Source organism: Drosophila montana, unplaced genomic scaffold, assembly GCF_035044405.1.
Source record: "Drosophila montana isolate Dmon_TW-CO22-7 unplaced genomic scaffold, ASM3504440v1 contig_2496_1, whole genome shotgun sequence".
Taxonomy (NCBI): Eukaryota; Metazoa; Arthropoda; class Insecta; order Diptera; family Drosophilidae; genus Drosophila; species Drosophila montana.
Genome location: NW_026997364.1, coordinates 512,165 through 584,253, shown reverse-complemented (window position 1 = coordinate 584,253; position 72,089 = coordinate 512,165). Strand labels below are relative to the sequence as shown.

The 72,089-nt window shown below is 41.4% G+C and overlaps 2 protein-coding genes and 2 long non-coding RNA genes across 9 annotated transcripts; 1 reads left to right on the top strand and 3 right to left on the bottom strand.

The window, feature by feature from the left end:
- Positions 1-18,771: 18,771 nt before the first annotated feature.
- On the top strand, positions 18,772-19,986 carry LOC135428669 (uncharacterized). Its single transcript, XM_064682749.1, has one exon. It carries the CDS (start codon positions 18,882-18,884, stop codon positions 19,908-19,910), a length of 1,029 nt encoding a protein of 342 aa, XP_064538819.1. The 5' UTR covers positions 18,772-18,881; the 3' UTR covers positions 19,911-19,986.
- A 5,972-nt stretch (positions 19,987-25,958) lies between these two features.
- Ptp4E (Protein tyrosine phosphatase 4E) lies at positions 25,959-53,311 on the bottom strand. 3 transcript variants are annotated; one of them, XM_064682733.1, is made up of 12 exons: positions 53,159-53,311; positions 51,479-51,816; positions 37,123-37,369; positions 36,763-37,050; positions 35,116-35,788; positions 34,617-35,053; positions 33,058-33,492; positions 30,818-32,985; positions 29,527-29,785; positions 28,646-28,774; positions 27,694-28,122; positions 25,959-27,251 (listed from the first exon to the last, which is right to left on the bottom strand). In XM_064682733.1, the coding sequence occupies exons 2-12, from the start codon at positions 51,566-51,568 to the stop codon at positions 27,220-27,222; spliced, it is 5,187 nt and encodes a 1,728-aa protein (XP_064538803.1). In that variant the 5' UTR covers positions 51,569-51,816; positions 53,159-53,311; the 3' UTR covers positions 25,959-27,219. The 3 variants fall into 3 exon arrangements, with proteins under 3 accessions (XP_064538803.1, XP_064538804.1, XP_064538805.1); XM_064682734.1 differs by having other exon boundaries at positions 27,694-28,104; XM_064682735.1 differs by lacking the exon at positions 27,694-28,122 and having other exon boundaries at positions 53,159-53,310.
- On the bottom strand, positions 44,950-46,347 carry LOC135428661 (uncharacterized). Its single transcript, XR_010436296.1, has 2 exons — positions 46,102-46,347; positions 44,950-45,318 (listed from the first exon to the last, which is right to left on the bottom strand). It is a non-coding gene; the product is annotated as an uncharacterized LOC135428661 (long non-coding RNA).
- Positions 53,312-54,512: 1,201 nt separating the features above from the next.
- On the bottom strand, positions 54,513-63,055 carry LOC135428659 (uncharacterized). 4 transcript variants are annotated; one of them, XR_010436293.1, is made up of 4 exons: positions 63,011-63,055; positions 62,686-62,943; positions 59,185-59,401; positions 54,513-54,756 (listed from the first exon to the last, which is right to left on the bottom strand). It is a non-coding gene; the product is annotated as an uncharacterized LOC135428659 (long non-coding RNA). The 4 variants fall into 4 exon arrangements; XR_010436292.1 differs by lacking the exon at positions 54,513-54,756 and adding an exon at positions 58,657-59,099; XR_010436295.1 differs by lacking the exon at positions 59,185-59,401.
- Positions 63,056-72,089: the final 9,034 nt, after the last annotated feature.

Here is a 72,089-nt window from a genome sequence, read left to right as displayed (position 1 = left end):
TGTGTAGTGTTATGTATTGCTGTGTTGTGTAGTGTTGTTTAGTTAAGAGTGGTGTAGTGTAGTTTTGTTTAGTTTAGAGAAGTGCTATGTTGCATTGTATAATGTTTTGTACTGTAGGGTAGTGTTGATTAGTGTAAGTAAGTCTTGAGTATTGTAATTTAGTGTTGTGCTGTGTTGAATCGTTTGTGTAGTGCTGGGTACTGTGGTGTAGCGAAGTTTTGTGTAGTGTTGGGTATAGGTATTGCATCGTTATAGTGTTGAGTAATATTGCATAGTATTGATAATGTTAAGGAGCGCTAGCAAATAGTAAACCTTCTGTAATTCTTGGACAAATTCTACGGCGCACACAAGTTAATGTTTAACCGAGGCCTTTGATATAATATATGCAACATGTTGGTATTTCTAGGGTATTTTGAGTAAAATATGTGCGCCTTTGATTTGCCTTTGTTAGCTTCGGATTCTATTCTGCTTTTTTGTATTTGTTGCTTGGTTTTTCGATGTTGTCTGTTTTGAAATGTATTGAGATATTTGGTTTGCATGTGTATAGAAAAGAGAAAGGAATCTCAGAGCCGATGCCAAACGCTGGGTCACAGTCATAATAGATATGTAGATGGATGGCTAGATGGTTAGTTGCTCGCTTAGGTAAACTCGACTCGACTCGACTCGACTTGTGGAAAGATGCGGCAAAAATTTTGCAGGTGTTTGTTGCCGTTTGTTATTGCTGCAGCCAGTTGTTGTTGCAGTTGCCTGACTTGACATATGCAACAAGCTGTCCAAAGCAAGGCCAGCAACTGGCTACAAAAAGAGCAGAGCTGCTGCTGCTGCTGCGGTTGCTGTTGCTGTTGTGGCCATGGCCAAGGTCCATGGCTGGCACGACAGCAACAACTGCAGCAGCAACTAACGAGGCACGTTGCCAGCGAGGCGTCCGTGCGGCAAGCAGTAGATGTTGGATCTGTGTGTGTATCTAACAGTTAGCTATGCAAACATATATGGCTAATATGATGCGATGCTGGGCAAGGCAAACACACGTGGCGTATGCGCAATGTGTGTCGCTAATTAGGTTGCAGCAGCAACAACAACAGCAACAACAGCAGCAGCAACAATTGCAACTGCAACTGCAACAGCAGCAGCATTAGATATTGCTGCTTCTTCTGCTACTTGAGTTGGCTCGTAAATTAGCGAAGCGACAGCAAAATGTTTTTGGCTGTTCCCAGTGCCCAGTTTTTCTCTCTCTCTCTCTCTCTCTTTTTTTTCTGTCTCTCTTTCCCAATGTTGCTGGCTGATAATCTATCGTCGTCTATCAACGCGCATCATGTTGCCAATGTTGCAAATGCTGCTGCCGCTGTGCGTTACAGTTGCTGCTGCTGTTGTTGCTGCAGCTGCGCCCCACCACGGCAATCATTCACTTTTAGCCAAAGCATAATAATAATATTTCAGCTAGTCGCAGTTGCCAGGCACGCGATTCATCTTAACTCTATACGAGCCTCGCTTGGAGTCTGCTTCAGCGTGACCGACGAGCGGAGAGGGGGGAGGCTGGGGGTAAGCGCAGCTCTAAGAAGCATTGCATTTCGATTTAATCGAGTTCGCTGCTGTCGCTGTCTTTGCCATTGCTGCTGCTGCTGCTGCGACTGCTGCTGATCTGATCTTAGTTGCATTTAATAATCGTCGTCGTCGTCTTCTGCAGTCGCAACAAGTTTACAACGGGCAAAACAGGCTAAAACATGACAGAAATCTTAGCCCCGACCTGTCGAATAATAAATACCCTTCGCAGGCACACAATATTTCGAGGATATAATATTCTGATTCGAGCTACAAGCCTTTTTATATCAATCAAATTGTTGGTGCTGATTGACTGACTGATTGACCATAAAAAGCACGACACTCGGTCTGGCTGACTGATATTGATTTGCTGATTGAGCGACTAATAGATTGATTGACTGACTGAATCACTGAACGAGTGGCTGAATGACTAACTGATTGATCGACCAATTGACTGGCTAATTGACTGATTGACTGACTTATTGATTGATTGACTAATTGACTGTATAAATGATTGACTGATCGACTTAACGACTGACTGATTGTTAAATAAATTGTTAAATCTCTATCCGACTGACTGACTGTGTGAGTGATTGACTGACTTACTGAATGATTGACCGGCAAATCGACTGGCTGACTGGCTGCTTGGCTGATGATTGATTTCCATATTGATTGACCAACCCATTGACTGGCTGACCGACGGCTGATTGATTGACTTACTGCATAGTTGACTGAATAACTGACAGACTGACTGACTAGCTAGTTGACTTTTTCTCCACTAAATAATGATTGACTGACTGAGCGCCTAATATTTCACAATAGCTATCATATAGGTTCCAAGACAACTCGAAATCTAGATCTTTAACAAAATGTAAACCTAACGTGTGAAAAACAAAATAAGAAGCATGAAGCGGCCCACAGTAGGTAAAAGTAAATTTTTAAAAATAATAATGATTTTAACATCTATGACATAGAAGTGTCTCCACACCTCGAGCCTTAGATAAATCTGATTGCTGATCTAGAATATGTATATACTTTAGGTTCGAAAAAGTCTTTATCAAAGCGTTGCACATCTCATGATGAAATCGTCATACCCTCTGGAAGGGTACACAAAAAAAAGCAGCTTGAGAACATTTTTGTTTGCTGCTGTTGTTGCTGTCAACGTCAAAGTCATGGCAAATGCGTTGCTGTTGCCGGTGCTGCCTCTGCTGCTGTTGTTGTGATTGTTGTTGCTGCTGCTGCTGTTGCAGTTGCGCCTACATTCATATTTCAGCAATTAAAAATCTAATTGACAAATACTTGAAAGACAACGTGCAGGCAGCCGGAGCCAACAGGCAACTGCTGCAGCTGCTCCACATGCAATGCGAACAACACTCGCCACAATCTCCAGCAGCTGCAGCAGCAACAGCAGCAACAGTCGCAGTCACAGCACAGAGATATTAGCAATTGCATTTCTCTGTTTTTGGCCGCATCTTGTTTTGATTTTTAACTGCCGTTCGCCAGCAACAACTAGTTTTAATAACTTCATCAGCTGCATTTAGCAAAGGCCTCAACTTGACTTTGGCTTTTGGTCAAATGCAATCTGGTTTTAGTCGTTGCAAATTCCCTATGGCCCCTGGCCCCTGGCCCCTTATATACTCGGGTACAGTTGAGCCTAACTTAACGGCATGCTGCGTGCAATGATTGGCCATTGAAGAACGCACCAGCAACAACAAAAGCAGCAACAACAACAACAGCAGCAACAGCAACAACAGCAGCAGCAGCGACCACAAGAGGCGGCCACTTGGCCGCTTGGCCTAACAAGCAGGGCACGTGCCCTATTAAGCTTTGTGGTCAAAACCACTTGATGTATGCCTCATGCCTATGGTTGAGACTATAAACAAGTTATTAAATATGCTCCTCCGACTAACGCATTGTTGTTGCTGCGGTTGTTGTTGTTGCTGTCGTTCTTTTTGTTGTTGTTGCTGTCGTTCTTATTGTTGCTGCTTAAGTACATTAATTATGCACACAAACTTGTCATCTGCTGCTGCTCACTGGGTCAAGACAGTGTTCGGGGAGGGGGGCATTCTCCGCTGGGCATTGAAGACTGAAGCTAAGAAGGGAGGTGAGACTTGGGAGACTTTCAAGGAACTCATTCGGCTAGGTCTTCTAGTTGTTGCATTGTAGTCAGAATTTTGGAACATTTTATTCATATTTTCTTTGCATTCATAAAGTGGCTGCAAAGCGTTCCGATTCGGAACTCCTATTTCTTTTTAACCATGAACTGAACCTAAAACCAAACCAGCTGTCCAAATTAATAGCCGAACCGAGACTCGAACCGAACCTCGGCCAAGCTTTTGGTAGTTTCTCTATGTAGAGTTAAGGCAACCATTATATCATGTCAGAGATTCCCGATCTCAAAAGCTACGTACATAGAGCTAGATGTTGAGTGTCAATTTTGAAGTATTTATAACTGGAGATTATATTATCATTTTTAATATTATTATTATAAATATTTAATCATTATTATGATTATTAATATTATGTATTATTTTTTAAATATTATCATTAGTATTATTATTTATTTTTTATTATTATTAATATTATTATGTTTATTCTTATTATTAGCCCTAAAAAATAATATATTTTTAAGTATTTTCGAGTGTATTCGAATCATAATTCTTCCTTATTTAAAACTCTCCACTCTTAAGGCAAGCACAATGCGATCTCTAACGAGGCGTTCGCCCCTTCCCCCACTCCCCTCTCCATCGCTCCCCTCCCCCACGACGACAGCTTAATTAAAGAAGCGTCGATAGTTTTTATTTTCATTTATGCTTAACGCATTTCATGGCAATTCCAAGAAAACACAGCTCAGCCACCTGAGTCGGAAGCCAAGTGTTTAGTGTGCTTTGCGAGGGAGGGGGGGGAGGGGGTCGCTTAAGAGGTGCGGGCGGAGTGTTAAGACAATCGCTGAGCCGTGTAATATTTCGTTGAAAACTTAAATGTTCATTTCCATATGCGTTTAATGTTTGTCCGCCCCACTCCACATCCCCTCCCCCACACACGCTTCCACTGCAGCGCAGAAGCTTCTTCCGCTCAACGAAGCGAAGAGACGAACTTATGAACGGAACTGTGGAACTATGGAACTCTGGGGGGTCGATCTTTCTGGTGCTACAACAATTTTAGGCTCATTAAAGTGCTGATGGACTCATTAGGACTCAAGCAGCACAAAGGTCATTTAGAGATTTGGGCATTTGGGTATTTCAGGGATTAAGGATCTGGGCGATAAGCGCAAGTGAAAGTGGAAAAGAATGTGAAAAGGAGAAAAGGTGACAATTCAGGTTCAAGGATCAAGGACGAGTACAATAGGATAGGCGACAGCCAAATGACAGTTCGACTGCCTGGCCGTCTGTCCGTCTATCTGTCTGTCTGTCTGTCTGTCTGTCTGTGAGATAAGCGTGGAGTAGGGGCAAGCAGGGCGCACGCCGCTCTCGAATGCCCTAGGTAGGGCATTGTCTGCCCTTTCTACCTGCTGTTCGGCCTGCTCTTTGTACAATGATAATATTTATAATAGCAATAATAATGATGCTCGTAGTTTTTGTGCTCAAGCGAGGGCGTGTAAATTTACGCCCATTTTCAAAAGCAGCAACAACAACAACAACATCCGCGATCAGCGTGGGAATTTGTAGGCAACTCAGGATGCCCCAAAGAAGAGGAAGTGCGTTTAGTTAAACCCCCCTCCGAAATCTACTCTTTACTGTTTTCGTTTCCTAAGGGTTCAAACATGTGCCTCGTCTCGTTAAGGATTTGAATACCATTTTTAAGGTAACATCATTCGATATGGGCTTACGAATGGTTCATCTTCGGATACACCTAATCTTAATGGGAACCAAAACAAATAACTGCTTAACGACTTTTCATTTAGTTCAGATTATTGTAAAACTCTTTCGCAATGGTTTGACTGACGGTTTTTGCTTTATTTCATCAGGCTCGTGTCTAGTGTATGGTATGCCCAAATGTTCCTGCCTACATGTAGAGTTAAACATAATTTAGTAAAACTTCAATCCTTGCTCTAATTAATAAATAAGACTTAATTCGTTTAACATTTTGATTAGCTCCACTTTTCCTACAATAACTATATAGTAAATACTTTCAGCTTCGTTAAGTTTTTTAAACACAAATCTCCAAAAAAGATTTGATCAATTTCGATTCTCAAACAAAACTTTTCTTTAGAATTCGCTTTAAATCAAATATTGTCTTAAATTTTCTGCTAAATATGCTTTACTATCGTATTTTGGTTACTTGAGCTACATTTGTAGTTATTTGCAGCAGATTTCAGTTCAAGAGATTCCTAGAAGTGATTATTTATTTTATTTTTAGAACTAATTTTAATGAATTTAAGTTTTCTTTAGAATGCAATTGATCTGTGGGTAAGAGCTACATTTTAATGAGAAACCTTTTTGGATATCCAAAAGTCAAGTGCAAAGTTATAGTATGTTCGATTTTAGATAGTATCCCGCTCAAAAGAAACCAATACAAAAATAATGCCTGCCTTTGAGGTAAGCTCCGGTTAGTCACACCTTTTTTATTCAAGTCTATTAGCCATTATATGCTTTCAGCAAACATGTAATTCCCATAAATATTTCATTTTTTTGCAATTAATTTTTAATTCTAACCTGAACTTATGCAAGTAAATTCATTTCTACTCGAATGTCTTCTTTCTTCTGTTCAAATAGCTAAATATTATGTAATTCGGCGACTCTTAGCTGATCTTAAAATGCCTGTGATAGCTGGCTGCAACGATTACGAAGCAGCTGCTGCAAACGAAAGACTTAGGCAGCGAACTTGCTCAAGACAATTTCTAGAGCTTTTGTTGTTGCTCGTGCGGCTGCGACCGTTTCTTGGCAACATGTCATATGCATGTTGTGTATGCTTGAGTGTGTGTGTGTGTGTGCAAGTACTCGCATGTAGCTGAGCGAACTGCGCGACGCATGTAACCGTGAAAATCCATTTTTCTTGTTCATTGACCAAAAACCTAAAAAGCAAGAGCTACAACAACAGCAGAAACAACAACAACAACAGCTAAAAACTTGGCCAAGCATTTGGCTCTTTCACTTGGGCTCTCTTAACGTGGCTTTTATTTTGTCTGTGATTAACGTTGTCTGCGACTGGAGTCGACTCGACGCTGGCGTCTTTCGAGTCAGTCACGAGTTGTGCCCAAGTGTGTGTATGTGTGTGTGTGTTGTACGTACGCGTGCTGCCGGCAACTATGACAATGGCAACAGCAGCAGCAACAACAACAACAACAACAACGGTAATCATAGTTTTAAGTTGGCAAACAAACAGGTGCCCTAATGTCAATAATGTTGCTGCTGGCAGTTGCTGGCAATTGCTGCTGCTTGTTGTTGCTGTTGTTGCTGTTGTTGCTGCTGCTGCTGCTTGCTGTTGCCGTTGTCATAACATATTGACAAATTGCCTACACATTTTGGCCACAATTTTGTGTGCGGCACAGTCTTGTTAGCTACTGAAGCATGCGCCCCGATCAAATGTTGACAACAACCAGAAGCCAAGCTCGCAAGCTTGCAATTGACAATGCCACAAAATGACAACTGGCTGACTGACTGACTGACTGATCAACCAACTGCAATAGCTGCTAGCAAGTGCTGGGTAATGACGACGGGGGGAGGGGTCACAGCGCTTGGGCTACTTGGGCTGTTCATTCAAGCAACGCTTTGGCAATTGTTGTTGTTGCTGTTGTTGTTGTTGCTGTTGTTGTTGTTGCTGTTGTTGTTGTTGCTGTTATTGTTGCTGTTGTTGTTGTTGGCAGCCACTTGCTACATGCTGCTGTTCTTGTTCCGCTGCAAACATTAGCGTCTGCTGCAGCTGAAACTGCGCAGACTGATGCTCAAATTTGATCAATATACTCTCCTAGCGAGTTTTGGGAATAAGATATTTATCCCATAAAGTATGTATATATATATATATAGATTCTTGATCGGCAATTTATAAAGCTAGACTCCGACAGACTCTGTCTGTTTCTTGTCTCTCGGCTTTCTTCATTAGTCTTGGCATAGGTCCTTCTGCTTGTTGCAGACATCTATTACTAATATACTTGCTCTATGGGTAAAATCATGTCAATATATGACTACAATATATATTAGACAATATCAATGGGCTGTAAAGGGTATTGTGTCTTCGACAACCGTAAGCTAACCCTTCTTGTCAGTTTTGAGAGTTTTTTTTTTTTTTGGATTTTTTTCTAGAATTTTGGGCAGCGGGAATCGTGAGTTTTGTGTGGCTGCCGTTGATCGTGATTTGTTGATTTGTGCGATTGTCATTATTGCGGTTGTTGTTGTTGTTGTTGTTGCTGCTGCTGCTACTGTTGCCATGCTGCTCGCATATGTTGCTGCTGCTGCTGCCTGTTCTGCTGCCGTTCTCTCTCTCATAACATTTCTGTTAATTATGCCCTGCGACTTTTGTCCAAATCTCATTTTCCATTTCCCAAAGAAAAGCCATCAAAAAATTATACAACAGCAAGAACAAAGGCAAAACCAAACGGAAACTCGATAGGAAATTATGAGCTCCGGCCGTGCGCCTCAACCTTCACTCAAGACGCAAGCAAATATTTGCAACAAATCAAATATTCAGAGGGCTGCTGCGGCAGCTGAGCTAGGTGTGCTAGAGAGCAGTGGGGGGGTGTATCAAATTTCAGGCAACTCGGCAGCTCGGCAACTCTACCAGAGTTGGAAACAGCACCTGTGCTGGGTTCCCACGTCGCCGACACACAGAAATGCGATTCAAATTGTGTTGATCGATAGGCGAAGAGCAACTTTGCATTGCATTTCCACCAGCCACTGCGCTCGGTGGCACAGATGGAGTAGGAGGCGGACGAGGATGTGTTCACAGGTAGCGAACGCGTTGCTCACCTGATGCTGCTGATGCTCGGCAGCAACCCTCGTGACAGATTTGTGATAGACAGCAGCACATCAGTGCGAAGGGTGCTCGGCGCAGCAACGACAAAAGGCAGCTCGAAAGGGTTGCCCTGGGAAACAGAATCCCAAGCTGAACCCTGTAAACCTGTCTCTAGCAGAGGAAACTCGCTTCCATCTTTTGTCCTTTTGCAAGTGGAGTAGGGCGGGGCTGCGAACTATAAATTTTATCCAGCTCGATTTGGGTTAGAAATAACGCCAAAAAAGTAAATAAATAGGAAGAAAACAACAACAACAACGGTTGGAGAATGTGCGGCGCTTCTGCAAATGCTTTTGAAACGGAGTACCGCGAAATGCCGCAGCCCGAATCACTCACAAAGTGCGCCGCTATGGGAAACGGAAGTTCGCTATGAAATAACGCAAGCTGTTTTAGTTTGAGTAGAAGAATTCCTTGATAAAACATTGCTAAGGAGCATGAGATATCACTTACTTCTGGTTTGTCCATCACACGCCCTTTTTCCCTCCAGGCAATTCCATTCTTTCCATTTCCTCTTTATTCCTCATTCGTAAAGGTTTTCATAGTTGCCTGGTTTGTCAGCAATACAATATTTAGATCAGCTTCGACCATGTTTTGCCACTAATTCCTAGTTCGTTAACTGCTGCAATCTCTTGCACACATTTGCTTTGTGTGGCTTTCCGAAACGTTGCACTGTCTGCGCTCTGAGTATAAAGCAGCTCTCAGCAGCTGTTAAGTTACGGCTTTTTGCTAACTTCCATGTCGTAACTATTCCGTAAAGTATTGCTTTTTTTTGCTTCTGCTTTGATTGGCATTCGTAAACGTTTTACTGGCAGCATATTGTCAATTAAACGGTTCGCAAGTTGATTAAATCTTGAAGATATAAAAGACCTTTTGCTCTCTCTTTCTTTCTCTCTCACTCTTCTGTCTTTCTTTCTTTCCCTCTCTCCCTATCTCTTTCTGTCTCTCTGTTTCTCCCTCTCTCTTTCGCTTTAGCATTAGATTCAATCCTAATCGTAACTCGTAGTTTAAAAAAACTCTCCCCGTCTCCTTCTCCTTAAAAGTGCAAATTTTTATTTAAACGGCATTTAACTAACAGCATAAATATTTATGTCATTTAACATGAGTTATAGAGTAATATCTATCATATCTATGATGATAATATATTTAATCTTGGATTAAAAATCAGCTATAAATTGTAAACTCGTGGCATATTTTAATTCTAAGTCTTAAAATAGAACAGACTCGACACGTTTAAAAAAAAAAAACCGATTTAAATTAATGTAACTGCGCCCTTCGAATTTGCTTAATTTTGAGATTTAGCAAGTTCTTCTTCTACACAGAAGCCCCATCAAAGCCCACGTCGTGCCCGAAAAGAAAGCCAATCCCATGTTGGCTATGCAAATGAATGTGCTTGTCGATAAAGGCGACACCTTTAAAATGCCGTCCATCAAAGGGCTGGCGACCTTGCTGCATGTTTAAAAATGAAAAAAAGCCAAAACTTACATTTGGACCAATTAAAAATCTATAAAAATTGTTAACACAATGGGCCAATGGCGCGCAGACCAAACAGCAAGAATGAATTTTAAATTTTAGGGTAATGGAATCGAAATGAAATCACATCGAAACGAATTGATCTTCAAGACTCTGTTTAACAATGGGATTGCATGATGAGCGGAAAGGGGGAGGGAATCGAGGGAATTCATTAAAAGCCAATCAAATAAAATAAACTCATTGACTTTCTATAGAGAGTCCTAATTGGGCAACAAATAACAAAAAGAAAAAGAAGATACATAAAAATGAACTCAATCAAGTTAAAGAGAAAAGAAAATCTTTAGTGAAAAATAAACCAAGATAATAGACTAAAGTATATTGTCAATTTTATTGAATGACGCATGCAAATTCTTTCAATAAGCTCCATAAAAAAATATATAATCAATTTACATATTTTGTGTAGCCCAGCCTGAACGACGAAATACTCTTCAACTTTTATAGCACTTCAGACATTAAACAACTGCAGCGACTTCATAAAAATGATATTAAAAGTAGGAACCAGAACAAATGTTTTATTTGGTGGACTTGGTTTGTGGTGGGAAAAATCATAAAAGACATGATATAAGAAAATATAGATATCTATATAGCTGATGTCGGAACCCAACAGAAGCTGCGAGTGGATGGAAACTTTATAAGTTACATAAATTGTATTTCCATACTTAGCTAACTATACTCAACAATAGATTTTAATGGACAGTCTAATTAATATTGAGAATTGATTCTAAAATATCTTTCTTTAATTTCAGCATGCTTCTTTGTGGTTCACTTCAAGAATTTAATTCATATCAATTGATATGGACTTCAATACTATCATTTACGCACATGTAAGTCAAGAATATTGATAAAATTATAAATATAAATATAATATTTAGTTATATATTACGCTAGAAAACTTCGTCGGCCAAATTATTTGAGTAAAGTTGATTATCGCTGTTTTTCCTTGGGCATAATAACAAATTAAATAAAATATATAGAAATTTTAAATATTTGCTGAATTAAAGCCAGCGACCTTTCGCTGGCTGGTTCAACGCTCAGACAACAAGGCTCATAAGGTGCCCTACGTACTATTTTCTGGCTGCGTTCTTGTTCTTTTTTTTTATCCAGAATTTGTCCACTGTTTGAATTTTTCGTTCGACCCCAAAAGAGAGGCTACAGCCAAAATATGTTAGTCAATCCGAAAACTATCGAAGCTTGTGTCTAACATGTATGTGAGAAAAACTTTGTTGCTTTTGCAGATATCTTGACCCCTCTCAGCAGTTGAAAGCCGCATTCGGACAAGATTTAATCATAAGCAGACTAGTATATCAAGTAATATTAAGCGAAAAAAAAGAAGAAGTTTTTGTGTAATGGCGCCCGAGCAGGGACAAGGTGTTTGGCTAAAATTAAAGTCTCTCGACTGATTTATTTGCACACGCATTTGCGCTATGACACGTTGGCAATCTAACAATTATGAATAGTAGTTTCTCACTGATGCATTGACCAGAGATGTGGTGGGGCAGGGGGAGGGGGTTGGCTAGCCAGAGAGAGAGAGAGAGAGAGAGAGAGGTAACGCAATATGGAAAGCACCTGCATCTGAAAGAGTTTGCCATGAGTGGAGTTCAGTTCCATGTGGCTTGAATGCTTAGGATTGTGCTTATGCTTGTGCTTAGGCTTATGCGCCTATGTATATATATATTTTTTATGCACGCCGCTTTGGCAACCGTTATTTAATAAGGAAATTTAAAGTTTATATTTTCATTTGGTGGATCGTGCAGCGTCTAGGCTGGCCAGGGGCCACTCCAGCGGCTTGAGACTCGCGACGTCTCAGGTGTCTGTGCGAGGCGCCAAATGGGCAACGCGTATTTCATGCCGCACTCCACGCTGCACGCATACAAATTGCAAGAAATGCAAAATGCAAATGGCTTAAACTGAACGAACGAATGAGAATCGAGTCGCTGGCCAGTCCCGGCGCACAAGTCTCTGTGTCTGTGCTGGTTCTGGCCAAAAGGCGCAACGAATCGACGGCCAAATTGTTCGCACGCTTCGGCCCCTTGCATGATGTCGGCTAATGCGTTGCGATTTTCGCGCATTTTCTTTTATTTTTCAATTACTTACAGCAGCCCAGCACACCCGACTGCAACAACAACAACCACAACAACAACAACAAAAACATCCAGCCGGCTTGTTTGCTGTTATAAAAAGTTGATCGCCGAGGAGGATTCATCGCTTGGGTCTTCGACTCGATCAGTGTGCTTTGTCAATTAATTGATTGCGCTTCGATGATCAGCAATTGCAATTGCAACAGCAACAACAAAAACAACAACAATAATAACTGTCGTATTTTGCGCTTAAATATGTGCAATTGGCCATCGGCTACGCGCTAACTTGGCCAAGATCATCTACCCATCTAATGGCAACAAGCCTGGCAACGTCTCATCGTTTAGGTGATTGTCTTACGGTGTCTCTTGTCCGTCTCGTCGACTCGCGTAAAAGTTGTTCCTTTTCTATTATTATTTATTTTTTTTTATTTCTGTTGCTGTTGTTATATTCGCAACGCCCGAGGGTTGCCAGCCAATGGCGAGTGCCAAGTCCCGCCTCCCCAGTCAACAGTTGATTTATCATATTTGGTGCCAATATGACTCTTCCTGCGGATTATGTACCGCAAGGCCGATTGACCCAATTGCTAGTATTTCTGTACAAAAACTTTCCAAGCGAACAGCCTATGTGATAAATTTGTTTTTGTCTGAAAAAACCTAGCAAAATTAGGATTCAATCAGCTAAGTTCGAGCTTAGGAGCTGGAGCATACATTTTATATTGACTTCGAGAATTGACTAACGAGCAGGGATCTATGGAAGACACAAGGGAAATATAACTAACTAACTAACTAAATTCATATAAAAAATACAAGTTCCTTAAAATTATTAGCTTACTATTAGCTCGGGCGCCGATCCAGCTTACTTTCCTAAGTAGGTCCTTTGGAATACTTTAGCTGATATAAGCACAATATTTAGACGAAGCAAGCATTCTTATGCTTATATTCAACTTTACTTATATTCAACCATTTTGGAAATGAGTTTATGGTCCCTGCTCGGGCGCCGATTCAGCTCCTTGGTCTTGGTAGTATTCAAGTAAGTTTGGAATATTCCAGCTGATATCACCACGAAAAACAGTCAAAATAAATGTTCTCATTCTTAAATTCCATTCGAAGCTTCTTTAAAATAAACTCTCGGTCCCTGCTCGGGCGTCTATCAGACTCCTTTGTCCTATTACTAGCCAAGTACCTATGGAATATTCTAGCTGATATAACCACAATATCCAGACGGAATGGGCATTCTTATACTCATATTCAACTCAAAAGAACTTTCTTAAAAATTGGCTCATGGTCCCTGCTCGGGCGCCGAACCAATTTCTTTCTCCTAGTAGTATTCACGTAATACCCGAGTAACTTTGGAAAATTCTAGCTCGTTTTACCACAGAACCCAGTCGAAATGGGCATTCTCATGCTCATATTAAACTGAAACATCTTTAAAATTAGCTCATGGTCCCTGCTCGGGCGCCGATCCGCTGGTGGCAAGCAAACTCTTTAGCCAAACTCTCTCTAGACTCATTCTGCATTGCTAATGCTTTGGCAGCTTCCCTTGAGTATTTAACTAAGTAACTGATGCATAATGTAGCTGGCATTGTGGCCATTGTGTGCAGAGGCACCTTTCCTGCATATTCAGAGTAGACAAGCGCATGATGCGAGTCAATGCCTCCAAGTCCGTGCTTAGCTCCGAGCTCCGGGCACACATGAACAGCGTCCAGGCGCTGTTTGTTATTTGCATGAGAAATGTGTCGTGGTCAGCGCGGAGCTAAGCAAGTGCGAAAGCGACAACTGACAACTGACAACCGACAGTGGACACTGGACAGTGGACAGTGGACAGCCAGACGGTGGACGGTAGACGGTGGAGTCGACATCAGCGTCAGTGTCAGCATCGGAGGTTGTTCGATGGCTGCACTCTGTAGCCAGTCAACCGCATCATCGGCTCATCATCGATCACGGCGACTCTGTGGTCCGCAACGAGAGTCGCTGCCAATGCCAATGGCCAGCAGCCGAGTGCATTAGACAAAAACCCGCCCGTGTCGTCCCGTCTTCCGTCTTTCGTCTTCCGTGTCCCGTGCCCCATGTCTCTGCCCCAGCGTCAGTTACTGCTGCCCAGTAACAGTAATTTGGTGTTTTACTTGTTCTTGCGCGCCAGCAATCACACCTATGGGAATGTTTCTTACACATGTCCGATGCCACAGCGAATGCAATGAGGCAGCGTCTAAAATTCCAGCATGCACTTTGGACAACATTTTCAGCTCTCAGCTCTCTCTCCCCCTCTCTGTGTGCCATCCCTCTCTGGTAATCGTCACAAGTTGCATCATTAAAAATTTATCAGTTGATTGGAAAATTATAATTCTTTGCTTTTACGCTTCGCACAGTGCTATGATTTTTATAAGTCTACAGCCGCCTTCCCATTTCTTGCCCCGAACCCAACTGGAACCCATCCTCTGTCGGCGTTGTCGTCTTTGCCTGTTATGTAATAACTTTTGCTCCGATCTTCGCTCGACGCTTTTCTGTTTGTGTTTCTTATGGTCACATTTAATAACTGACTCGACGACTGTCTATCGCGTCAGCCCGTCTCCAAGTCAATCTGTCTGAATGAATGACTGACTTACCGACTATTACGAGCGATTCAACAATCCCTCCCCCTCCCCAGCACGCCCCAGCACGCCCCAGCACTCTTTCTTCTGCACCTCCTAGTCGTTCTCATCTCAGCTGTTTTTTTTTTTCTTTTCTTCTTTTATATATATAAATATATCTATATTTCTTTTTTGCCAGCTGGCTTGGCTGGAGATGCGGAAATAAACGCGCTCGGATTCTTCAACTTGTTACATAAATCGTAATTTTCTATAGCCTCGTTCTAAGTATATCTAATGCATATTGCATTCAGCTACTCGTTTTTCTATTTGCCCACCGCTCAGGTTGAACTTACCGGGGCCCCGATGTGCCAGTCAGTCAGTGCAGTCAGTGCATAACTCACAATCGCACATGTCATGGGCATTTCTCTCGCACTTGAACTTCCTGCATGACCAGAGCTAGCTGCGAGTTCACAAGCTCGTCTGTTGAACCACAAGCTTGCCGATGCGTCCGATGCGATACTGGGTGGGGTCTGTTGGGGTCCCAGTTCCACGCTCATAATGTGATTAGGCGCTTTAGCGGTACAGTTCTACCTTCTTGCTTTTTCATCCATCCCCTTTGGTAGTTTACCCACGAACTGGAATTGAAAAAGAAGCTCCTAACAGATTACTGAGAACCCAAAAGTACAGCTCGACTCTGCCGGACTATGAGTTTGCAGATATCATTGCCCACAATGAGCAGCTTATTCAATCTGCTAGAAAATCTGAGTTTTTTTTCCCGTCCCCAGTCAAAGTTCTTCGCTTCAGTGAGAGCTTTACGAATCTTGTAATTGTGTTAGCTTATGCTTTACTTAATCAACTCCTCTATGCATATTCCTTAAGTTGACTTCTCAATTGACAACTCGAGAACATTAGAGGCTTGTCATTGGTCCCTGCTCTGGCGCCAGTGACATTTTCTTTTTGAATAAAAAACTTGTGTTTCATGTAGCCGACCATTCATCAAATCAAAGCTTTGATGCATATTTAGCATTACTCACTAGCGGGTGTACCCCGGCCTTGCCCGTGCTAGGTATTGTGTGTTAGTTTATGCATGCATGTACGTATGCATTTATGAATATACATATGTAAGCATGCATGGTTGTTTTCTAATATAAACCGCAGACCAAGCTTATTTGTCGCTGTGCTGCAAATTTAAATAAAACGAATTTCTACCAAGTGCTCTTCTCCTCGATTCTCAAGAATTTAAGTAGGCTCTGCAGTTTTTCATGCTTGGCTAGTAGTTAAGTGTTTTTTTTTTGGTATTTTCTTGTTTTTTTGCTGTTTTTTTTTTATGTATGTATGTACATGTATATGTATGTACATATGTATGTACATATATATGAATGCATATATGTATGTATGTATCTACGTATCTATGTATATATGTATGTATATATGTATATATGTATGTATATATGTATGTATGTATGTGTGTATGTATGTATGTATGTATGTATGTATGTATGTATGTATATATGTATGTATGTGTGTATGTATGTATGTATGTATGTATGTATGTAAGTATGTATGTATATATGTATGTATGTGTGTATGTATGTATGTATGTATGTATGTATGTATGTATGTATGTATGTATGTATGTATATATGTATGTATGTATGTATGTATGTATGTATGTATTATATGTATTATATGTATTATATGTATGAATGTATGTATGTATGTATGTCCGTATCATACATACATTCTTTGCGATTTTCCCACACATGCGGGTGGAATTTCCCGAAAACCCGTCTTTACGTGCACCTTCATCACATAAGGTAGCTACAGTGCAAATTTTAGCTTCCTAGTTCTTTCTAGTTCCAGATAAGCAGTTTGTCCACTCTTGAACAAATTATTTCTTGGTCCCTGCTCGGGCGTCAGTACATTTTTATTCTCCTGAGCAAAGCCTATACTTAATGAAGCAGATCTTTGCTTGGCAAATGTTTCTTTGTTTGCAATTATTTTTTGCAATTGCTGTCTCATTCGAGAATTGTCAGCAAAAGCCAACTCCCAGTCCCTGGTGCAAGCAAGCCTCTGTATAAAGATTTTAAGGTTTTTCTTTAATTTAGGTGCTTTAAAGAAAAGTATACTGAAAATAGAACTATAGAGCAAAACTATTAAGCTCAACTTGCTCAACCAAATCTTTACTTTAAAAAAGGTTCTTTCTTCTTAAAGTAAAAATTCCTGAGTGTGACCTATGCCTAAAGGAGTAGTTCTTTACCTAGCAAAAGCTTCTTTAAAAACAACTATTTTGTCTATCTACTTAAGTATGGTCAACAATGGATAAATGAAAGTCCCTGCTCGGGCGACAGTCCATAATTTCATCTTTTGAAGTTTTCAATTACTAAGTGAATAGGCACATACGCATGTCGAGACTGCCAACTCAATTCATTCATCCAAAATTCTCGTAGCGCCGCTTTGAGAAAGTGCAGCAAGTGACGTGAAGACAACTGTCAGTCAACAGCAGAGCTCATACCCTTGGGCGGGGTGGGCAGCCGAGTGACCCCATTTGGCTGGTCAAGTGGCCAGGCCGTCTAGCGTTGGGTTTGTCGAGGCCCGCGAAATTCCACAGTGTGACAGCGCGATCAGGCACTTAAAAGCCTGTCAACAGATGCACAGCACCGGCGGGAAACGGTGGCCCAAGGAGTAGCAGCACATTATATTATACAAGACTGCTGGCACTCGTGTCGTATGCCCTAGCCCCGAAATCTTGAAAAGCAATTAGCAAGAGCTAGGCAAAGTAAATCTCAAACCGCAGCCAAACCGATGCCCAATTGCAATGCCACAAATACCTGCTAGATGGCAGCCAACGAGATTCGAGCTGGCTGGCAAAAAAAAAAAAAAAACAGAAAGAAAAAACGCAGCGAGAAGCGACAGAGAAGCATCAGAAGCGGGACTTATCAGTGGCGGCGACGGCAGCAGAAAGCAATTCTGCGGCTGATGGTTTCGCAGAAAATTACAACTTGCGGGTAAACAAAGTCAACTGCCCCAGACGTGGCCAGTTGGTCGGCGGCGGCGGCGGCGGCTGCAGCATATGCAAAGAGCAGGCAGCAGCAGCAGCAGCACCAACAGGCACTGTGCAGACATGGACTCCACTCAGGCTGAGACACACGCCAAAGCCCACGGGCCCCCGACCTCTGCATGTGTGTGTGGGTGCGCAATTATGCCGCCACAGCAACTGACTAACCATAAATTTTCTTATCAGCCCGAGTCGCTGCACAGGAGCGCACTCAGCTAAGCGGGTAATTGAACTGTTTCGGTTGGGAATTGGGCCCAAAATGCTGAGACGATAGGATTTACGGCTGGAAGGACCAGACAGCATGTGGGCTTGGCTTGGCTCAAAAGCTACTCTCTTCTATTTCGCAACTGACCAAATTGTTGTGTAAATCCTTGACTTTCAAAAATTACAAACCAGAAAGTTAGTATAAGATTCAACACGCTTGTAGACATTTGCCCTACGATGTTGCAGTGTGGAATATGGAAGCTTCCAATTGCTGATCCGATGTCGATTAGTTATTGCATATATACGAGGAGCATAGTGAAACTTTTGAATGCCGAGTTAGTCAAGTTTGTTCATACAATAACCTACTTCTCGACCGATGTGATATAGTTGTCCGATCCGATCGGTTCCCACATACATATGTACTGCCTACAACAGTAAAGCGGACACTTGCAAAGTTACAAAACGAAGCTTTAAGACTGAGCGACTTGTTAGCATAGAAATTGACAGACGGACGGATGGATAAGACTTTTCTGACCTAGCTCTGCCAGCTCGTGTTGTATGTTTGTTATTATTTATATAAATATTATAAACAAAAAACTACAAGGTTGACTATCAATAAATAAGAGAATTGTCTGTCTAGCCTGTTCCCTCCTTCGAGGCATGAACTTGTTGGGAATTACAAGCGTCAAGCAAAGAAAGGAAGCAACAACTGAATTAGAATATATAAATATACTTTATAAGCTCGGGGATGCCTTCTGCTCTTCATTGCTCATATGTTGACAAGGGGATAAAAGGAAACTTTAGGCGAGGCATCAAAGCAATCCAATATGGAATGACTTGTCATAATATTTTCAAGACTAGAGCAAGCATTATTTAAATTTTAGTCATAGACAATACACAAAACTAGCGATACATAAATACATATATAGAAAACGAGATTAAAGAAATAGAGACAAAATGACAACAATAACGGTTGAGGATTCAGAGGATAAGATCATCGAGCGGCTGGGTGACTGCGACAAGGTGCCCGTCGATTATATGGACATGTTGAGCCATCGGGTGCGCTGTCGCAAAATCGAGATCTTTCATTATGACGACGAGGTCAGCTTCACGGCCAACGACGAGGAGGAGGAGGAGCAGGAGCTGAGCTTCGATCAGCTGTTAAGTGAGGATCGCACCGACGACGAGGATCGCACCATGCAGCTGGTGGGCGATTTGGATTGCCTGATACGACGCATCGAGCAAATGCAGCTGGTGATCAAGCAGCGCAAAGAGGCTCAACTGGAGCTGGACATCTCGGACTTCTCCACCGAGCAGCAGCCGGAGACATCGGAGACGCCGATTCCGGAGCTCGGGGTATTCGAATTCAAGCAATGCAGGGAGAAGCCAGTCAAGGTCAAAAAGCTCTCTAGCCCAGATCAGGAACATCTGGCGGAACGAAAGCTACCGCTGGCCGAAGCCCAAAGAGATTCGCTCAGCTGTGAGGAACAGCTGGAGGTGCGCAATCTCCAGCATGCCCATCATCGGCTCCAATGCGAGATCGACGAGATGATCTGCAATTATCGCCTGATGCGCGGTCTGCTGAACAAGATGCGCAATCAGCTCTGCCAGGAGAATCGACGGGTGCGCAAACTGGGTGCCGTGACACAGCAGTATCAGGATTGGAGCCGGCTCGTGGCCGAGGAGCTGCCCGTTTGCAAGCAGCGCTATAATCGGCTGAGCGAGCTGAAGCTCTCCAAAGCGGAGGCGAATCGCGTCATTAGCGCCCACAAAGCGAAGGCGATGAGGCACAGTAAAACATTTCTAACCAGCCGCCAGCTGCGCTACGAGCTGCGCGAATTCCACTCGGAGATCGAGGAGCTAAAGGAATACGCCAGTGATTTGCGCCAGGAGATGATACGACGCTTTACCAGCATCGAGCATGAAACGGGTCTGGCAGCCAGCGATCGTCTGCAATCCTCAATCTCAGACAAGGTCGACCTATAGGAACTAACAATAGATTGGTTAAATAACACTTGGTATAACATTTGGTTAATAAAAAGCAATCGAATAGTTAGCTAAACGCATGAATAGTAACATCTCTCTAAGGGGTTACTTTGTGCATCAATGTGCAATTATTTTATAATTCTCAACTGGTTTTGGCGCCAACCAATCAAACAGTTCGTTATTTAGCGGAAATTAACGGTAGATGTTTCAACCGTCGCACCATTCAATTCCAGTAGATTTATTTTCAACTACTCGTTTGATTTTTTTTAACCTGTCCAGTTTATCAAAAGCTTCTGTCAATGTTAACAACTACCTGAGCATGTTGAAATCTAGAGCTTCGACAAAGATATTTAAAGCAGTTCAGTTCATACTTTAAACTTTGTCTAAAAATTGTTCAGATGCAATTTCCGCATTTTTCAGTAGGGGTGGATTCTTCGAAAAGTGTGAAAGACGTCTTAACAGAATTTTCAGAGAGATTCTTGGAAATGAGCTTGAAAACGTAACTCTGTAAAATTGCTTAATGTTTGCGGTGATGCTTTTAGGGCGAATTAAATGTTAAACAAAAAAGTTTCATACCATAGTATTCCACGAATTTTTCACGCTTGCGGGTGGAATTTTCATTGCATGAGATAACTAACCTAAAAAGTTGCAGCTACCAAGTTCTTACAGTTTGGTCGCTGCGCTGATCACCAATCGTTAAGTGAGTTAGTCAGGATAGACAGTTTTTTATATACCGTATATAGCTTCTGCTTATCTTCTTATCTTCGTTGCCTTTTTAGGCCCGTTAAGGGGCCCGCGCTGCGCTCCTGTTGTGTGCTGCTGCTTAAAACTAAGACACAAACAACAAACCACCAGCAGAAGGTAGTACATCATTTTGGACTTTATCAGCAGCAGCAGCAGCGCGTGGGCAGCAACGAGCAAAATTCCTACGCCGCCAACGCTGCACAGCAGCAACAGGCAGCAGCAACAGGCATCAGCAACTGCAATTGCAACTTAATTGAGGCTTGTCTAAGCAACTCGTACGTGTGTGTGTGTTTGGCTGTGTGTGTGTGTGTGTGAGTGTGTGCCTAACCAAAGTAACTGCGGTTGCTCTGCATCCGTCTTAGTCTCTAACTTAGCCTCATCCGCCTCCCGCTTCCCGCCTCATCCGACTCCCGCCTGCCAGCTCCAGCAATTGCTGGGTATGCGTGCTGGCTGTCGCCCGTTGCGAACTTGATGCCTCGCTGCCCCAGTGCCTTGATGCTCCACAGACGAGCGACCAGACAACAACAACAGCAACAACAGCAACAGCAACAACAACTAGTTGCAACAATAACAGCCGCATAATAACGTACTGAGGGCGTTCGGGCAACAACATGCAACAATCTGGCAAGTCAGGTAAGCAGGCAGCCAGCCAGGCAGGCAGTCGGCCAGCCATCGTCTAAGCTGTGCGGCTTATGCAGCTGCAACACGGCAACACACCGCAGTCACCCCCTCTCCCGCACGCTCTGCCAGCCATGGACAATTTAAGCTCATTCACTTGCCGCTGATTGCTGCTGGCGTTGGTGGTGTTGCTGCCGCTGCTGCTGCATATTGTTGCTGCATGTTCCTGCATGTTGCTGCTGCTGCTGCTGCTGCATGTTGGTGTTGGCTTGATTCGTCGTCTAGCAAATTCGCAAGTTCAAGTCCAAGTGTAATGTTGTAGGGTTTCATGAAAATTGCATGCGCTGTGCACATTGCAGACAGCGCTTAGAAAGAAAGAGAGAGATACACACAGAGAAGCAGAGAGAGAGACAGAGAGAGAGTGAGTGAGAGACAGCAGGGGGCAGGGGGCTGGCTGCAATTTGCATTGCGCTCAGGCGTTTGTCAAATGGTAGCTAGCAACGCGCCACGAATGTGGGTTAAACTCAGCTTAAAGCCAAAACAAAAAAACAGCAGCAACAACAACAACAACAACAGCAGCATTTTGGCCAACTAGCCCAAAGAGCTGGCTGCTCCATATCATTGGCTTATATCGCTGCGTAATCTGTGTCATTAGCTGCCACCAAATCAAATTGCAATTGCACGCGATTAGATGCTCAATCTAACTGCTTGACTGACGCCCTAAAGCTAAGACATAACTACTAAATGCATTTATATATACATCTATATACATATATATATATATATGTATATATATATATATATCTATTGGAACCGCATAAATGGTGCATCATTTGCCAGGGCAAGCGGCAAAGAGTTGCAAATGCGCATTCGCAAATCTTGGCAATCGAAGCTCTTTTTTTAACATACAAATTTAAAACATCATTTTTGGTGACAACTCTTAATAGTTATTGCTGCCTAAGTGCTTTATATATATATATATATATATATATATAAAAGTCGCCTATTCTTTTTAATATACCTTCACCAATCTTGGCTTTTACGAGCTCTGTCCTGCTTCTAACATTTCAGAAAACTACTTTCAATATCGAGCCACTATATCATATAATTCTATAGGTAGAATCAATATCATTCACATATCTGCAAAAACGTGGGCGTTTCATTTATTCCCTCTCTCTCTCTCTCTCTGCCCTTCTATCTGTATCTCTCTCTCTCTCTCTCTCTCTCTCTCTCTCTCTCTCTCTCTCTCTCTCTCTCTCTCTCTCTCACTCTTACTAACTCTTTTAACTTTCCTTTATCTTTTTACCTATTGTTATCTATATGAAAATCTGTTTCTTACTTTCGAGCTTTTTTATGTCCCTCACACTGTGCTTTTTCTTCATCGTCTTCCTCTACACATTGATGTGTTCTTATCATTTTCTCTATCTTTCTCTTACATCTTGTCCCGCCCATACGTCTCTCCGTCTAACTATCTCTCATTTCTTAGCCCATACGCTGTCGAGAGCATTCAATTTTTCAATTATTCTTTGTGCGCCATCCTTAAACGTTCTTAACAGCTTGATTCTCGAATATATGGCTATTTGATGTGAGGAACTCTTTTAGAGCCTAATGACTTAATATTTCCCAATTTAATTTTGAAGTGTTTCCCCAACATTGCACAGCTAACTGTGTTCAGGATTGGCTTCGCACTCATGAGTTTGTGAAGATCTTTGCCAAAGTGGCGTCTCGCATGTCAAGTGCTCATTTGCTCAACAGTTGCTCAGCTGTTGCTCAGCTGGCATTATGTAATGGCACCGACCGAAGGCAACAACAACTACAGAGAATCTCCGAGATTGTTGTTGTTGTTGTTGGTTTTGGTCTTGGACTCGCTCGTCATTTGTCTTGTGGCTTATGGGAACAAAAAAAGTGTCCTGGGCTCACGCTCCTCACACACACGCACACACACACATATATATAGACACACACAAACAGTCACGCACACAGACAAAGATTGTTGTTGATTTATTATGGTTACATCTAATTAAAACGGTTCTGCAGTGCCAGAAGAGCGAACGCGAACGCGAACAGCGAGCTTCGCTCCCTGGTTAAGACTCGAAATGGTTTGACGTAATGAAGCTAAATGTTCCGCGCTATGGCCAATTGGTATTGGCCATAACACATGGCTGCTTAAAAAGATGATGCCTGGCCGACTTCAAAGTTCTATTCTATTCCATTCTATGGGCACAGCAATTTCTGTTCGTAGACGCTGTAGAAGAAGTCAATTAAGCCAAACGCTAAAAGGCCGCAGATAAATGACAAATGACGTGTCTCATCTCAAAAAAAGCAACAAGTTTCCAATGCATTGGCTGACTCTGCTTGTCTAGAGTATACCCTGTAGGCAGCTTTTACTCTGGCACATTTATCTACTAAGCTCGTTAGCCTTTTTGTGCTTCAATCCTGCTTAAGAAGACGCATGCCAAAAGTCCAAGGATGTATCTGAAAAGTGAACCAGTTAGAAGACACAAACAAGAGGAATATTGTTTGAACTTTATCTGGTTATGGCATACAGACAGAGAGGCGCTTATATACCATATCTTATAAATCGAACTCTTCTACTCTTCTCGAGTATAATGGGTCTTACATGTGTATTTATAGTTTTTAGGTTCGAAATTTAAGCCTAAAATACATTCACTTTCATACTCATATATAACTATAATAGAGCACAGTCTGGAATAACTACTTTGTTTATGATCTAAACTCTAAAGGTTCAAAGTTGTGTTTGGAAATTGCCTTCAGAAAAGTACAGAAATTTACTAAGGACTATAGTTAGATATAGTATACAGGTGAGAAGATGTCGGCACACCAATTTTGAGTATACCGGGAGTATATGGCCAAAACGAGTCACTTTGTCGAGAATGTATGCTTTTGTCTACTCTATCTTCTTCTAATCTATTCTATTAGGTTTAAACACCCCTCTCTAATAGTTACAGGGTATACACAACTAAAGTCAATTTGGCATTCGTGACTCGTCTGGGCCTGCAGCACTCGTGTCCATATAATTTCCAACATAGAAATATCGCACAACAAGTGCAAATGCAATTAGTTCCAAGCTTTATTTGTTTAAGCGAATGCCGACACACACACACAGAGACACACAACACACACACACGCAGACACGCACGCAGATACGCAGGCACGCACACAACAACATATTTTTCTTTGGAACTTGCAAGAAGTAGTCGCGACTCTCGGCCTGTTTGTGGTATCAGTTTGCGGCCTTATAATTGCCTAGATTATTTCTCCTCTATTTGGTTTGTCCAGCTTATTAAGATTTCTCAAATGTTTGGCCCGACTCGCCGACAACAGCGACAGCGACAGCAACAACCTTTAAAAATGTGCGCGTATCGATAATTGCCTATCGATAAATGCTCGCAATTAGCGCACATTTTATTTAGAACAATTCCATAACGAAATGTTGCCTGCTCAGTGGCGCCGCCATGCTAATTATGCGGCCTTTTATGGCAACACAAATTTCGTCATTTTTAAATGCTGCATACTTTTGGGCGGGCGCGTAAAATGATTAATACATAACATGTTTTATTCTTTTGATCTATGCAGATAGCCCTCATTTATCTATTCCTACCAGACAAAAAACAATTCTAGAAGCACGAACATGCAACTACGCATTAAAAACAGGCTACACTAAATCTTTAAGTCGTGTGCACTTTTCGTACTCGCTGCAAACCTGTTTTAAGCAAACCCAATCCTAAGCCGGTACCTACCCGACTGCTGTTTCCAGCATCAAACCTTCTTTTAGCTTAGGTGCTTACAGCTCCATCCTTACAAGACATTCGTCACAAAATAATGTAAGGCCTAACTATTAATTTAGTTCATTTATCACAATGTTTCTTAAATATTTTAAATACAAATTATGCTTTTCTTCTTTTAAAAAAGTAATAACGTATTCAAAAGTTTATGGAATCTAACAAGTGTAATTAAGAAGCGTCTGAAAACATTATTTGTAAAAGTGAAGCTATGTTTTCTTTTACAGCTGTCGGGCTTTACGCTTAAGAATGATTCATTTTTGGTGGAATGGGTGTGTGTGTGGCAAATGTGCCAAGTTCGGTGTGTCTAGCTTTTATAATCTTTGAGTTATGCATAAGAACTTGTTGTCCTCAAATCAATATTTATCGATAATCATAAAGATGGGGGGGACAGAAGGACAAAGCTATAACGATTACAGCATATCGCCCTGCTCAACAATTATATATGGTTTACTGGTTCGGAGATGCTTTCTATTGCCTGTTATATGTATTTTCAAAGAACCATTATTTTCTTTGATGTCTAAAAATCGATAATTATCGACTTTAAGAGAAGGAGATATCGAAACAAATATCTTGTTTTGCGTATGATATATGAGAGTTTATATTATTAAAGCCCCAAGCCCAAGCCAAAACAATTTTGAACAATTCTCGAAAATCAATAGACCCCAAAGGAGGTTTAAGAATGTAGAAATCAAAATTTATAAAAGTTTCTCTGTATGGTTATATGACTACTAAGAATCTGGAAAGGACATTTTTGATTATGCTTATATCGTGCGTCTGATCTATTTGCTTGTTTTCCGGATATATTAAAATACTTTTGCTGCCCGTGCGGTTTTTAGTAAAATTTTTGAGCCTGCTGTGGAAAATAAAAGGATAAACAATGTACATTTCTCGATAGCATTTTTTATTGTTTTCGCTTTGTGCTGCACTCTGTTCTGGTTTTTGTGTTTATCTTTTCTGTTTTGAATGCAAAAATAAATGCTATACAATTAAAATGACAATTTTGTTGCTGTTGTTGTTCAGTTAATACGATTGTGATATATGTCTATATCTAAAATTTATTGCACACTCTAAAAAATTAGCATCGAGACATATACAAAGCACAGATTGATTGATTGACTGATTGACTATATGTAAATATAGTTAAGTCCATTGATCATTGGGCAAAAATAAAGTAATTTGATTGATTGACAGCTCGACATTGACGAGAAAAACAGCAACAACAAAATGCACAACTATTCAATTTAAATATTCATATATATATTAACTAAAATACAAAAGCAAAATTAAAATATAATAAAAAAAAAAAAACAAATAAAATACAACTCGAAATGAACGTTAAATAGTTAATACAAAAGATTATTTGTAAATAGAGCTAAGATAATACAAATACATATACAGGCACACACAATTTACAAAATAGTTATTTAAAAAAAATACTAGCTCATAGTATAATATATATAGATATATATGTATATATAGTGTAACATATGGTATAAAACATATAAGTAGCTATACATATGTATATAGGAGCATATATTGTTCTTTAAGCTTACAATAATAGTAGCATACAAAAATAGAAGTTGTATTATGTTTTGCTTTTGTTTTTTTTTTAAGTATAAAAGAATAGCTAATTATACCTGATACTTAAGATTAAACGCTCTGTTGTTTTGGTCTAATTGGCGGCATTAACTTGGCTGGAGGCGCGTATGGCAAACGAGGAGAAACTCTCTCTCTCTCTCTGTCTCTCTCTCTTTCTCTCGCTCTCTTTCTGTAGCGCAGCCTCGACTCTGCAGGCTCCTGTTGTTGTTGCGGGTTTGTTAACGCTTCTGCCAAAATTCTAGACAAATCACATCCAGCACATCACAGGCAGAATATTTTTCGTGTTTTTGTTTTTTTGTTTTGTTTGTTATATTAACTATGTATATAGCTATATATATATACGACGTGTGTATATATAATATATATATGTGCTTATGCTAGGCTTATAATTATGTATTTTGTATATATGTATATATAAATATATATATATGCATAAATATCCGCAGCAAGTCTTCATATATCTTCAGCTCACTCTCTCTGGTTTTGACTGGCTCTCTCTCTTTCTCTCGCTTGCTATCACTCTCTCTCTCTCTCTCTCTCTCTCAAATGCCTGTTTCGGCAATGCCTTCGTCATCTGTGTGAAAATAAATTTAAATATACATTTTTAATATATTTCATTTACACAGTATTTAAATAAAATTTCTATATTTTTTATCAAATTTATGCTACACAAAAAATATAAATATATATATATTTTTTAACATGCCCAGGCGTTAGTTGTTAGCGTGTGTGTTGTGTCTGTGTGTGCGTGTGTATTAGTTAGGCTTTTTAATAACACTACACTACACTACAAGTAACAAGTTAGCAAGTGTGTGTGTGCATTTATATACAACAAGTGTTAGATATTGTGCGATTTCTTTTTTCTTTTTTCTTTTTTCTTTTGACAAACTACTTTGAATACACTACAAAAAAAAGGGGTTGGATATATGCGCTTGTAGCCATTTTTGTTGTTGCTGTGTGGGGTTGGGTGGGGGGTGCACTTTGTTGTTGTTGTTGTTGTTGTTTATGGTACAAACCTAAAAGCGGACTCTTATCAATACCATCACCATCCTCATCCTCAGTGTCTGTGTCTGATTGAGTGCTAGTGCAAATGTTTGTTGTTGTTGTTGCTGTTGCTGTCTGCTGTACACAATGTTGTTGTTGTTGTTGTTGCTGACTCTTGCTGCCTAAGCTGCTGCTGCTGCTGTTGCTGCTGCTGTTGCTGCTGCTGCTGGCCGTGGACAGAGTAGCTGTTGTCTCATTGTTCAAAGGCTGCTGATCATCATCTTCATCTTCATCATCTTCATCTAGCTGCTGCTGCTGCTCCAGTTCCAGTTCCAGCTCCCTGTCCAGCTCCTCGGCGAGGGCCAGTGAGGCACGCAACGGCGTTGCATGCAACGGGCTGCTGCCGGCGGCGGCGGCCTGCAACGGCTGTGGCTTGGGGCGCTCTAAGTAAATTTTAGTCACTGAATTCGTGAGTTGCAAACAATTTTGTGAAGGCAGCAGTTGAGAGCAGTGTATATGTGTGTGTGTGAGTGTGTGTGTGTGTGTGTGTGTGTGTGTGTGGGTTGTTAGACAGGTGTGTGTGTGTGTGTGTTTGATATACAATGTGTGCGTGTGTGTGTTTGTGTGAAGAGAAAGAAGAAATTCATTAAATTATAACAAATTGTTTGGTTAGTCACAAATTAAAAAAGAAAACATGAAAAAAACAGCTGCAAACCCAAAAGTTGTGTGTGTTCTTGCTGTTGTTGTTGTTGTTGTCTATATATATATATATACTACATATATACACATATATAGTTTAGCATGGAGCTTTAGTACAGAGCATTAGTCAATGGTAGTTAGAGATTAAAATTAGCAGCCGCAGCGACGTTCACCAAACCAAACGACAACTTTGAAGGAGAGTGTAGAACGTGGTCTGACGCGCAAGGCGGCCAGCGAGGGGCGTTTTTTGGGGCGTGGCAAACAGACTGCCTTGATTCAACTTACCCTCATAGCCATCGTTCTCGTGCAGCTCATGCGAATCGGCAAGCAGATGCTCCTTGCCCTCCAGCACCGCCAGCAGGCACTGATGTATGCACACATATTGCTGCTCCGTTTGCACCATGAAGACGCGCTCTGTCAGGGGGAAAGCGAGAAGCATTAGAGAAGCTCAAAATAAATATACATATATACAAAGATGTGTCTACTAGCGGGCATTACTCGTGCTTAAATCTAGCCGTACTATAGCGTGAACCCCAAATAATCTGTAATATAGACAGATGGAAAATAAATGGCTTTCTTCGGCATGCCGAATGTGGAATACTCTTCTAGACATTTGGCTTTCGGTTTTACAGACATGCGAATAGCATTGTGCAGCTGGCAATTACATTGCAAAACAAATAAAGTTGTTCAAGCAAGAACTTAATATTCGACCGATCAAAACTATGATAAGCTATATAATAGTATATAATAGTAGTCCGATCCGGCCAAATACATCACACTTAAAAAGTCAGAACTATGCGAACTGAGAGACAAGTCTGCATGGCCAGACGGACGATGACTCCATCAACTAGGCAGTTCATACTCATTCAGATTATATATCTACTTTATAAAGTCTCTTACTATGCGCTATACGTTTCTTGACAAAATTATAGTACCCTCTACAAGAGACATAAAGATTTACAGTCAAAGTTATCCGCCCAATTTTACTACCGTGGGTTAAACTTTAAAAAAAACCTTTTAACGCTTATTCATGAGCTTAAAGGCGAAGTTCCGGGCGGACTTTACACTAACAATACACAAGCTCTTCCTGTTTCCGTGGATCAACAATCAGTCAGTCAGTCCGGACATTCAGTTTTATATATATACATATTCAGGTAGATATATACCCTTGCGCATGGCAAACACAATGCCAAAGATATCCACATAGTCAGACTTGTTGATGTGCTGCAGTATTCGATCCAGTGCTATAAATGTGCCCGATCTGCCCACACCGGCGCTGCAGTGGACGATAATGGGTCGCATATCGGTGCCGATGACGTCACGGAAGGCGCGCACAAATCGCACCAGAGATTGCGGCGGTTCCGGCACACCAAAGTCCGGCCAGGTGGTAAAGTGAAAGTGCCGCATAATGCGCGATTCACAATTCTAGATAGGGTGGGGGAAAAGATGTGAGTAAAATTAGATGCAATTCTATATGGAAGCGAAGAGAGAAGCGTTTAGAGTGAAGCAGAAATAAAGTGCAGAGAGAAGCCAAGCGAGAAGCTTTATGAAAAAAAGCAAACGATGACGCTGTCCCTAGGCAAGTTGGAACAAGCTTTTAGCTCGCTTTGACTCAAATCTGCCTTCGCTTCTCCCTTAGCTTTAACTTACAAACTCTTGCTATAATCAAAGAGAGAAGCAAGCTTTTTAACAAGCTGCTAACTTGCTTTGTTGGTCTGATGCGCTTATCACAGCACTTCTTTCTTAGCTTGAAGTAACTGAAATACAAGCCATGGCTTGCATTTTATATAACTTATCTAATTAATACTTTTATTGCCTGTTTTCCTGCTTTGCTTTCTTCAAAAAATATTATATAGCTATGTCTTATCTTTTTAGGCTTCTCGCTTCATGGCAATTCTCTTTGGATTTTCTTGTTGGCTTACGGAAAGTTTTAATAGTAAGTGAAGTTTATTGTTTTTGAAAGCTTCTCGCATTACATTGCTTCTCTCTGATACTTATCTTGAAGGTAACAAACCTGCCTAGCAAAAATCTACAAAAAAGATGGATGAAAACATTTACAAGAGACTTTTAGTCTATTTAAAACGTTTCTTCCACCGCTTCTCACTGTTCTACTCCCTTCGGTTTTTTCTTTAAGCATTTTTTTGTTTGTCGCTTATCTAAACTTTTCTCGCCTCACATCGCTTCTCAAATGGCTTCTTTCTTCATCCAGCTTATTCAGGGGTTGCACACATTTTATCGCTTCTTTATACTCTTCTCGCTTCACATCGCTTCTTAAATGGCTTCTTTCTTCATTCGGGTTTCTCACAATTTATCGCTTCTCTAAACGCTTCTCGCTTCACAAAACTTCCTTTTGTTTACACGAAACTTTCAACCAACAAAAACAGTTTAAAATTAAATATTCAGCGATAATGAAATCGTATTACTTCTTGCATCTGAACGCTTCTTCCTGCCACTTACCCTGGAGACCATAAACTCGGCTATGGACCAGTCGAGGAAGTGCGTATCGGTAATGAGCTGCACTTTAATATCCCCATAGAAGATGGGCACACGATCGATGGGCCAGTACTGATCGCACTTCTCGCGCCCCTTCTCAAAGCAGCGCGTCAGCATGACAATCGCCCGGGAGTTGCTCTCCCAGCACATGCGCCAGAACTCCTCCCGCGTGGAATGCAGCGGTCCCTGCGTGACGATGAACTCGCGCGGCGAATTATGGCCCGGCATATAATTGGCATTTATATAATCGGAGCCGTCATCATCGTCGACGGGTTGAAGCTTAAATCGCGAATGATCGTATGGCAAAATGTTGGTGAAACGATTCTTGGGCCGATTGCAGGGTAAATCGGCAAAGCTGCATGCCTGATCCCGGCCCACATGCTTCAGCTCCTCAAACTCCTCGCTAAAGCGAAAGTCCGAATCGGCGGACATGAGGCGATAGTGTTCCGCAAAGTCCTTGACATGAATGGGCCGATTTGGCGCTATATAGCCCTCGGGCAGGGCCGTCAGCTCGTCGGGCATGCGGGCCAGCTTGTTGGCGGTGCGCCGCATGCTATGGCAGCGATACCGATAGTAGCCCAATGCCGTCAACAGGCACAGCACGAAGACGGCAATGGCCAGGGTGCTGGCCAGCCAGAGGACATCGTCGCGATCCGTGGTAATCGGTTCACTGTACACCGTATCCGTGAACTTATCCTCGTCGGTAAAGGCGCGCACCTTGATGCGATATGTGGTCGCCGATTTGAGTGGACCATTGCAGTAGCCGGTGCGATGCTTCTCGCAGCCGGCGCTGCCAATGGTGAAATCCTCAAAGCCCGCACTTCTCAGGCTGACATTGGCGAACGGGTTGTACGGCTCAATGGCCTGATAGGGCAGCCAGACGGTATACGACTGCACGTCCTGCCAGCTGGGCATCTCCAGGCCGGAGGCATTCTTGCCGACATCCTCGGCCACAATGATCGTATACCAGCGCACCAGGCCGTGCGCATTCGAGAAATAGCTCTGACGGTAGCGTATCTGTATGGTCGTGCTGCTGTGCCCCATCTCGACGGGCATGATGTGGGCCGCTGGCGCCGGTGGTGCCAGTATGGGCATCAGCTGGCGATGCTCACGCTCGACGCCGTAGCCGTAGCCCAGCGCCGATTTGGCCTGAATGCGAAAGATGTAGCTGTTGCCCGGCACCAGGTTCTCGATGCGCGCCTGGGTCGCATTGGCGGGCAGCTCATAGCTGCTCGCATCGGAGGCGTCGTCCACATTCTGGCAGCTGATGCGATAGTGGGCAATCGGTCCGTGCTGCTCCTGCACGGCCAGCAGCCACTCGAAGCTGATTTCGCCCGGCTGCACATCGCTGGGCTGGAAGTACTCGACACGGCCCGGCGGCGCCGGCAGCGTCTGATAGCTGGCCGAGATTGGCGCACTCGTGCGCATCATGGCGCTGCCCAGCTCGCTGCCGGCACGCACCGAAACGGTGAAGGTGTAATTGTGATATGGCTGCAGTCGCTGCAGCGTCAACTGTGTCTGTGTCGTAAGATTCTGCAGTAGCTGCGGCGCGTCCGCATCCGCGCTCAGATACTGCAGCTCAAAGTCTGTGTATTCGCCGGCGGGCGCCGTCCAGCGCAGCGTAATCTCTCTGGCGTCCAGCTGTGTGGCCTGCAGATCGGCAATGGGCAGCGGATGCAGGCGATAGAGACGCTGTATGGGCAGGCTGGCCACGCCCCCGCTGACAGTCCAAACGGTTATATTGTAGAGGCGACCGGGCGTGAGGCCCGTAAAGCTGAGCTTACGTTCCGTATCATTGGCCAACTTTTCCTTGTCCTTGATCAAAGGATCGCCCAGAGAGAAGCGATAGATGTCGAAGCGTGTGCTCGACGCGGGCGTGGGCGTGTAGTTCAACGTGATGCTATCGCTGGACTCAGCCTCCTCCTCCGGCTGCAGATCCTGCCCCTTCTCCTGCTGTTGCTGCTGCTCGTGGGCATTCGATATGAACACATCCGATTGAATGAGCGGCATAGTTCGCGTCGACAGATGCGTTGTGCCCGAGCGTATGCCATTGGAGCTGGCCTGCACTTCGAACTTGTACTGCCGACCCGGCGCCAAATCCTCAATGGGTATGCGCACGCTGCTCGAGCTGACTGTGCGTACGGGCAGAGGAGTTGGGTTTTACTAGGGTTTTATTCGGTTATTATTTGAATGGCAATACTCACGCTCCTGCTCGCTCAGCTGGGTCACGTTCTTGTACTCCACCAGCTGCGGCTCGTCCGTGGCCCACCATTTGATCGTATAGTAGTCGACATGGCCGTCTGCGCGCGGCCATTCGAGCGTCAGATTACGCGAATCCACCAGCGGCACCACATTCGACACGGGCTGCGGCGGCATCGTGATGTTCAGCTCCAGCGGCGCGGGACTCTCCACGCCAAAGCTCATCGTGTTCACCTGCACCAGATAGCGCTCCCCGTAGTGCATGTCCTCGATTCGTGCCTGCGGCTCGTGCACGTTGGGCAAACGCTGCCACGTGGAGGCTGCGGTCCGATAGCGCACCGCGTACTCACTGTAATCGCTGCCCTCCGGCGGCACCCAGTTGAGCAGCACCAGATTTGTGTTCACCGTGCGCTGGGTGAGATTGCGAGGCGGCTTGGGAACTGGGAAGAGCAGAAAGATCAGAAATAAGATGGGCTAACAATAAAAGGAAGCGCCGTAAATGAGTGTCATTCACTTTCAGTCACACTGTGAATTGGCCTGAACTGCTCTTCATTTGACTGAAACTAATTAATGGAGGGAATGAAGGAATGAGGATTGAATGAATACCACGAAGATTGAATTGAAGGCAGAGCTATTTGATATAGAGTACAATGTTGTTAAGCTATTGCTTAGTTTAAATCTTTTTTGTAGAAAATAGTTATCTTTGGAATTCCAAAGAATTAATTCTCTTGCTATAGGAACTGTATAATAGATAGACCGAATTTATACGTTTCAGCAGATATGTGAGGAATTTGGTCAAGATATCTGAAAAAAACCTATATTTTCACCAATTCTTTCGGTCTTAATACAATTTGAATTAATTTCTTTTTCTTTTGTTAAAGTTTTAAGTTTAAACATTGTAAATCTTTTAAAAATTAATTCCAAAGCTAATTCAATTCATATTTCATATACGATGCAAACAAATATTCACCTCAATTAGATTAGTCGAGCGAATGAATTCTTGCAAAAAATGCATTCAAACTTCGATTCAATTCAAAAGTTAACTAGAATTATAATTTTATTCAGTTTTCATATTGAATGCACTCAACAAACTGATTCAATTTGATTAGTCGAGCTAACGAGTTCTCGCAAAATTCATTTGAATTCCGACTCAATTCGAAAATTGATCATAATTATAATTGAATTCATTTTCATATTGATTATTTAATTGGGTTTTGATTGAGTTCTTGTAATTCGATTCGATTCAAAATTTACTATTATTTTATTTTAATTCATTTTTAATATTGAGTGCAAACAAATAATTCGCTATTCTCAAATCGAGTGAATATATTCTTCTTTGAGTATTAAATTCAAATTGCAATGCAATCAATTCCTGTATATTAAACGCATTCGCCTTTCAAATAAATTTCAACTTTGCAAAGTTCTAATTCAATTCATTGAATTCTTTTGGAATGCACTTGTATGAATGTGACTAAATGTTGCATTCAGCCAGCCAACTGAATGAGTCGCAGATTCGTTCAGCAAATGAATCACGCCCATTTGATAGAGTTGTGTCCACACTTACAGACTGCCTGAAAGTAGGCATGCGGCTCGCTGCGCATATCGTGACTGATCGCATAGACCTTGATCTCGTAGCCGGAGCCGGGATGCAGATACTTGATGACCAAATTGGTGCGGTTGGTGCTGATGGTGCGCTCCTCGTTGGTGCCGTTGCGCTGGTAGTGCACCTCGTAGCGATCCTGCTGCGAGTTGACATCGCTGCGCCAACTGATGTTCAGGCCCTGCGCTATGCTGCGCAGCTCCTGGATGATGGGCGCGGCGGGCCGGGTGTCGCGCGTCAGGCTGCTCGCATTGGAGCTGATGCCATTGGACAGGGCTTGGACCTCGATGTGGTAACGTCTGCCTGGCAGCAGCTGCGCCAGTTGGTACTCCGTTAGCGGCGTCTCCAGCGTCTGAGACGTCGTCGAGGCCGCGTCCGTATCATTGAGCTTCTCGTAGTAGCTGAAAGCAGGAAGTTGCATAAGTCTTGATGGATCGAGGCGCTGCATCCTGTTCACACTCACCTTATGCGATAGCTATCCTGTTTGCCCGTCTCGGCTGGCTCCCAGGACAGGTGCACCGTATTGCTGCGATCGTCGAGATAGCCACGCAAGCTTCTCACCGGACGTGGACGCAGCGTTATCTCTGCGCTCGCCGGCCAGGAGTTGACATTATCCGATATGGTCTTGACCACCACATCGTAGCTTTTGCCGGGCTCCAGAATCTTGGGATAGTCAAAGTATACGCTGCTCGCCTCGGTGCGCGGCACAGTGAACACTCGCCGTGTCGTCGATATGGAGATCTGAAAGCTGTCGTACTCGCTGTAGGTGCGCGGCGGCTCCCAGCGCACCCGGAACGAGCTGGTTGTCGTGTAGCGCGGATCGAAGCTGACGTTCAGCGGGCGCTCCGGCACGGTCAGGTAGCGAGCAGTTGTCGGCACCGATGTCTCATTCTCGGAGACGGTCTGCACCGATATGTTATAGGCACGGCCGGGCACGAGGCCCTTGAACGCGGCCTGGGCGGGTCCGGGCGGCTCGCCCTCGCGCTCCACATACAGCACACTCTCGATGGCATCGTCCGGCGTTATGGACACCTTGTAGTGGGTGTAAAGACCCGCCGGATACGGCGGCTGCCACAGCACCAGGAGCGTCGTCTCGTTCCGGAACCAAACGATGAACTTGCCGGGCGTATTGGGCTCTGGATGGGATATGGATTGTTTTTTTTTTGTTTTTGTTTTTTGGGAGGGGTTACAAGAATGTTTTACTACAATGGACAGCTAACGGTACGGAGTTGGATACGGTGTGCGTATAGGTGTGTGCAGATGTGTGTGTGTGGCTTACACTTAATACAGACAGCATAATAAAGACGCAACACGCTGAGGCGCAGTGTTACCCAAGTCGGATGAACCAAGTTTTACGCTTGTGGCGCTTGTAATTCGTAAGTTTTACGCTTGTGAAAGAGGCAGGCTCTGAAGATAGCTAGACAGACAATCTGCCGGAGAACAATCTTTATGGGATTAAGTAAGCAACATAGACTTCGATTCGATTAGCTTTATGTTGTTCATCAAGAATACAAATATACTTTATGGTGTCGGAGATGTCACCTTCTATGACAAAATCATAATATCCTAAACAAGCTAGAAGTGGAGTTTGACTGACAACAGGGATTATCATGAAATAAGCTGGAATGTCAAGGGGATATGTGCATCTAGCTTTAAACTGACGGGCATTTACATATAACAAAACAATTAAAAATGGGTTTAATACTTGGTTGATCGCGAACTTGGATAGCACTGTGCCAGCGTGGGGATTACTTAAATAGCATTCAAATAGTCGTATACGTATTTATTAGCAATAAAGCGACAAGCGAGAAGAAGACAACAAATTGAGAAGTTACTTAAGGTTACCTTCGCGCACATCCATTGCTCAATGCTGCGACACATTGAGGGACAGTAAGCAACAGAGAGTGAGAGAAAGAGTTGGAGAGAGAGTGGAGAATTGGAGGAGAAAGAGTTGTTAGGAGAAAGTGTTACTTAGCACCACAACCAATTAGATACAAAGGCAAAGGGATTAGGGATTAAAGTTAATTTTGTTGTACAACTATTTCTGTGTGTGTTTTTTAGTAATTGCAGCGACCGCTGGAAGTGCGTGTGCCCGCGGGCCGGGACTTACTTGTGGTGAAATTGCGACTCGTATAGGCGACCGACTCCTTGCCCTGGTAGATGGTATATGCCTGCACCTGATAGGTGCCGCCCGGAGTTAGCTCCTTGGCGGACAGCTGCAGGGTGTCATTGCCGGCCAGCATGAAGCTGCGATTATATTCGCTGTGCGGCGGCTCCGTCAGGCCCAAGACTTTGATCTTGAACCCCGAATATTTGCCCGTACTGGGCGGTTTCCAGGTGATGAATGCGCTCTTGCTGGACCGCAGCTGCACGCTGAGATTGTCCGGCGGATCGGGTGCTACGTTTAATAATTGCAAGTTGTTATTAAATAGTTGAACCTTCGTTTTTACGATCCGAGCTCAAAACTCACCTGTGGTTATGTTCACCGTCCAGGTGAGCAGCTCGCGATGCGTCGAATTTGTGTAGTACAACCAGAAATTGTACTCGCTGCCGGGCAGCACTCGAGATAATTTAATATCCTGTCCTATCTCACTAGCCGGTATTGTCGTATTCGGTTCCGGATAACCAAATGGCGGACTGTAGTCGATCCGATAAAAGGCATTGTCATTGCTGCTCGCATTCGGCACACTGATGACCAAATCGGCGCCATTGGCCACCTGTCAAATAGAGAGAGAGAGAGAGAGAGAGTGAGAGAGAGAGAGAGAGAGAGAGAGAGAGAAGTTTGTGTTAAAAAAGTTGAAGAGTCTGTGCATTTGACAGGCTGTAGAGTTCTCTAGTCGGAAGTACCTGACTCGAACCCTGCGACAAGCTGCCCTTGTTTCCCCTAGCCCCACCCCAATTTCTTCTGCCTTCTTGACTATCTTCGATGCTTATAGTCCGATCACATAGTTGAGATGTTTAAACAAGGCTCTGGCTTTAAAAGTGAGATTTTAATATAATTTTGTAGAGTGTTATATGATTTGATCGTGAAGTGTTTACATAAGAGGAGACATCTCCGATCCCATAAAGTATATAAATTCTGGATCAGCATCAAGAATCGATCAAAAATCAGTTTCAAAGAAATTTTCGTCAAACTCAGGATTTAAGAGCTTCACCATTCTCTCTTCAGCATCTGCAAAACCGTAAGGCAAATGTCTACAAGGGTATTAATTGTTCGGCGTGCCGAAGATATCCTTACTTTAACGTTTATTTCCGTCATTTTTTGTGGAATTCAATAAGTGAAATATTGCGAAATGGAATCGCAACCTTGTTTGATTGATTGGTCATAGATCCAGTTCCCTGGTCTCACAAATAGCTCTTTCTTTCAGCCCTCGGCCGTGCCCGGGCGTAACTGACCTATATTTGGAAATTTTTAATCTGCTGTTGCTGCTCGCTGTTTCCCAACCCATTAATCATAGCGATAAGCTACACACGCACACACACACACACACACACACACCAGGCCAGGCACTTGTTATTGTTGCCAAAAACACAAGTTGAGTCACAATGTCAGGGCTATAACTTGCTGCCCCTCCCCTCTCTCGCCACTCTCTGTCCCGTCTCAGTCTCCCTCTCATAGTTCAGCTTGCATCTCGTGCTCATTAAGGTTTTACGTGAATCTGTTTATACTTATACACATATGATTTTGATAATGACTCTGAAATGTTCGAACTGTCAAATGACTCAACTCAACTGTGTCAAATGCATTCACCAGTTGCATAAGCACACCCTAACTAACTTTACCCAGTCGAGTATTTAATACACTTCAATGTGTGCTCCTATAAGGCTATATGATACAGCAGCTCGACATGGATACAATATTGTCAGTGGCAAAGTAAGGCTCTAATTTGCCAAGCTTGCGAAAGATATCTTCAAACAAGATATCTATAAACAAAATGTCGCCAACACATGTAGCCGATAGTTCCAATAGCAGCTATATGATATAACGATCCGATACGACATCTGTAATGTCTCATCCATATAGCTTCAAGGCTGGCCGATTAGTTTACATGGACAGACAGACAGGGCCACAGCTGTTGATATGGATCAAAAAATATATATGTATATATACAGAGAGAAGGGTATAAAATGCTTAGGTGTCAGCTGTCATTTAGACAGGTCAGGTGTTAGTTCACTTTCAAGTCGGGATACAACAAACTTATGTAAAATAAATCTGCATTGGGTATGCAAGAAACTACGTACAAAATTGTATGGTTCTAGCTCTTAAAGTTCTTGCGATCTCTTGATTGGGTTTGTTACAATACAAAAAGTAATAAAATTCAGCTGGATTTAGTAAAGAAGAAATCACATACCAAATTTCTTGACTCTGGCTGATAAAGTTCTCGAGATTTGTTGATGGGACGTTGGATGGGGCAAAGGAGATGGAGCGTAATCTCTGTTGATCTTTATCAAGCATATATACTTTCGATCGCCCTTATACATATTGAATAACAAAGCTAACAAAGTACTACTGTATATTTTCTTTTTAATTTTTTTAGGAAGAGGATTTTGAAAAACCTTTGAACAATATTTTCTCACTGAACTGCGCAGATGAGTAAGAGTCTATGATAAGGATTATAAAATGATCAAAAGGCATTCATAGGAGATCTAGTTTAAAGAGAGTCAGGATTGGATTTAAAAATGGAATTTCTTTTGGACTCAAACTCATAGGTAAGTTTATAAGGTATTTACATTACGTAGATTGTTGAGAATCAGTTGATATAATATTTGCATGCAGAAAATGAAATTGATTTAAGGTTTATTTGCAAACCAATTTGATTTGTGTCTGAACGAACCCGCAAGCACAATTTAATGGGTATACAATAGAATATTAAATGGAAAGATGCTCAACTAGCTGTCAGCTAATATCTATGGCCTTGCCCACATAATAATATCGTATTCATATGTGTATATATTAAAAAGCAAATCGCATTATAATTTACAATGTTGAATCGACAATTTTTGATGCCAACATCCAGTTAGCGGGGGAGAAAAACCAGTTGAAATGCGTGATCTATATTTTTGATCACAATTGCAATAATAGCACGCAGTTTGTTTAGAATAAAACTCTACATTTATTCCATTTACAATTTGAATTGTTAATGAATCGATGATTAGCTAATTTCTTGAACCTGACTCGATAATTTAGTGCATAAAAAAACAACGGATCCAACAATACGCGGATCCATTGATGACGCTGATCACGAACTCCACAAATAAAACGAAAATAAAATAAAACTGAAGATCACAAGCACGTGATTTAACGTAAAGAGAAACAGAAAGCGTTTAGATTGTGCGATTCTCATTAAATAAATATACATATATTACCTCGAATTTTGAATGAATTCATTTCTCAAGCTGAAAGTACAGTACAGCAGCAGCAAAGCGGAAAATTACAATGGAAATCGCAATTGATTTTTCCAACTTTGAATATGAATATGATATATGACTGGAGTTGTTTTCGTTGTTATTTTTGCATGTGACATGCGAACAATAGGTTAATACGGAAGTTGATTTTGTTCAATTTCCGATTCGATTGTGGGTGGTTTTTATTTTGTTGAGGCCTTCTCTCAAATTGACATTCCACTTTAAATCGGCCATTAGATGAGCAATTTGTGGCATTACAATTTATTTGACTAACCAGAAACGTACTAAATGGAGTATATTACTCTATAATTGACTATGAGAGTAGCCTGTTGTGAGTGAGTAATCAGTTAAGAGGCATATTAAACAGCTGCCTTCTGCTACAGCTACATTAAGTTGTGTATTGGCTAAAACGTTGCGGGATGTCGCACCGCGAAGCATTGACAAATTAATTGATCTAGCTGCAGAGTCACAGGCAGAGACAGCTGCCAGTAACTGGCGTCGTCATATATTCGAGTTCAATGTGCCTGTAGACCGTTGAAGGATATCGCACAAAGAAGAAACGAAAAGAGCTATAGGCACATAACGTGGAACCTCTGAAGACTGTACCAGTAAAACGATTGCGGATGCTGCATAAAAAGGAATTGAATGAAAAAACGATCTCACGGTAGTTTAAAAGTAAATGAGAAAAAAAAAAAAAAGAGAGTAGCAGCTGCGAGTGAGAGAAAAGGAAGAGCAGCAGGAGAAAAAATACTGAAACTGCTCGTGAGAAAGAGAGAACAAATAGTTCGAGAGGCTATGAAAGAAAGATTCGAACAAGATAGAAAGAATGGCAGACAAGAATAAAATGAGAGGGAGATAGAAAGAGAGAGAGAGGGAATGAGTGTGTGATAGAGAGAGATATTATGGTTTGCAAGGGAGAAACCGAAATTAAGTTAGCAAGTATGAGCAATAAGGGAAAGCTTGGTGGTGAGTATAAAAAAAGATTAACTGAAGGAACATAAAGAGAACGCAGCTCCAGAAATGCAAAATCAAAGGCCTATACCGAAATTAAGAAGAAGAGAGAGAGAGAGGATGCAAACGCAAAGAATTGGCACGATGTTACAGCAAAGTGTAAAGTGAGGACAATAAACCTTTAAGGTTGCCGTTCAATGAAGAGATAATAAAACAAATGGCAGACATAGATAGAGTTACCCCCTAGCAATTGTATGTACGCATGATATTATGATGTATGATATTGCGTATGTATATACAGTTATGCACTGAAATCAACAAAATACTGTAGGTAGAAAGCCGGATCTTCAAATCTATTCATGTCAATGGGATCGCAACGTGAGCTAAGCAAAATGCGCTTGTGTTTATGCAAAGAAAATAAACTCAGTCTAGATAATATTATGGCCAATGGCAATGCTATTTACAATATTTACGCCCTATTTATATACTACCTGAACATTAGGTGCGTATAGGCTATCGCATAGCATATATGCTAAATGTGGACAATTTGTTTATTGACTCGCATTGGCATGCGAAAACACACAAGATTTGCGACTATTTGGGGATTATATTATTATGATATATGCATATACATACATATATGGATGTATATATGTATATACATATGTATATAGATGTATATGTGTGTGTGTAAAAGGAAAGTATGCGCATTAAATTCATATTTCGTGTAACTGTGCGCTTTGGGCTTATGGCAAAGGCATTTGCTGCCATTTGACACATGCGAGTCGAGTGTTCAGATATTGAGAGATATAACTAGGTGTGTGTGTGTGTGTGTGTGTGTTTGTGTGTGTGGGGGCGTCTATTTGGGGCTATTTATAAAGCACTTGCAATTGACATTGCGCACTTATCTGATCTGTTGTTGTTGCTGCTGCCTTTCACTTTTCGTTTATGATATTGTTTTTTTTTTCGCTTTTTGGATATTTATTTTTTTTTGAATATTTTTATATTTTGTTGTTGTCTTTTTTTGTTGTTTTGGGCGCCATGGGAAAGTTGTGCGACTGCGCATAGCAGGCAGCTTTGTGTCGGGCAGCCGCTTGTGTCAGACCGCACTTGGCACTCGATTCGCATTAATGAAGCGTCGACCTTGTCCGCTCATTACAAATGCAATCGTCGCCCCGTCGTTGCCCAGTTGCCCAGTTGCCAGCTGGAGCTGGGGCAATTGCAGCTGCAATTAGTTTTTTTCTCACTCGTTTTTTGTAGCTAAACTAAAACCGAAAGACGAGGTCGTGAACCAAGCGTCAAATGAACCCCCGCGATTGGCACAATTCTACTTAGTATTTCGAAAAGAACCCAATGTCGGGCACTGATCATGATCTTGCTGATCAGCAGCATACATACATACATATATAATCTCGATGAGCATTATCTGCTGGTGTGCTCGGCTTGGCGGAGAGTCTTGAAATATTTCCATGACGCGTCAGTTTCCTTAACATGCGGCGCTACTTAAATAATGTGTAATAATTACAAAACTAAACAAAACATTTTTTAAACACCAACACATCAAGTATATACATAACACCGCCCCCTCTCCCCCCCCCCCCCTCCCTCCCCCCATCAGCTCGCCTGGCCCCCTCCAATACAAAAAAAAAAATGATAAAATAAAAAACGCAGCTCAAATTAAAAGCACAAACGTACATTTTTTGCGTTGAGCTGGCAAAAAAAATCGAAGCAAAACAAAATTAAATCAAAGAAATCAACAACTTTTGCAGCACCTTGCAAACTTGGAAAAGTTAGGTTGAGTTGAAGCGATTCGCTCAGTTTCGATTTATATAAAACGAAGCAGCTGCAACAAGTTTCAGCAAAATAGCTGCACAGCGAGCTGAGTTCGCATAGAACATTTCGAATAGACGGCTTAGATGGCAGCTTCTGGAGCCTTCGTTTGTGGCTAAAGCTGAATACCCTTCGCCAGGCTAGGCAAAAGACAGGGTCGATTGCATTAGTTGTAGGCGCAGGCAGCACAGGCAGGTGCGCCATGTGGGTTGTCGCAGGTGATCACACGGTGTGGGGTGGTAGCCGGCAAAGAGGGGCAGACGAGATGGAGAGGGAGGGGGAGGGGGAGGGGGCGGTGCAGTGGGGCCGGTCGCTTGTGCTGTCTGTGTCTGATTTATAAAGCGTTGTTGGTTTTTGCTAATTATTTATATGGCAGCCGCCGAAACCAGTTAGGTGAGCACCAAGTTTTATTTATTTTGCTTTTATTTCTTTTCTGCTTCTTCTTCGTCTTCGTCTTTTTCTCTTATATTAATTCACTTATTTTTCGTGTGTAGTTTTTTATTCATATTCGGTATTCAATAAACAAATTGGCGCTGGTATTGAGCAGCCCGGCCAAAACTGAATGCGAGTATGTGAATAATTTGCAATTGAATTTGTGCGACTAAAAGCCAACCTGACAGCTCGGCTACCCCCCCCCCCCCCCCCACCACCTCTCACTCGAACCACCTGAGCTGCTCTGCAAACAACAAAATTGTTCAACGTTTAGTTTTCTTTTTGACTTGGCCCAGTTATTTTAAGCTATATACCCTGTATTTATAAACTTGCCACAGTCGGTGATGATAATTGTTAACGATTTCCAAGTGCCAGAAATTTCAGCATCCCGTCTTGCATATTCCTTTCCATATTTTTGGCCAACTTCCTTTCTATACCCATTAAAATCGGAGTTTGTATGGGCTACAGCTTTAAAGTTTGGTATGTAGACTCTATAAAACAAGTGCATAGACAGACCTTAATCCCAAGCAAATCACAATAAGCCCGTATAGGTATATATGAGAATATTCTATTCGTCAGCATCCATAGTCGAGTCGTTTTGGCCGACCTCCTTTCTAAACCTATTGAACTCGGAGTTTGTAAGAGCTACATCTAAAATGTTGTATATTGACTCTATATAGCAACCTCGAGATCTCAATCTTATAAATCAGTCTATATATACCGAACACATATGCACATTTTATCATATCATAATAAAGTTTATTTTCCATAGCTTATTATCATAAGCGATGTCATTTGAAAATCTTTACAACTTTTGACCCATTTACAGGGCATCGTCTAGTGTGGCATGCTCTGTTGCCTTTAAGCTGCTGTAACAGGCCGTCGCAATTAACATTAATTAATGCAGAGGTTGTTGCTGTTGCGGCTAGTGCAAAATCGTTTTATAGCCAATCATTAGCCAGAGCTACTATACATACTATATATGTATATATTTATATATACATATTCGTATCTTTGATCAATCAGTCGATAGCCGCGCCACGCTTGCAATTATATAACCAATATATATATATATATATATATATATATATATATATATATTAAGCAGACTGCGGCTCTGACACCCCAGCCTGAGCCCCAGCTTCGACATACACGTGTGCCCGCTGGCGACTTGGCGGCTTGTCGCAACGCAATTGGCCAATTAGCTGCCGCTGTTGGCCATTTATGTAGGCCCAATTTGCAGCTAATTAAGCGAAAACCTTACGAATTCAGTCCAAATCTGCTTCGCGAGCCGAATGAGAGCAATAGGTGTAAAAAGGGTGAGTTGGGCAAGAAACGCATTGGGTCAAACAAAACTCCAAATTTGGTTGCCTCTGACAGAATATTATTTTGGGAAGAAAAACCCGTCGAATACATATTCATACCCTGAACCCGTTAAAAAATGGGTAAAGAGGGTATATTGGTTTTGTGCAAATGTATGTAACAGGCAGAAGGAAGCATCGCCGAACCCGTAAAGTAAAGCCGAGTCGATCTAGCCATGTCCGTCTGTCTGTCCGTCCGTCTATAGGAGCTAGAGACTTGAAATAGACTTGAACGCAGGTTCTCCTAGTGCCTGGAGCAGTACACGTTTCTTTCCGATTATCGATAACTGGCCCCGTTTCCAACCAATCGATAAGAATCGATATCGAAATCCCGTTTATTGAGCTTCTATGTAGCTTCTAGAAGAGTCTAAACAAATCATATATCTTTCATTTTCATTTTTCGGACAATATTTGGCTGAGAGCAACCAAAAAAATCATCAAAAAAGGTTGGCATCATTCCCGAACCGTTTATTTTCAAAATCTTCGATATTGTCCCTCGACTTTTGATTCAATCGAATGCCAACTGATAGTAGAGATCCGTACATCGTATGCTGAGACTTTGCCATCTCTACTGCCCACAACTCACGTAGACTGACAACGTGCCAGCCTCAGTGGCCGCCAGCGAAGGGGCTTCGTGTGCGAAACTCCACCCGGAAATAGTTACGATAAGTGTGAAAATCATTCCACTGGAGAGGCAAATAGGAAAGAAAAAAACGAAAAGTTGGAGAAAAACTTTGCATATTTCGGCTTTTTGTGACGCACTCATCAGTTCAGTGGCAGCTCGCAGAGAGCGTGTCTCTCTAGAAGGGAAAAAGAGCCAACAAAAAAAGTAGAAAAGAAAAGGGGAGGGGAGGGGAGGGAAGGAGGAGGAGGAGGAGAAGAAGAAGAGGGAACCCTGATTCTTTAGTTTACATGACTTTACACAGCACTCGCTGCCCGACAGCAGAAATAATTTGCCGCTAAATGGTGGGCTATTTTTAAAAAGGCACTTCATCAAGTGCCGCCGGATGGTTGCATGCCACACACACACACACACACACACACACACACACACACACACACACACACACACACACACACACACACACACACACACACACACACACACACACACACACACACACACACACACACACACACACACACACACACACACACACACACGGACCTGCTCCAGTCTAGGAAGAAAAAATGTGTGTCTGTGTGGAAGTTGGAAATTTGGAATATCCCCACAGAAAACACAGACTTCAGACGGAAGAGTCGAGGCAAATGACAGTCGACTGACAACGACTATACACAGTACAAAACTTTTGGGTGGAAATCTATAAATGAATATATATAGATTATTATTATAAAAATTAGCTATAATACATTCATCTTATATTACAAATAATACTATTGTTAATTCTAGCTCTGCACATAGCAATTGTTTACAGGCTGAAAACAATTTGGTTGAAAAATATATTTACTTTTTATCAATCCATTTTTCATAAGAAATCAAAATTGCATGAGATGAAGATGAAGTGCTAGTTGGTTTTTGACTAAATGTTAATTAGCGAGCGAAAAAGAGGAACGTACTTAAAATCAATTTTGTCGTTAATCTCAATCCAAAAAGAAAGAACGAAGAGCAGGAAATTATAATACCAATTTTTTTTCAATTTGATCGAAACTGAATGAAATGTCGAAAGCAACTTTATTTCTTGCCGTGTACCTGGCATTCCTATACAAATACACTCAAGTACAGATATGGGTACACAATAAAAAAGAAAAGAAAAAAGGAAGAAAAAAGAAAGAAAGAAAGAAAGAAAGAAAGAAAGAAAGAAAGAAAGAAAGAAAGAAACAGCTGCCCGGCAACATAAACTGAATGATTTAACACGCGACTTTTGACGATCGTCGCGTTGTCAACCCATTTTCGGAGGCACTTTTTCCTGCCGGCGTTGCCACCTAATTCAATTAAATGGCCACCCTCGAGCCGGGCGAACTGCAGCTTCAACTTTTGGCCACTTGCTGTGCATAACAATTAGCACGCGCTGCGATCGATATACATACATATATGCCCAAGACTCCGCCAGGGTGTTTACCCACCTCTGCCCGCCGTCACCCACAGTTTTCAATGCATTCCAGTAAACAAAAATTAAAAGCCAAAAAAAAAAAAGGGGGGGGGGCGGTGCGGCAGCTGTTATTACAACCTCAAGTTTCGACAAAATGCAGACCACACCCAATAAAAAAGAAAAACAGAAGAAATGAAAAGAAAAGGCACAGCAAGGGGGGTGGGGCTGGGGCGGGGCCGCAAGCCGCTGCTCGACTTCGGTTTCGGTTTAATTAATTAAAATTAGATCAGACGTTCGGCAAGTGCATCGAGCAATAAAAACATACATGTACATATATAAACGTTGAGCTGAACACGATAACGATTCCGTGTGCGCGGCTGCACGAGCTCAAAATTTAAATTACAACAGCCCAAAAATTATAAACAAACACGAACAATTTTGGAGTGTGCTCGACCCAGAGATACCCTGTAGGTGATGGCAAGCAATTGCAGTAAGCTCCTCAACACAATCCACGAATTAGCCAAGAGCATTAGAATTCCTGAAGTCAGGTTCATGTCAAAATCTGACTGGCTGTTAGGTAATCACGTTCTAAGTATACCCTGTATTCTGCTGTGGCGTATATGTCTACCTTGGATAATTAAATCTTACATAAAGTTACTCAGTTCTTTTCTTAGCTGCGTCTGTAAAAGAAACGAACTATTTAACTGGTAGTCAAATGTAATTGAATTTTTTTGATGTTTTGCCGATACCCTGTATATTCTGTGACTAGCATATTAAATTTGCTGTCATCAGGCTCGTCTTAAAGTTAACAACCACTTTAACGTGACGTTATAGAAGCTTTAACTGATAGCTTTTCGTAGTTCTGTGTACCCTTTCAAAGGTTCGTGTTAAAGTTAACAACCACTTTAACATATTCAATTCTTATTTCTTATATCAACTCGAACTAAATCTCCCAAGTTCTAATAGCATGTTGAAGCAGGTTCCTGTCAAAAATCACATGTTCTTTGATCTCTTGTGAAAATCTACATAGAGTTAAAATTCAGCCTCCGATCTGTAAGGTTTTTAACAGGCATACCTAATTGTGGCGTTGCCAGCTAGCGAAACATTGCGCATATGGCAACACCAGGCAGCAAACATTGCAATTGACATGCATTTATTTTTTTTGATTTCACGAGCCCTTCTGCCAACTCGTCAATTTAACGTGGCGTTATCATATTTGTGATAGTTTTGACAAGCGGTTAAGCGCTACGCAATTTAACTTTGAGACGAACGTTCCCGAAACGAGTCTAAATTGAAAAGTATTAAAAAAAATAACAAAATAATTGGCTAATTAGCTTTATACTATAATATCTAATAAATATAATTATCTGTACAAACTGTTTAGCCCCTTTTGCACGGCTAATTGATGGGGTCTAAACAACCCAAGGGGGGCCAAGGGCAAAGTGGCTTGTATGGAGCGGCAGGGGCGTGGTGTGTGCTGAGATGCCGATTGGATGAACTTTCTTGAATTGAAATGGCGGTGCGAAGCGTTTGATCTGTGATTAAAATAAATGTAATTTCAAGTAGTGTTGCCAGAAAGCCAGAAAGCTAAACAACTCAAAACAGAACCAGAACAAGCATCAATGAAAGTTTTTACATAGCAAATAATAAAAAATAATAATAATAAAACAATAAATAAACTGGAAGTGACAAACTTCATGCGCTGATGTCATCGGCCTTTTTCGGGAGGCGCTTAGTAATGCGCGCGACCGAGCACCGAGCAGAACATGTCAAATACTCTACCCAAACGAGTAGTTAATAGTGAGTAATGTGTGGCAGGTATCGAGTACTTATGCATTGTCACTGGCTGAATACGCCCGGCACGTAATGATGCGGCGACGCATCTGATATTAAGATCAAGTCAAGGCGAAATCTCGCTCAAATTGTTGTTGTTATTCTTTTTATTATTATTATTATTATTATTTTTATTTGTTGTTGTTGTTGTTGTTGTTGTTGTTGTTCTCTTGGCACGTGAGCTCAGAGACAAAACAAACAGTCAGCGGCCGCATTCCGAGTGATTTTAATTGCAAACTGCAAAAACAACTTTTGGAGTAAACTTGGTTCTTTTTTTTTTCAATTCTGTATTGTTTTTTGGGGCCAATAAACAAATAAACGGCTGAACGCGAGGCATAGGTTTTTTTTGTTCTCGGAGCGAGATAGCCAGAGTTGGAGTAGGATGCAGAATTTTGATTTAGCTGGAGACAGGACAACTTTTAGTTATCGTAACGTCAGCCCCACAAAGCGAGCAAGGAACCACCCAACCTTGAGCGATTATTTAGATTTACGCATATCTGGTTTCTGTTTCTGTCTCATTCGCTTTTCGAGTTCTGTTTACCCTAACAAGGGGTATGCTAACTATGCTAACAGATGTGTAACAAAACATTAATTGACATCGAGCTCGGCCAGTAAAGAACTTTTCACATTCCCCAAAAATGAATTTGAATGTTCCATGTGATCAGTTTGATCTACGTTAATGAAATTTGTTATGGCTGCATTTGAGTTTTTTTTTTAAATATTTAATCTATTTTCTCTGAACCCATTAAAATGGTTTAAAAGGTTAGCATTTTTTTTTTATTTTTATTTTTAATACATTACAAACAACAAATTTCCATACAAATTTTAGCCCTGGCGAGAGAAACTCTCCGGAATTAGGTCATATCTTATATAAAATTCAGTTTTCTAGCTTTTACAGTTTGCACTCGATATAGAGTAGATTTTATAGAAAGAAATTTAGTTTATTTTTAAGAAAACTTTGTTTGGTTTCCAAGATATTTCTTCAAAATATATATTTTTCTATCTAACTACATATAGTTGAAGCATCTGAATACTGCATTTAACTCCTACATAAAATAGATATTGTAATTTTAGTTTTTACAGACATTACTCCAGATATACGAAAACTTAAATTACGATATTATATCTAAGATATTATAAAACAAATACGCTTATCAGTTAGGGTATTCTCTCTGAGACTTTGCATTTATGCACTTAGGTGTTCCATCTGGTTTCTTCGTTTTTTTTTTTTTTATGTGTCGCATTGAGTTGTACGCAAAATGAAACGAGTTTTGTAAAAAGTAAATGCAAAAAAAAGAGACTAATCTACGCTAAGTTTGAAGAGAAAGGTCTATCAGGGCTGAGCGTGCATAAGAGTGTCACAGCTAGGAAATGAAATCAAATCGAACATGAACATATATCCAAATCTGCATATATGCATATATATACATAAAGATCGAACTGGTTAAAGCTTAGGCAGAGAAGATGAAAAAAGTCGAGTGCATGTGCTCGAAGCTAAAACAACGCGGGTTAAAGATTAAAGAACGAGTTCTCCGACGTACTACAATTGATTGCAGGCATTACGGAGTTACGGAATCTCGGGTTTAGCCCCCAAGTTACAAAAACAAAAACAAAAACGAATCGAAACAAAACAAAATAAAAACAAAAACAAAACGAAATGAAATGAAACCGGCTGCGGCGAGTGATTAAAAAGTTTATGACACCAAAAACAAAGAGAGGAAAAAATAATAATAATAAAAATTCAGAAATGCACATTGCCTTTGCCTAGGCTAAAATGCGGGGGATAATTCGGGCGGTGCGGGCGGCTGAGAACAGCGGGGCGTTAATTATTGTAATTTGTAATTATTGGTGGGAGAGCGAGAGATGGAGAGGGATGGAGAGGGAGAGGGAGAGGGAGAGAGAGGCCGGGTGAGACAGATTGAGTTATAGAAAATCCCCCAATTGAAATTCAACAGCCGCAGTAAATAACGATGAATCGATGTTTTATGTTCCCAGCGACAGAACAGACCGATAAAAGGGGAGCAAACTGGCGAGGGGGACGGGCAGGGGCAAGAATAGGAATCTGATCTTCCTCTCCTTGCTGCTGATCTCCCCCTCCTCTTCATGCTGCTGATATTCCTCTTCTTGCTGCTGATCTTCCTCTTCTTGCTGCTGCAGTTGTTTACTTAAACAACTTGGGAATTCGATGTGGCGAATAGAAAATGTGCATTGAACGAGCTGTAACTCCTGCCTGCCTTTGTCAGCCCCTCCCCCCCCCCCCCCCCCCCTGGCAGCGCATACTTCCGTTGTCTTGCCGTGCCCCTCCGTAAATGAGCATGCTTGAAATGTTTGGCGCGTTAAATAGACGAGTAAATTTGTATTCGTTTAGTCATTAGTCAGAATATATCTCGAAATACTTGGTACACATGCCTAAAACGTGCCTGCCCCTTTCCCCTCGCAACCGCTGCTGACTAAGTTTAGTCAATGGAGCGAATTATATGTACATATATATTATCGCATTCCATATTCCCCCTGCATTTCAGAGGCCCGGCGCAACGTAGCAGTCGCTGCCTTTTTCAGATAATGCCGCAGCGACGATAAGGCTGGGCGTATTACGAGCTCTAACAGTGAGGTACATACATTGTACATATGTGCAATATGTAACAAACATTTAACATATCAATTATATACATACACTTGATAGAGCTACCAACTTTATATCATATCATGAATAATCCGTCTTGATCGTTTATCACAACTATGTATACCCTGTAAAATGAATCTAGCATTCTCTTTGTGACGTGCTATATACCCTGTAATTTACATCGAATGTACAAATCAGTTTAATTTCAAGATATGGCAATCCTCCCTTATCACATACATATATCAACTATCTGTATTCCATTTACTGTTGTTAACGGAATCACCAAGTGCAGCAGGCCCGATGCGCCCGTATCGCTAAAGGGTATTAAACGTCACTTACCTGTGGCCAGAATATTGTTAAAATGCCAAAAAGAAGCAGCATTTGTTGCTTTCGTTGTTGCTGCTGTTGTTGTAGCTGCTGCTGCTTCATGGCGCTGCCCGTTGCGAGTACAGTGGAAACCCAAAAATGTTGACTATTGCGGCTTTTGCTTGTTGTATTCTTCCTTTTCTGCTTGTTATAACATTATTTGTCTGTCTGTGTGTGCGTGTGCATGTGTGTATTTGTGTGTGTAAATATCACTCTCTCGATAGGTCGTCACTTAATTAATATTGCACTTGTTTACAGCGTCGACAGCGCCGTCAGCGTCAGCGTCGACAGCGGCGTTGGCTCTTTTCTTTCTGCAGAAACAAATAAAAGATGCAACTCGCGCTTGTTACAAAATTGTTGTTACTGCTGCTGATGCTGCTGCTGCTGCTGTCTGTTGTCGTTCGTTTTGATTACAATATTCGTTGCCGCTGAGCGAATGACGCGTCGGCCACAATTCAAGGAATGCGCCCATGCCAAATGCTTTTTTATGGCCAAACAAAATTATAACGGCACTGTCACACTGCCTACTGCTGCGCTCTCCGAAGAGAGCAGAGCAGAGCAGAGCAGAGAAGAGCGAGCGAGAGATAGGAAGAGCAGCAGCAGCAGCAGCAGCAGCAGTAGCGACAGCGGCAGCGGCAGCAACAAGCGAAAGCGTCGCAACGTCACTGCTGCAGGTAGAAAGCAAACGAATGAAACGGATAAATGAAGAAGACGGCGACGCGTAGCTGCCTGCAGCGTGCGTGTGGTGCAAGCGAGCAGCGAAGAGAGCACAAGTGCGTTTGCATGTGTTTGTGTGTGTGCATGTACATATGTATATATGCATAGAAATGCATGTGTAGTGTCAGCAGGCTGGTGCGCGTGCGTGTGCGTGTAATAACGGCGCTTTACAACTGACGCAGTTGCTGCGACCGCGACTTTTCTTGTTGCTGCTGCGGCTGCTGCTGCCATTACGAAATAACTGCGCGTCCGCCATGACAATTACTAAGCAATTGTTGTTGCTGGTGCTGATTTAAGCTGTAGCTGTTCTTCAATTATTGCACCCCCATTTTGTGCACGGCAATTGTAATTATATTAATGCTAATTGCACGCATTTATTTCAACGGCAACAGCAATAGCGCACACGCTCACACACATAGCCGCCGCCCTTTCCCCACACATGCACACACGCACATACATACATACGTTAAGCGACAACAGCGGCGGCGCAACAGCGACAGCGACGTCAGCTGCCCACAAAAAAAAAAAATTCACTTGTAATGGTTGTAGCTGCTGTTGCTTCTTCTTCTTCTGCCGCTGCGTTTGCGCTTGCTGCATTAATTAAACTAGTCACGTTTTGTGTTTGTTTTTTTTTTATTTAAAATGATTTTTTTTTGTTTTGATTTTGGTGAAATTTAACTGGCCGTCGCACTGTTTTTTGTTTTTATTTAATATATATTTGCAAATATCTGTTGAATTCCAGCACAAGCACAAGTGCCATTAACTTAGTTATTAACTAAACAAATACAAGTAACACGCATTTATTCAAGCAGTGGGCAGCAGCAGCAGCATCGGCGGCGTCCGCATTTGTAAACACACAACAAAAACAACATTAGTAAAAAGTAACCGTACACAATCTATGAGAGCGTCTTCACTCTCTCTCTCTTTTTCACTCACTCTCTCACTTTAGGTGTTGGTTTATTTGTTGACATTAAGAAATTACATTTGAAATTTGCATTTGCGCCCAAAAAAAAACCAACGAAAACACAATACACAGTCCACGGAAGTGTTAAAACATCTTTTTTTGGATAGAAAAACAACAAAAATTAAAAAAAAAAAACGTATGTGCGCGCGTTCAGCGCAAGCGACAACAATAACCGAACCGAACGAAGAAGTGTATAAAAGTGAACAAAAACAAGTGGATAAAACAACAAAAACAGTGCGCAGAACATCACTTGAGTGTGCTGCGCAGCGCTGCTTTACCATATCGATGTATCGATAGGCGGTCAACTATTTTGGTATTAATCGTTGCTTGCCCGGACCATTCACAATATAGCGCAATCAAGCAGCGCCATCTACAGTTCAGTTCACCGCGCGCTAAAATTTGAATTTTAATTTGAATTTAAGCGGTTACAGTTCACAACGCAATGCTCTTCATTTTTGTCGTGATTTTAGCCGCCACGCTAATCAGAGATGTAATAATGCCAAGAAAGATTAACTGGACATTACAATTTCAGAGCCAATCGGTTACACATTTACCGATTGCACTTTTTCACGCGTTTTCCGATAACTTTTTTCATTTATTTTTGATTCATCTGAATATTTATAACCAATTTGGTGATGTAGCAACTTTGTAGTGCAATTTGGCAACATGCGGCTATGAAGTGTGGCAACATGGCACTGAATTTTCACAAACCTGAAGTTTGGCAACGTGGCACTGTAAATGCATGGAATTCTAAAGTGGGGCAACAATTCTTCTCTGTATGGCAATATTGCACGCAATAAATTTTGCAACGAGGTTACAGAAATTTGGCAACAGGGCGCTTTTAAATAAATATTCTTTCATTTTTGTTCCTGTGCTTCTACGTGCTAGCTATTTTTGCTGATTTGAATAAGTACAGAGGACTAGGTTTGTGTAAGAATCATGTATATTTTTATAGCTTTATAATTGAGTAGTAAGTTTGGCATAGATTGTAGGAATAGTAGATTTAAGTCTTTCACGTTCAATCGGAAGTCTGATGAAAATATGTTTATTGCAGTTTTTGTGACGTCTCGATGTTAGTCGCAGCATCAAGCCAGATGCAGTCGACTTTTGGTTTCCCCAGCACTTTTAGACGAATTAGTCGGCCAGACGAGGGAGCATCTGAAGGGTTTAGTAATAGGCCCAGGTTCCATCAGGACCTGCTGTCCTGCCGAGCATCTGTCGACTGTGATACCCCCGATGCGCAATTAATCCCAGCTCGTCAGGTAAGTTCTCGGGCTCAATTTTATTAGACTTCATCTTAAGTTCGCATTCGCGTTTTGCTCTTCTGCTGTCTTTCTGTCAGTTGATGTCGATACTAGTCCCACCTTCTGGCCTGGGCGCAGAATTTAGTCAGCTTCGGCAATAGGCAATAATATCCACTTCATTCCTGGCATTCACATTTCCTGGCTCCAAAACAACTTTCAGCTTTGATATTGCAACGAAAACCGTTAAAAAAAACCGTTATGAAAAATCGATTATAAATAAATGTGGCGGCTGGTTGATAGTTGAGGAGAAACTGGCAACAATTGAACTGCAATTAAGAGAAAAACATATTTTAAAGATACACCAGCAAAGAGTCTGGTTCATTGCAATCGTTTAAATTAACAATATATTGTGGTATTTTCATTAGGTTTTCATATGCACATATGCGTCCCACCACAAACTTAGTATTTTTTGCTGGTATTTTTTAGCGCCATTGTGAATGAGAATATCGATAGTGCACAATATCGATGAAGAAACTGCCGATACGAATGCTTGGCGCCATTTTGAAAATGCAAATCAAATTAAACAAGAGGAAATTGTCAAAATATCAGTGAGAGGTTAAGCAAAACGGTTTTCTTAGTTTTGAATTCTTCCGCAAGCCAAAAATGCGCTGTGTTAAGGTAGATAGTTCTTGCAGGCTCAAACATATTTAAGGATTCATTCAAATGTTCTGAATAACCTTTTTTCTTTGCACACTGCGAATAAGTTTCTGATTTTGCCGGGATTCAGATTCATCTACAACTTAAATTGGCAATTAATATATATATAACAAATAATAAAATATTATTTGGCTTTGGACAAGACTAAAAGGCGGGGACGTAAAATATTTATGAATAAGTTTTTAACAATAATCGAATCAAATAAAATGAATGAAAACGTTTTAGATAGAATCACCATAAAACATAAATTTTGATTGGATTCCTCTCTTAATAAATAAATGAGCTGTGCAATAAGACGAGATACTCATGTGCACAAAAAGTCCTTAAAACTTTATATATTCAGATATTCCAAGTAGATAGATATATAACAATCAAAGAAAAGATGAAAATTTAAATGTATTCGAATATAGAATATTTACCCGTGGATAGGGATACAAGTAGTAGCAGAAGTTCAGAAGTCGTGAGAGGACATTTAAAAGGAATCTGCACTTCAGTTGAGAAAATTGGAATATATCTTGTGACTAGTCGAATAACCCGATTCGCTGCTCAACTCTAAATGGAAGCAGTTAGAGCAATTACCGAGATCCCGGATCAATTATTAAGTGGAGAAAAGAATTATTGATTCGCAAGTCTTTTGCAATGGCGTCTTCTACGCGGAGCGGGATTAAAAAGAATGTTAAGTTAATTAAATAAGGAAACAGGAAAAACCGCAGACTTTGCTAGGAAAAGCCTTCGGATTGGATATAAACTTATCCAATCCAGTTGGCATTCAATAAAAAAGAGGCCGAATATGAGACAACAAAAAGAAAACGAAAGATATAAACTTAAAATAAACAAATATTCAACAATCAATTGAATTTAAGTTCAGATAAAACTTAACTTAATTTTAACATCGATAGTTAAAAATAAAAAAATAAATCTATTTTTTTAACCATGGAGAATGAAAGCAGCTAGCGCAATTACCGAAATCCGAGAAACACAAAAATTTTTAATCAATTTAATAAGTAAAAAAAAAAAAGAAAGAAGAAAAATAGACCAAGGGAAGAGTGAAAAGTATTTTTATCGCCTTGTCCGCTTTCATAGATAGACAAACTGTATACATATATTGTATAAAAACTGTATAAACAAAGTAAAGTGAGAAAAATGTGAGAGAAGAGGAACACAAACGAAAATAAGTTAAGAGAAAGAAAGTTAGATCTGTGCTTGACGAGGCTCAGCCACAGACTGAGCAGGAAGAGAATTTCCCATTCGAAGGAAAACTTATTTAAGGCAGTTCAAAGGCTACTTTGATTGATTATATAGAAATGCGATATCTGCAGGTGCAAGGCCCGCCAAAATCGTTCAAAGGGAATGGGCTCTATAAAGATGCATAAAGGAAGAAAAGAATCCGCCAAAGCGTACAACTTCATCTATATCTGAACTATCATCATACCCTGACTCCATTCAAATCGGGTAAAGAGGGTATCATGTATTTGTGCAAATGTATGAAAACAGGCAGAAGGAAGCATCTCCGACCCCATAAAGTATATATATTCTTGATCGGCATCAATAGCCGAGTCGATCTAGCCATGTCCGTCTGTCTGTCCGTCCGTCCGTCTGTCCGTCTGTCCGTATGTACATATGAGCGCAAGGATCTCAGAACCTATAAAAGCTAGAGACTTGAGATTTTGAATGTAGGTCCTCCTAGTCCTAAGTAGTACGAGTTCTTTCGATAATCGATAACTTGCCCCTGTTCCAAGCAATCGATAAATATCGATATAAGAGCTAGAGACACCAAATGTTGCAAGTAGCTTCCTGAATAGTATATGTATATGTGTATATCAAACAATCGACGCCCTTAAGGACCATTCTGATGTCCTTTGGGCAGCGTGTAGTTCTTGTCCTGCCAACTTAGAATATGTAATAAAAAGGACGAAAATCCTTTAAGGAGCTGAGGAAAAGAGATTTTTGTCGGGAGAGATAAAAGGCTGTAGATCGGCCGTATCCTTGCCGATCATGATGTCCTTTGGCCAACCGTTAGTCCTCATCCTCCCAATTCCGAATATATGTATAATGAAAAGGACGAAAGTCCTTTAGACAGCCCAGATATGAGTACAATTCTTTCGAACATTTTTAAAGCCACAACTCGGCCATATCCTTGCGGATCCTGACAAGTCCTGTGTCAAACAAAGCGTATGAACAAGGACCATAAACTGTCCGAAAGGACAACAAAATCGTCCTTGCCGTTTTCGATATATGGCTAATTTTGTAAAAAGGACATTTTTCAACTAGCCATAACTCGGTCAAATCCTAAAGGATATCGGAAGGATATGCATTTTTAAACTCGTGGTGAGCAGAACTATCGATTGGCATTCAAGGATTTCCATGATTCGACAAAAAATTTCGTCGAAATTTATCCTAGGGGGTTAGTCGCAAAATTGGCTAAAATCGAAAAATTCGGGGCTAACTTTGCCATTTGAAGGACTATCGGGATGTCCTTTGGCCAGCAGATAGTTCTCACCCTTCCATTACAGAATTGACAACTCAAAGGACGAAAGTCCTTCAGACAAAAAAGTTTTTTGGACAATTTTGTATACTGAAAATAGCCCATAATTCGGCTGTATCCTTGCGTATCCTTGCGACACATGTGTCAAAAAAATTATATTAACCAGGACTACCAACTGGCCAAATTTCATTGAGATCGTCCTTGTAGTTTAGGAAATATTCAAGGATTTGTGTTTTCGGCCCATTTCCGTGCGCTCCGCGACTGAAATTTTACAAGTCAAAATAGAAGCCCTGGGATTCTTAGATGACCCCATATTTTTATGATGCAGATCGATGCAGGGGGTCTATACGATCCTAACGCACCATGTCCTTTGAAAATCTGCAAGGATATGAACGAGTTATGTCCTTTTTTCATAACATAAAATGCTTTATACATTTTTTGCCTTTTTTAATTTAAATGTGTTTTTATCTTTTCAGATTGACAAATTAAGGACTACAATGAGCTCTAAGGACCTCCACGACTGATAAAGCAAATTTTTCCAGGATCGGTCTTTAATTAAGCCAGATATAGCTATTTTAAGTTCATATAAGCAAAAATTATAATTTATGCTCGTTTTGTATAATTTTAAGAGAAATAATTAAGAAAATTAGCATTAAAAAACAACAAATTGGTGAATTGAAACATAAATAAATAAGTTATTTAAAATACAACAAGAAATTCCTGTTTTTTTATTTAAAAATTCAAAAGTCAACGGTCTTTAGAAACATATTGCATACCCGCCAGGGGCGTCTGTTGGCAACCGCTGGTTGCCGAGATTTTGTATAAAAATCTGGCAAAATACCAGGCGAACAGAAATGCCCAGAAGGTCGACAAATAATATTTTCGCAGCCGAAAAGTGACGTAGTAAAAAGGGGCACCCTCGTCGCCGGCCCCAAATTTGCCCAAAATTCCGCTCAAGTACCAGGCGAACAGAAATGCCCAGGAGGTCGACGAGTTCTTTTCATTCAACATTTTCAACATAAATCAATTAAAATGAGTACTGTTAAGTAACAGATTATGTAAAATGAGTGCTGTACGGCGACTGTTAAACAACAGCTGCAGCTGCAGCTAATGTAAAAGGGCTCCTGAAAGATAAAGCATACATGTTTTTGGACCATTTCAATGCACATTTTGCAGGGATCTGATCCTATAGGTTCCCAAGGACTATATCGATGGTATGGTATAACCAAGGATATGCTAGTCAACTAGAAACCATCTAGAAGGCGGCACTGTTGCAGGGGGCGGGTGTTAAGGAAAAGCATACACATTTTGGACCCTGTTCCTACGCATTACGCAAGAACATTGTCCTTTAGGTTCGCTAGGACTATATCCATGATATGGAATAACCAAGGATATATAGGTCAACTAGGTACCATGAATAGCGATCATTTGCTGAATAAATGTTGTCCATGGGCGTGGCAGAGTTGGCTGAAAAATACAAAATGAAAAATATATTAGTTTTTGTAAATTAAAATAAGTCTGTTTAATTACGTCCGACTTTGGAAAGACATACCTTTAATTTCGTGATTCGTGAGTCTTTAAAATCGACAGAATTCCACAAAATGTTGATTTGAGAATCGACGCAGATTGGCAACAACGTACATGTAACCGTTGCCATTTTGGTCAAAATTAAAATAAGATTTTGTTTAAGGTATATCCATGGCATGAAATAACCAAGGTCTTTCAGGTACCAACGCTATTGAATGTTTTCTTGTCCATGGCAGATTTAGCTGCAAAATTACAAAAATTAATTAGTATTTGGTAAGCTTTTAATATCGGTTAAACTAAGTCCGACTTCGGAAAGATATACCTTTTGGGGTTCGTAAAAGTCTTCAAAATCGACAGAGCACCAAGAAATTTTGATTTCAGAACCGACAAGAATTCAGCAAACACTTTTTTGTAACCATTGTCCTATTTGGTCAAACCTCAAAAGCCGATTTTTTACATGTCAATTGATATTCCCGATACGGACGATATTGACCCGAGAATTATCCCTTATAATAGTTTCAAAGAGCTTCAAAGTCGGCGCACAGCAAACTGAGCGAGCAATCCAAAAACTGGAGTAATCGCCGTTCAAAGGTAGATAACGCACAAGCAAGCATAAGTAGATATGAATTGCGAAAACACAAACCCAAACATATGTACATATGTATGTATGCAGAGAGAATCGCCAACTATGTGCATACACGTGTATGTATGTATGTGTATATGATTGCTTGTGCATTATCTTCTTGTTTATCGCGCTCCCACGAAGTTTTTGCGAAGTGAGGAGAAAATTACGATAAACTACACTTAAACACTTTAACATTCGTCAAAGTCTACGATTTTTTGTTTAATGGCTATTAATACGTATACCATTAGAGATACGGAAACAGCTTTAGTCGACTGCTGCCGTCTAACTAAAACAAAATCATGTTGCGCAGACGCAAAGTGGACAAAAGTCGGCGCACAGAAACTCGAGTGAGCGCCGTTCAAAGGTAGATAAGGCATACGCAATCATAGACAAGCATAAGTAGATATCAATTGCGAAAACACAAGCCCAAACATATGTATGTATGCAGAGAGAATCGCCAACTATGTATGTAAGTGTATATGATTGCTTGTGCATTATCTTCTTATTGCGAAGTAAGCAGAACATTACAATAGAATAAACACTCTAACATTCGTCAAAGTCCATAAAATCGATGGACTCCTTCAAATTTAGATTCCATTTTTGTCAAACTTTAGCAGGGATTTTTTTTTAATGGCTATTAATTCTTGCGACCCGTACAAGTCCGAAAACGTACATATACCATTAGAAATACGGATGGCAATTACTTGAGAATTGGCACTTCTAATTTTTGTAAAACAGCTTTACTCGACTGCTGCCGTTTAACTAAAACAAAATCATGTGGACAAAAGTCGGCGCACAACAACTCGAGTGAGCACCGTTCAAAAGTAGATAACGCATAAGCAATAAAACAAAAACACTCAACCAAACATATGTGTGCAGAGAGAATCGGCTTATCTACTTATGCATCACATCCACAAAAAGGTATAACAAAATAATAACAGGCTTAAGCTTAATAGACTATCGCTTGCAGCACAACAACATGCCCTGTCGACTAATAGGGCCACACTAACACAGAATAAAGTTGCGCAGATCCATAAAAGCGGCGCTCACAGAGAAGAGCACTCTCACGAGCACTCCCACGAGACGAGAACTTCACAGCCAGCTGTTATTGATTGGACCAATCAGCGATCAGCACCAAAAAGAGTCGACAGCGCGTGAGCGTAACCAGAAAAATGACAGCGAACATACACACGAACAGCTGACTGCTATCTCTGGCTTTGGCTTTGGCTCATCTCTGCGCATACACGTGTTTCTGTGCATGTGTATTGTAAGCAATGTGTCGCATTGTTCTCACTCGAATTTTGATCGCTTGCTCATTTTCGTTGCGCCGGTTTTTTCGTCCGCTTAAGTCACTCACAATTTAACACTCTGTCTGAAATGCATAATACATGCATATTTTATTTAGCTTATTTAATAGCTGCTTTCTTAACAATTGGATTAAACAAAAAATAAGAATTCTACCTTCAACTATCGGACTTGACGAATGTTCAATGGAACCAAAACAAAAAGAAATTACAGTTACAGTCCGAAAACATTTACCATTAGAGTTACAGACGGCATTTCCTTGAAAACTTTCACGTATAATATTTTCACAGAAAACGGATGTAATATCTGCGGATAATAATTTAGGAATGTTATACCTTTTTGAATTCGCAGGGATCCCTACTATCAATTGGCATTCAAACATTTTAAAAATCGATCGGTTAAAAAAAGTGGTTGACCAAAAACCGATTGGTTTGTAAAGTCAACCTTTCTTGATGATTTTTTGGAATATCTCGGCCAAATAATGCCCGATTTGGGAATTTTATACCATTTTGGACTCGTAAGGATCAGTACTATCCATTCATAAATCATCAAAAAATTAAAATCTAAATTTTGACTCAAATCGACCAACCTTTTTTACATCCCCTTTTTGCTCAAGATCGGGTTCGGTTCGAAAATCAAAACTTTCTGATCATTTTCATACCCTGAACCCATTGAAAATGGGTAAAAAGGGTATAATGTATTTGTGCGAATGTATGTAACACGCAGAAGGAAGCATCGCCGACCCCATTAAGTATATATATTCTTGATCGGCATCAATAGCCGAGTCGATCTAGTCATGTCCGTCTGTCTGTCCGTCCGTCTGTCCGTATGTATGAGTCCATGCGCAGTACGAGCTATTTCGATAATCGATAACTTGCCCCGTATCGAAGCAATCGATAAAAATCGATATCGAAATACTGCTCGTAGCGCGAGCTGCATTTGCTGTTGGTAGAAAAGTGTTCAGGATATCCCCTAGTCGGGAATTCCCGACTAGAGCCTTTTACTTGTTTTGCATTTCAATTATCTGCGTCAAGAGGAATCATAATTGCAATGATGTCCGGCATACTGCAAATGCGATTCCTTGCCGCAGGAAGTGCTTACAATCTGCATGGCAACTACTTCAACTAAATTGGCAGCACTCTTTCTTTGCTGCCAAAAAGTTAGCAAGCCAAGAGAAAGGCAATTGCAATTGCGGTTGTGCGGCTGTGCGTGGCGGAGTTGCGGAGAGGGGCACAGCACAACAATAAAAGCGAATGCCTTTAGCTCAAGTTTTGGTGTTTGCTTTTGCTTGACCGGAAACGGAAATGGAACTCGCGACAGGCCACGAAATAGTCGGCGTAAAGATGCATTAAGAATTTAACTATTGCAATTTGGGACAGAGATTAACCGAGTCGAGTGCGTCAATTTGGTCCCATTTAACCACGTAAGGGGTTTTTAAAGAAGTTGATAGACTTTGCTCAAAGCTAAGGGCGTGCGAGATTCCTGAATAGAACGTTCAGCTGACAAACAGACAGCTAAGGAGCATGGTTAGACTTAAGAGCGTGCACAACGTTCCTGGAGCTGGTAAGGCGTCAAATAAAGCTATGCCATACTCACCAGAAAACGATCTTAACGGCAGCAGATAAGTCTGGCACAGGCGCTGGGAAAGCTGACAAGAGCAGCACTCACCAGTCACCAGTCTCTAGTGTCCAGTCTCTAGTCTCCAGCTGCTCCAAGGTCCGCACCAGAAAACACAGCTTGCATGGAAGCACTGTCTGAAAAGGTTGCAAAGGTGAGCTGCAGAGGTGCGCGCTGCCTGGCAATACAAACGATAGGTATTCTGTGACAGGCCGGCAGAAACGAGCCAGGCGTGGTCTATGTGCAGCGGGAGAGGAGAAAGTTGATTAAAAAAATCGAAAATATAAACACAAATACTACTTACGTACAATTCCCATAAGACACCCAGCAAGAGCACGGGAGAAAGCAGCTAAAAATCAAGCAAATCAAACAAAAAATTAAATTATTACAGCAACAAAAACCGTTTGTAAAGTGTAAAAAAAATCGATTGTAAATCAATGTGGCGGCAGGCTGACTGCGATTAGCCGATAGTATTTAACTATCGATGATAGTTGAAAAAGAACCTGACAACTGAGGTGCAAAAAAATACACAAATTTGTTTAAATTCAAAACATATTTCGGTATTTGCATTAATATTTTTACGCATACCGACCTGTTCGCCAACTGTTCGCCAACTGTTACAGCAGAGAAACTCAGAGGCGCCATGTTTGAATCCAATATCGATAGGCATTTTGATACGATTAATCATGAGCTATTCTGTATTTGGCGCCAAAGGTGCATTTTGAAGATGCAAATCGAACAAATGTAAATTATTTTCCATATAGGAGCGGCGCCTAGAACAAATTACTGGCTTGTGGCCAAGAAAAGCATTTGTTGACGAGCAAGAGGAGAGTTGTCAGGCGGCTGCAGCCCCACCACAAGGCTATGGACAAGGGAAGGTATGCAACAGGCAGTAAAACAAATCCGCATTGGCTACGACTAGAACAATTTCGAGTGTTCGTCCTTATTTATACCTTGCGGTTTTGCCAATATGTGAGAATAGTAAAGCTCGTAAATGCTGAGTTTGATGACAATATCTCGGAAAACAAACCGACTTTTCCTATATAGCTATATAAGTTATTAGTGCGATATTGATAAGATTTGGCTTATATGTAAGCTGGATAGTTTAACATAATAAATGCGAGGTTCGGTCAATATATATTGATAAACAGAAACCTGATTAGCGACTGTACGTTCCTATGGCAGCTATTTGATATACATATATACATATATATATCAATACTGACTGAAACAGAAAGTCGGAACTATGCAACGTTTCCCGACTGAGGGACTGGCTTGCGTATAATTCAGACAGACGGAATATACATACGTGATGGGGTGGAAGATTCCTCCTACTGTGTGTTACACATTGCATGACAATATTATCATACCCTTTATAAGGCATAAAAAAATGCTCAAGCTGACCGAGTGACTGATTATTGATCAAAGCACAGACCAAATCGTAAAAGCTATTAAACTGAATCGTTAAATGTAGCTACCTATTATGATAAATGCACGTTAAGGGGTTTTGGCAAATGTGAAAAATGAAAAATAATGGCTTGACTGACAAAAATTGAGTTCAGATATCTTAAGAGCAAAGTATTAAGTTTCGCTCGCCACAAACATTCAAAGCTCTACATAAAAACATTTGTTTTTCTTTTTTTTTAGGAATACGCGAGCTAATTTCACCTGTAACTGTGGAAGTTAGGTGGAAAACGGTGATATGCAATTAGCCTTACTATCATCCGATTGGCATCAAACTCATTTTGCAAGATCTTTGTGAGATTTGATTTGATACGAGCTTAATACTATTCGCAAAATTCAACACTCTTGGATGGGAAGTGGAAATAATATGCTCTCAAATATCGCCCTACTATGCGATTCTCATGAATTTAAGTAAGCCCTCTCGGTTTTTAAGGTTTGATTAAAGGTATTATAATGGAATAACGTGTTTGTCTAATAAATTATATTTATTCTGCTCATTCTAATAAAAGTAAATCCCTCTCTCTCTTACCCATTTTTTCTTTCTTTCTCTCTCTCTGTCTCTCTCACTCACCTTCTCTCTTGTTCTCTCTCTCTCTCTCTTTCTCTCTCTCTCTCTTTCTCTCTTTCTCTCTTTCTCTCTTTCTCACTTACTATCTTTCTCTCTCTCTCTCATCATAACATTGCGTTTCATCTGAGTTTTTATTTACAGGGCATTTTTTAGTCGTGCAGCTGGATTTATTGTGCTCTTAACTTGTTAACTGTCATGTTAATTCCTTCGTAATACGCGTATTCATTATGTTAAATACTTAGCATGGGCCATGCGCGTGCTTTGCGGTTGTGTATTAGACTGTGGGTGTGTGGGTGTGTGGGTGTGTGTGTGCGAGTGTGTGCGAGTATGTGCACATACACATAGAAGCGTCGCTCTCTCCCCCCGAACAATACCTAGATGAATGTGTAACACACTAATTAGTCGTGTATGCGATTCATAATGATAACAGTAATTAAAATACACGTGTGCGTGGGCTACAGAGGGGTGAGTGTGCGCGCGCGCGTGTGTGTGTGTGTGTGTGTTTGGAGTGTCGAGTGGCAAACAACAACAAGTGAAACTGTGGCTGGGACAGGGACTGGGACTGGGACAGGGACTGGGACAGGGTTTGGGGTTGGGGCAACAGCTACAGCTTCAGCTTCAGCTTTGTCTTTGGGCCTCGCATATTGCGTCCGTTGCCTGTGCTTTTGACTGCGATGCCGCTGCTTGCCACACGGTCTTCACTGTGTTGGTGAGGGTGAAGGGAGGGGGAACGGTGGGGGAGGGGGAGGGGGTCCTAGGCCTGGCGCCGCACATGCCGCATGCCACACGATGACGCTTGCTGCCTTTGGCGCTTGCTAATGCCCCAGTGTAGGCAAGCAGAGGCCAATACACAAACACACACGCACACACACGCACACACACGCACACACACACACACATGCACACGCACATATATAGCAAATATTAAAATACACACACACACACACAAGCACTCGCGCTGTACTCGTCGTCGCATTTGATCCTCGCAGGATGCCATGTCATGTTTTCATTATGCTCATGTGTCTAAACAATTATCCTGCAGGCATAATTATGTCTGACGTTTATAAGCCTTGACACTTTCGGTTTTCGGTAACATGTCTAACACACACACACACACACACTCACACACTCGCACACACACTCACACACACACACATTAGCGCTTATTTAAATGAGTAAAATTAATTATCTTTGTAGCGAGCACTAGTTAAATAAATACATATAATATATATAAATATATTGTATAGAACACTCGGACATCCGTCTACTCCCCCCCCCCCCTCCCTCCCACCATCACTCTCCCCCCTCCTCCTTTTGAATACCCAACGCCGCCGCACATGGCCACGCCTTGAGTTGAAAAATTACGGGGCCTGGCCAAAACTTATTTTGGCGTAAAATTGAAAAATTCTTTGGGTCGAAGGAATTAAGCGCAAGCTGATTCTTAATGTGTTTGCCCTCACTTGGGGTCTACTCGTGTGCACAGCATGTATGTGACACATGGAATAAATACGTATATATATGATAGTCTCTTGGTGAGATTATTGAAGCTGACAAATAAACTATCGTTCATTAAAGCTTTGAAGTGTCAACGTGTCAAATACATTTTCACAAAGCACTCTGAAACTGAGCTTGAATCCGATTCGATGGTTAACCAGACAGCTGAAGATTTTCCGCTAAATTTCCACGCTTGCGAGTGGAATTTCCAAAATCGCTGAAACACGTATTCATTAAGTTCTTAAGTAGAGCTTTCAAAATAAAATTGAGGCCAATCGAACGAACTTAAAGACTTCGCTCTAAATATCTTTGAATTGCATATTCCACAGAGAATTTATGGCTTTTGCGAAAAGTGTGAAACACGCCTCAAATGGTTTTTGCATAAAGATCTTAAAAAATGAGAGCGTGAGAGAGAAATTGGAACACGAGACTTGATCCACCAAATCTTCGACCCCCATTTATACCAAGAAGGAATTCATTTTGCGCAAATTGTTAAAACACCCCACAAATGAATTTGAACAAAGTTCCTTGGAAGTGCATTTGAACCTGAAACTTCACAAGCAAATTTTTGAACCCTCTTTCCCACAAGGAGGAATGGAATTTAAACAACGATCTTTGATAATGAGTATGAGGTCGCTCGGATGGTAAACAAAAAAGTTTCACACACACGTTTTTCACTGTTTTTCCACATTTGCGGGTGGAATTTCCCGAAACCTTGTCTAAGCGTTATCACCAGCAAGATTTTGATTCTGATCAGCTGACTTTATATATATCTATATATAAATATATGTATCTATATATAAATATAAAGATATAAGTATATATATTCATATATATCGGGCACGGTTAGGGCATTTATTGTGCAGCCAAATGTGTTTTAAGGTCCTTTGTCGTCTGCTGCTGGCTCTGGTCCTGGCTCGACTGCCGGCGGCTGCTGCTGCCCGTCGTCCTGCGTCCCTGTGCTGTGCTCCTGTTTACCGTTATTTTATTATGCAAGAAACAAAAGTTTCATTTGTTTGTAACGCTTCCCGTTCAGCGGGAACCATCAATCATTCGCCGTGTTGTGCGACGTCTTTTCAGGACGACAAACAGCACTAAGAAAGTGAGCGAGCGGGAGAGGGAAAGAGATAGGGAGAGACAGGGCGGGAAAGTGAGAGAGTGAGAGAGAGAGAGAGAGAGAGAGAGAGAGAGAGAGAGAGAGAGCAGGAGAGATTGAGGTTGTGGGCGACTGTGTGTGAAAAAAAATGTTTCATTTTCACACACTAAACAAATTGCATGCCACAGAAGTTGTTGGCGAGAGGGGACGGTGATGGGGTGGGGGGGGGGGGGGCACTGTTAGGGGTAAGTGAAGTGTCGTGGCTGCTTGCCACTTGCCACGTGCTGCTTGCCACGTGCTGCCCGCCTGCGTGCTGCGTTTTGCAGCCGTCGCATTCCTTTAATCTGCTGCTGCTGCTGCTGCTGCTTCTTCTTCTTCTTACTCTTCTGGTGCTTCTTCTTCCACTTCTTGCCGCCTGCTCCTGTCGCTGGCGCAAATAGTTTTCCTTTAATATGTTTCAACTCTTTCTTGACTTTTCATCACGTTCCCAACTTTGTCGCCTGCCTTAGCTGCAGCTAAGGACTTGATCTAGAGTCAACTTTAATCAAGAACTTAAACAGATCCTAACAATTGTTTAACTATTCTATGGAAACTGAACAGCTTCTTGAAAAAAAAAGACATTTATTTAGCTATTGCTTTTGGAGCTTTTATTGAAATTGCTTTCGAAGTTCTTGTTAGTTTTGCACAAGTCTGGCAACACCATGTTGTTAAGGCGGCGGCAGACAAGCGCTTGAAGTGCTCAAACGTTAATGTTCCTGTCAAAGTGAGTGTAAGTTTTGCCAGCTACTTTTATTTTTTTCCATTTTTTAAACGATATTCGAGAATTTGGCATAAGTCTGGCAACGCCACGTTGTTAAGTCGGCCGCAGCTGAGTGCTTGAACTGCTCACATGCTCATGTTATTGTCAAAGTTCATGTTAGGTTTGCCAGTTAATTTTATTATTTAAAAGATGTTAGAAAATGTTGCACAAATCTGGCAACGCTGCGTCGTTAAGTTGTCGGCAACTAAGCATTTCATAAGTTATTGAAAATGATGAATAATTGTTTATTGCGAACTGTTCGCCAGATGACGTTGCCATATGTGTCACGGATAGCCAGGTGGCAGCACTGGTGCTGGCTCATTTGTTAACTATTTGACAGCTTGATAAGCTAAGAGTTATATTTTAGCAGGCAGTTCAACATGAACGCAACAAGGCGCTTGACAACTGGTTAAAGTGCTTGTCAACCAGGATGTTTTAGCATCCTTAAGAGAGCATGGACTTTTAATAGCTAAAAACTTGGCCTTTTGGCTGGTATAAGGGCGAATAATACGCAGCTGAAAATTGAAAACCCGAACAAACAAACCAAGTCGCAATTGACTTGGTTATCAAAGTTGTTTAAAATGAATGCTAGCCTGAGAATTCTTGCTAAGCGAAAGTCTGCAGCTAATCCCTAAAGTATTCGCTGTCAGTTCATAAGGCTTAAGTCAACTATGAATCCATTCATTTCGCGTTCACTTCAATTCACTTTTGTTCGGTGAAACGCATTCACCTCCCCAACATTTGACCTTCAAAGCCGCTTGAGCTGTGGCAACTGCTGCTTTGAAGGGTTTAGCCATTTATTTTGCAACTAATAGCAGACATGACCCTCCCCCCCCCGTCTGCCCCGAATCATGCCACCCCCCCTCGCACTCTTTCAGCCCGCACAGCTCGAGTCGAGTAGTCATGCAACTGAAATTTATAGAGGCACATTAAACTTTTAAATGATAAATTGCTGAATATAATTTACGTGAAGCTTCCCGCTGCCACGCCCCCTATCCCCCTTGCCCAGCACGCCCCTTTCGCTGTATAGGCAACCAAATGAGTGAGCATTGGCGGCAGCTTAAAGGCGGTGCTGTTGAAAGGGGGAGGGGAGGGGAGGGGATTGGGGTTAAGGGGCAGCGCTGCGGGTGGCAGTCAAGTTAATAACTCTTTCGTCTGCCGCTGCCTTTCGGGGCGTGTGTGTGTGTCTGTGTAAGTGTGTATGTGTGTGTGTGTGTGTGTGTGGGTGTGTGTGGCTTGCCATTGTTGTTACTGCCTCGCTTAACTGTTTAATATGCACGCAATGTCGGCGTAAATGTTTGTTGATTAGTGTGTCCCGAGTTCTTAGTTTTTAGTGGCTTTCGATGCCAAACAAAACTGACGGCTAGCGATGGGCGCGTGACACGGCACGAGCTGTCAATTAAACTAAGGTATTTAAAATAGTTGACGAAATTGTAGAGATCGTAATAAATACTTAAGTATTTAATTCAAGCGATGTATTTATCGATATCAATTAGCGATAGCGACTTGTATCGATGTTGCAAAAAATGACAACATTGATAAAAACTCGACCTATGTTTGAGCGGTTGAACTAAAGGGACATTAAGAAAAGTTGTGAATTCAAGCTATAAGAAGAGTATTAGAAAGGAGTGTGTACTTTACAGATGTCAAATAAAAATAGAGAGAAAATAAAAAGAGGCTATTAGCTTTACAAAATTAACTAAATATTTTATCAACATACTTAATTATTGTCTTTATTTTATGAATTCATATTATTTCGTGCCTTTTCGTGCATTTTGCCATACTAAAAATATTGTGAATAAAGCAGGGCTGTTATTTTTTTTTTTTTCAGGGGTTTCAGGGATGTACCTAGAAACCAGTTAGTTGAACGAAGCGACAATTTCTTTCTGATCTTGCAGTCTCGGTTCAAAGTCGTGCGAATTCGTGTCACGTTCGAGAAACACGCTGCACGCACATCTCTAATGCGCACGACTCACGATCAACAATTGACGAATGTGTCCCGTTTGACAGCGAGCAGCGAATGCCGCTGCGTTTGGCGTGAAAGGGAGACCGGGGGGGGGGGGGGGGCAGGTGTGGGGTAGTGGCAGAGGTAGGGGCATGGGCAGGGCTGGGGGTGGCGGTGGGGTGGTGCTTGGGCTGCTGTCTAGCTGGCAGGCACTTCACATTTATGCCCATTGACAGCACGCTAACGGCATATAAATTGACAGGCAAGCGGCAAAAGTCCTTGTTGCTGTTCCTCATCCTGTTTCAGTTCCTGTTCTCTCGCAGTATTACATCTATTATTGCCTGCCTTTCGCAATTGGCGTCTCGCTCTCGCCTATTATACTTCAAAGCTTTGTATATTGTGTGTGTGTGTGTGTGCGTTTCCTCTTAAATACCCTGTTGACTGAGCTAATTGTGGGGGGAGGTATGATAGACTTTATAGGCATGCGAAAATAACTCTAAGCTGTCCAATTAAGGCTCTTTTCATTAGCAAAACCGACATATCCTTTCCATAAGTCCAGACCCATGTGAACTCAGGGTATGCAAAAGCTAGGACTGTGAAAATCGATAAGCAGTGTCTTGCATGCTTTTAAAACTACAATGTTATATAAAATGGTAAATATCCCATTAAAAGTTCCAAATATCGTGAGTTTCCAAATAACACCATGCTCTTTCGCCTACAAAATTTCCGTATAACTATTCAACAAAGACAGACTTTGCCTACAAGTTTATCTATTCATCGATTCTTACATCTGTGCAGGGTATCTTGAAGTCGAGCACGCTGTTAAGTTTCATTCCTATTTGTTTTGTTTTTGTGTGTTGTGCTTGTCGGCATATCCTTTTGTTGTTGCTGTTGTTGTTTTTTTTTTCAGCATTTTCATTTTCAATTACAAATGACACAAGTGCCTCACGCTCCAGTTTCCCCATCCTGAACCGCATCCGCATTCGCATCCGCATTTGCAAAGCCAGGCTCAAGTGCGTCTCTGTGTGCTGGTGTGGTTATCATAATAACGAGTGCCGCAATTTGTTGCTTTAAAGAGGCAACACAACAGCAACAGCAACAGCAACAGCAACAACAATAACAGCAACAACAACCGTTACAATTTAACACATATTCTTTAACGTTATTTCAATTGTTTGTTCCCGTTGTTGTTTTACTCGTTGTCATCCACTCGTTGTTGTGTTAAGTGAACTGTTCATGAGCGAGTTTTTATAAAAATCACAAAGGTACTTAAGAGAAAATAGCTAAATCGAAGGAAGCTAGGCATGGCGGGGATTTGTTTAAGCACCTCTGCTTGTTTTGCACTCGCTGTTATTCATTCGTTGCTCTGTTGTCAGATTGCTAAAGCGAATATTTAACGAGTTGTTATTATAAAAGACACTCAAATAATTAAATTGAAGGACCTTCTTCTACCAAGCAGAATTAACATAGTTTTTTTCATTTTCATCATTTGTTGTTCACGTTGTTGCTTTGCTCGCTGTTATCCACTCGTTGCTGTGCACAGTTACGCGAATTTTTGATGAGTGTTCAATTTGGAAGTTAGTCACATTATGGAATCGTGGGATAACATCAACTTCTAAAAATGTGATTTATCTTGTGCCATTTTTTTTACTCGTTGTCTTCTTGCTGTTGACCACTCGTTGTTGTCAACTCTATATTGTGTGGAAGCAATTGTTAATATTCAAATTTTATTAAGGTTCCCATTTAAGTGTCTTCTGTTACTATGTACTCGTTGCTATTTACTAGTTCGGGAGCTTATATTCCATTTTAAATGAGCGATTCCAATGACCAATTACCAAGATCTTAATATGATAGGCTGACAAGTTAGATTCTCTCGCTGATTTGATAAGTTGTTGTTCTCGTTGTTTTTTTACTCGTTGTTATCCAACTGTTGCTGTGTTTAAGCAACTTTTCGTTCTATTCTCACTTTTCTGGCGTGTTAAAAAGGCTTTCTGCGAAGAGTGTTCCACGTAAAGCC

Excerpts from the sequence above, each read along its gene's own strand:
- LOC135428669 (XM_064682749.1), top strand. The coding sequence starts at position 18,882 with ATGACAACAATAACGGTTGAGGATTCAGAGGATAAGATCATCGAGCGG.
- Ptp4E (XM_064682733.1), bottom strand. The coding sequence starts at position 51,568 with ATGAAGCAGCAGCAGCTACAACAACAGCAGCAACAACGAAAGCAACAA. Across the intron at positions 32,986-33,057 it reads CCAGCTGAGCGAGCAGGAGC|TCAGCTCGAGCAGCGTGCGC; the intron begins GTGAGTATTGCC and ends CCGTACGCACAG. Across the intron at positions 28,123-28,645 it reads CGAGAACGATGGCTATGAGG|TGACTAAAATTTACTTAGAG; the intron begins GTAAGTTGAATC and ends TCACGAATTCAG.